This window comes from Eucalyptus grandis, chromosome 2 (assembly GCF_016545825.1).
Source record: "Eucalyptus grandis isolate ANBG69807.140 chromosome 2, ASM1654582v1, whole genome shotgun sequence".
Lineage (NCBI taxonomy): Eukaryota > Viridiplantae > Streptophyta > Magnoliopsida > Myrtales > Myrtaceae > Eucalyptus > Eucalyptus grandis.
The window spans coordinates 30,825,063-30,881,410 of NC_052613.1; the positions used below are offsets into that span (position 1 = coordinate 30,825,063).

The 56,348-nt window shown below is 39.3% G+C and overlaps 2 protein-coding genes, 2 long non-coding RNA genes and 1 pseudogene across 6 annotated transcripts; 4 read left to right on the forward strand and 1 right to left on the reverse strand.

Moving 5' to 3' along the window:
• The first annotated feature begins 4,323 nt into the window (after positions 1-4,323).
• LOC104432315 (disease resistance protein RPV1-like) lies at positions 4,324-10,493 on the forward strand. Its single transcript, XM_039306976.1, has 6 exons — positions 4,324-4,732; positions 4,831-4,957; positions 5,719-6,811; positions 7,872-8,168; positions 8,262-9,208; positions 9,959-10,493. Exons 1-6 carry the CDS (start codon positions 4,324-4,326, stop codon positions 10,491-10,493), a joined length of 3,408 nt encoding a protein of 1,135 aa, XP_039162910.1.
• Positions 10,494-19,498: 9,005 nt separating this feature from the next.
• LOC120290240 lies at positions 19,499-21,092 on the forward strand. Of its 2 annotated transcripts, none has more exons than XR_005548085.1 (6): positions 19,499-19,588; positions 19,767-19,866; positions 19,981-20,045; positions 20,181-20,305; positions 20,390-20,581; positions 20,762-21,092. It is a non-coding gene; the product is annotated as an uncharacterized LOC120290240 (long non-coding RNA). The 2 variants fall into 2 exon arrangements; XR_005548087.1 differs by having other exon boundaries at positions 19,767-19,832.
• A 2,252-nt stretch (positions 21,093-23,344) lies between these two features.
• Positions 23,345-26,596, reverse strand: LOC120290635 (annotated as a pseudogene).
• Positions 26,597-29,013: 2,417 nt separating this feature from the next.
• LOC120286315 (disease resistance protein RPV1-like) lies at positions 29,014-35,751 on the forward strand. 2 transcript variants are annotated; one of them, XM_039306052.1, is made up of 4 exons: positions 29,014-29,149; positions 33,239-33,846; positions 34,686-34,966; positions 35,547-35,751. In XM_039306052.1, exons 2-4 carry the CDS (start codon positions 33,278-33,280, stop codon positions 35,609-35,611), a joined length of 915 nt encoding a protein of 304 aa, XP_039161986.1. In that variant the 5' UTR covers positions 29,014-29,149; positions 33,239-33,277; the 3' UTR covers positions 35,612-35,751. The 2 variants fall into 2 exon arrangements, with proteins under 2 accessions (XP_039161986.1, XP_039161985.1); XM_039306051.1 differs by lacking the exon at positions 29,014-29,149 and adding an exon at positions 30,369-30,982 and having other exon boundaries at positions 33,155-33,846.
• Positions 35,752-48,382: 12,631 nt separating this feature from the next.
• On the forward strand, positions 48,383-49,188 carry LOC120290922. The gene is made up of 2 exons (XR_005548709.1): positions 48,383-48,520; positions 48,699-49,188. It is a non-coding gene; the product is annotated as an uncharacterized LOC120290922 (long non-coding RNA).
• The last annotated feature ends 7,160 nt before the right edge of the window (positions 49,189-56,348 follow it).

Consider the following 56,348-nt stretch of genomic DNA (forward strand, 5'->3'; position numbering starts at 1 on the left):
GGAACCAACGATCGTGGAAGATTTAGAATAACTTATAGTAAAGGCCCAATGAAAAGTCTAGCACTTTATCTAGTGAGTCCCTCTTCTTTCTCCATTAGCTTTGGAATATTAAACTTTACACTTTACTTGGCCAAGGAAACACACTTTGAATATTTTTTGTTTTAAGAAAAGGCTCACCGGACAACTTGTGTGCGGCTAAAAACTGGGAAGGGTTTCTTTCAAGAATGAATGCTCCAGTAACAACTGTCCTCCACCTTCTTTTTTTTTAAAAATCTTTTGAAATCTATCTTGGAAAACTAATATATGAAAGATAGGCTTGTCAAAAAAAAAAAAAAAGATAGGGGCCGAAAAAAAAAATTAAAAAAATAAGTAATTTTTGCGAGTTATCTTTCTTTGCGCCTCCCTCTCTCTCCGACGAACAGGATCGCGACCTCCTTGGCTCTCTCTGCCCTCCCTCTTTCCGACCGGCGAACCACCGCGCGCAATCGACAAACCACCGCACGGGACCGGCGAACCACCGCGCCGCTCCTCCAGCTCCTGATCCGGCCCCGACTCGTCCGTCCCTTGCTTTTTCTCTCCCCTCGCGTCTCTATCTGCCCTCCCTCTGTTCGACGGCGAACCAGCTCGTGACCGGCGAACCAATATTTTCTCCTTGCGGTAGAAGCAACGAAAATATCTTTGAAGTCTACAGCGAGGCAGTCTTACCGATTTCGAGGAAGGAAGGTTTGTTTGGGTGATCTTGGTCAAGAAGGTGAGGGTAAAAAAGCAGTACAATTGCCGCGTGAAAAGACGCACAATCTTGTCGCGCAATCCTCTCCACAAGAATGCGCGTCTCCTAGTACTTGTGCCTCAGGAGCATAAACGCCAATCACCATAAATACTTGAGACGCTCGTCTTTTGTTCTGAGAAATCTGATCTTGGCAGCTCTATTTGAGGCGTGAAGCTGATCCTCATATTGTATTGTTGTTTCGGAATCCAAACACAACTTCTTCAAGACAATTTCTTCTCAAACACAAAAGCCCCTCACAATAATTTCATCTTTGCATCGCTCCTCCAGGTAAGCTCGACTTTCATTCTCTTGTTCATTACAATTGATAGGTCGAAGAAAAAACATTTGATTTTTACTCATTGCGTAACACCTAGCATCCTTTGAAGCATACAAAATTTTGCATGTGAGGTTCCCTCAACTTTTCCAAAATCATTGCATATATTGCTAATTTTTCTTAGCTCTTTTTATTCAAACTGATCAGTATGAATGGTTGGGTTGGTTAAACCCGGCGGAATCGCATGCTAGCCCTTTACCTTGATAATGTTTCAAAATATTGCCTTTGACTAGAGACTGGAAGAATGATTGAACTCGTTCGGACCAAAAAGTCCATTCGATAAAATTACAAACTCTTCTAGACCCAATTTTGGGTCCATCGGTCCTATACGTATCCCAATTGAATAAATTACTTAAAGCCATGAAACATCCAAAATACTCGATTTTTGCAGGAATAATTCCTCTTTTTCTTGAAAAAAGCTAAAGATTAAAATTTTTCCAAATATCGACCATTTCTTTTCAATAATTGCATAGAGCCCTTCAAAGGCTACTAATCAAAATTGTCAACAACAAATATTTATCTAACCAAATCATATCAACTAGAGAATTTTTGGATGTCTGGAAAATTATCCATTATATTTTTCCAATTCTTGTAATTTCTGGAAAATGACAAAGAATTCAAATGTTTTCCAAAAATTATGAAAAATTCACAATTGTACTATGTTTTGTGCTGGTTTGAGTGGAAAACTTGAAAGCGAGCAAAGCTGCTATCGTATTGAAAATTCCTTGCTGTCACTGGACAAGGCCGTTGTTGATTCCTCTTCATGTTGCTGGTTTCGCAATTGAATTACGACTCTTATTTGAAACCACATGCATTTTTCACTTTTTCTATAACCACGGGCTATTCTAATTTGTCTTCACATATGAGTTTACTTTCTTTTTTTCCTTTCGAACTTGGCATGCTGCAATTGAAAAATGCAAGTGTGGGTAGCAACCACGCCTATCGTGTCCATAACAGAACAAGGAATGTGCGTGATCGCAAACGCATCCTCTTCATAGTTTACTATGTTTTATGAGAAACTAATCTTTTAGCACTTTCAAAAACATGGAGAAAATAAAGGATATGTTTGTAAAGTTGATCTCTTTATATTGATGGACATTTGAGACGAAATTAAAGAGGACAAATGGTTTAAACAAAAGACAAATTAAAATTGTGATTTCTAAATCTAATAAATCAACCATACAAAGAGTCAAAGAAAAACAAATTGCACCGATTATACCTTGAGCACAAAGCGCACGAAATGAGACTTCGATGGAGTGCAAATTTAAGTGAAACCATATATTGAGAAAAATAAAAGATTGCAAGAAAAAACGTAAATTGCATTGAAAATGTAAATGTTTATAATGAAAGTGTAAATTGTTTAATGTTTCCCTTAATTCTCAAATTACGTACCATACCATAACATCAGATTATCCTTCTGATAAAACATGCTATGCACTTTTTCACGAAAACATAGGCTAAACACACATTTCCTCGGTCCCTAAACATAATTTACAGCCAGATATCAGAGATTGCACTCTTGAAATTAGCGACTAAACTCACTTGGGCCAAAAAAGCAATTTCAACAAAATTAAGAAAATGCCCTTCTAGCCTGATTTTAAGTCCATGGGCCCAGTTCGCATCCAAATGGTCCAAAATTATCACATCAGTTTTGCTGAAAAATAAAAAAACTTACGAAAAATTATTTTTTGTTTCTCCTCATTTTAGAAAGATGATGTATTATACTAAATAAATAGCAAAGGATATTTCACTTTTTGAATTTGACTTATGACTAACTTTATAATTTTTAAAGAGGGTAATAATTCTTGAATTTTATTTTCCCTACATGACTAACTCTTGACTTTTTAGATTATTAACACATTCAACTTCTTTCCTAAAGAATCTCTCATAATGTGTCAATAGTGTGTATGTTTTGAGTGGATATTTAGTATTGCCAAAATAGAGATAGACCTAATAGTAAAGGTCACTCAATCCATTTACACCAATGAGTCTAGTCATTTCTCAACCATTTATACCAATACCTCATTTCTCAAGTTTGGAAATAAGTCATCATTTATCATATCTCACAGTTGGAAGCATGATTGTTGCAAAACATAGCTATTAAATTTGGATGACATCTTTGCAAAAGTTTCTACCAATAGATTCTTAAACTTTAGAATGTAAAGTAATTGGAACATTTTTGTGGGGCCAAGAATTATGGATGAATATGTGAATTTTATCAAATCAGTGAGCATAAATATAATTTCGAAAAGTTAAGCAGCGCCCCCTCAACCCCTTTAAATCCACCCATGTTGTTCGATATTTTGGATGTGGCGGGAGAACAACTAAAAAAAAGGAGAAAACTAGGGGGATGAGAATATATAATACAGAGAGTTAAATGAGAGGATATTAGGGAAACAAAGAGAGAAGAACCAGGAAATAGACATAAATGACACATTTAGGAGAATGGTTCAGGAAGGCTGCCATTTTTAGTGTAGAGCAAACTAGTTGGGAAAAAGCCAAATGCCAAATATGCTTAGATAGAGAGAGTTTACCTTTTCGTCTTTTTATGTTTTAAATTTCAAAATGAAGTTTTATTTAACGATTTAGCCATATAATTTTCTATTAATTATATTTCCTTTTTGATTGATTACGGACACTTCATTCTAAATGTTATGAATATCGGTAATCAGCACTTGATAAAGGCAGATATAAGGTACGCATGTGCTTTTGAATAGATGCTTACGTTAAACTACCGATCAAAGGTAAGGTTGAAGGAAATATGAAAAAAAACTTAGATGATCTGGGTTGATATTAGTGGTCCTCACTTGAAACTCACATTATGCAAAGGGTGGGGATGCATTAGGCTTACATGCCTTAAGAATGTCTCAAAAAATTTAAGCACCACCCATTTAATTTTAGTTAGTTTTTACACGTGAGCCATGTTTATATCTTGTAACCCTCCAAATTTCCTCCCATTAGGAAAGTCCCGCTTGTAAAGACCAAGAGGACCCATTTTCTTCTTGTCCGTGTGCGGACGCAGCTTTTGATATTGGATTAACTAGTAGACACTCGCCTAGGAAGACTCGTTCATCAAACATTTTGTATTGGAACCGTTCAGAAAGCATGTATTCTCCATCCAGAAAGCATGTGCTTTCGATCCAGCCTTTTCGTTTGTTTATGTACATCTTTTTGTGCAGTAAGAAGGCATCCTCTCTTCATTTTTGCCTATCGGACTTCCATGGAGAAAGGACAAAGTCAGAGTAAGGCAAACAAAAGGATGCACCGTTTCAATTTAGGCCGTCCCTTTGCGGTATTCAATCATCTCAAGAAGAAGAAAAACGGTGCAGAGAAAGAGAGCATTGAGGGAGCATCCATTTCTTCCTTTATCTCTTCGATACCCACAGAAGGCAGTGATCAATACGACATATTCTTGAGCTTTCGAGGCTTGGACACCCGAAAGGGATTCACCGATCACCTCTACCGCAGTCTGATCAATGTAGGGACTGTACCAATTTCCGTGTTCAAGGACGATAATAGCCTCGAAATTGGCAAGGATTTTGATTCAGAGATTCTTGATATCATCACGCAGTCTAAGATTTCAATTCCCATTATTTCCGAAAATTATGCTTCGAGCAAATGGTGCCTCCGTGAGCTAGTTCGTATCATGGACTGCAAGAAGAGCATGTCTCACATGGTGTTGCCCATTTTTTACAAAGTGAACCCATCCGATGTGCGGTATCTAAAGGGAAAATTTGGGAGGCCTTCCATATGCGTAAGAAGCGTTTTGATGAGAAGGATATTCAGGAAGGGAGACAAGCCCTTACAGAAGTGAGTTACTTAAATGGATGGGAATCTGAAAAATTTTCTAATGGGTACTTCTCTTCCACCTACACTTTTATTTTTCGTAAGTTTTTTTATTCAGCAAAACTGATGTGATATGGATGAACTGCTTTCACTACAAGCTCACAAAACATCCCAGTATGTGCTAATGAATAACCATAATGGCCCAAAGACTACAAACCGTTGTACTATGCTATTTTTCCCCTGCAAACTACACCACCAACAACTAAACCTTAGGATCCCATACTCAGCCTTCCAAAGCTTGATCGACCCCAGATAAATTGACCTCCTATTGCCAACAGGTGGATCGGTTGATGTGAATGGGACACTTCACATTGACCATGTCATAGGTTAAACTTCCGCTACTTCCAGTAACCACCATGGGTAGGCGATTATAAATTAATTACAAGTTCCCATTTAGGGCCCTCAGATACGCTGGCCTCGGAGGGATGGCCTCCCCTCCTCCTAAGTCCTAAACTTTTTGTAATCAAAATAATCGACCTCCTATCCTTCAATTAGCAGCGACCATAGGCCTTATAACAAACAGTTTACTTCTAAAGATTCTCAATTTGGTCGGTGCAACACCTTATCTTATTTCAATAAGATCTATCTATTGGTAGAAAAAGAAGGAGAAATTGAAATGACTACTACACCATCATCCTTCATTGTTATTCATAAAACCGAAACATTTTGCATGTTAATTGGTTCCATCCATCCTTCACATATATGTGGGTGTCCTTTGAAGAGATTACGTGAAACTACGAAATTATGATGAGTTATTGTTGTTTGACAGGCATGAAGGAGAATTAGTGGAAGAAGTCATCAAAACTATTCTGAGCAAGTTGAGACATAATTTTCAGCTTGATGTTCCTAAGCATTTAGTTGGAGTTGGCGATCATGTCAACAAAATTAGGAATTGGGTTGATACTCCTGCCAATCATGCTCGAATGATTGGAATATATGGCATGGGCGGGATCGGTAAAACAACTCTTGCCAAGGTCATCTACAATGAGCTGTTGAATGACTTTTTGCATCGTAGCTTCCTTCCAGATATACGAGAGACAGCTCACCACAACGGTATTCTTTATTTACAAAATCTACTAATTAAGGAAATACTACCCAATGAACATCAAGTTTGCAAAGTTGATGATGGAATTAGTTTGATCAAATCTAGATTCAAAGGAAAAAGGGTTCTCATTCTTCTAGATGATGTTGATCATCAAGATCAACTAAATGCTTTGGCTAGAGAACGTGATTGGTTTTCGACAGGAAGTATCATCATTGTTACGACTAGATATGAAGCTGTTCTTGATCAACCTGAATTCCAAGCAGACTACAAGTATGAACTGAGTGAATTAGATGAGGTGCATTCTTTGCTTTTATTTAAAAGGCATGCATTTCACATGGGCCATTGTTCAAAGGACTTTGAGGGTATCTCACGTGATATCTTATACACCATGGGCGGGCTTCCCCTAGCTATCAAGGTCATAGGTTCATACTTGTATGGGAAAACAAATGGAAAAGTATGGCAAGATATACTGAAGAAATTAAGAAACGAACCGGCTAAAGACGTCCAAAAGATATTGATGATAAGTTATGATGCATTGGAACCTAAACATAAGAATATTTTTCTCGATATTGCTTGCTTCTTTATCGGCGAAGATAGCAAATTCGCCATTTACACGTGGGAGGATTTTTATCCATATCAAGGAATTGAAGAGTTGAAGTTGAGGTGCTTAATTAAAATTGGAGATCGTGGTGAGTTTAGGATGCACGATCAACTAAGAGATCTTGGAAGGAGCATCTTTTGCCAAGGACAATCGCTTGAAAGATGTCTGAAACAATGGGTTGACCAAGAAGGCTTAACAGTGAAACCGGAACGTGGGGTAAGATATGGCACTCCTTTTTTTCTTTCCCTCTCTCTCATAATTTCATGTTTAATTTGATCTATTCTACTCTTTTACCTAGTGTGAGCAGATGCTCCTACTTTTTAGGAAAAAGTCTATTTATACGTCCATTCATGTCCATCATACATGAATTGTGGCCGTAATTGGATTATATGTGTGCCAATGATTAAAAAATTACACTATATAATTCAAATTCATTTGCATAAAGTACATTAGTCAAAAATTTAATATACAGTCGATTCTTTAACTATGATTCTATAGTAAAAATCTCATTCACTAAAAGCATGCAATTTTATATCTAGTTGAAAATATTGATAGTTTGAAAGACTATAATAATTAATAAAGATGAAGCATATACATCATAGATCATATAAATAAATATTGTTTTTATTCAAAACAATAATGGACAATATGTGCCAATTATAATAACTAATAATTAAGAAAATCAGTAACATTAAAGAAAAATATCACATTTACAACGGGTGCTTACTTTCTATTACAGTCGAATGTAAAGAAAAATATCAATGTTTGGTATGCTTTTTTTTTTTTTTTTTTCCATTTTGATTCAAAAGTACCTGTCCCTCTACTAGTTATATCTATCTCTTTTCATTCTTCTTTCCTCTTAATAGATATGATGGCAAAGAATCTCCTTAATAAATATATTGGGAGAACCTTACTATCGTTGTATCACGTGGACCTTGCTCATCTTATGGATTAGGTTAGGTGTTTTTTTTTTGGTCCGTTAGGTTAGGTGTTTGACAATTAATGGATTTCCTTATTCTCCCTTCTTTGCTTCTTTCATTTCTGTTTTCTTTTTCCTTCGCTTTTCTTAATAAACATTTTTTTCCTCGCCAAGCTCTTTTATAATATTTATATTTTTGGGACAATGCCCTTTTGTGCCAATAGCCACTAGACTAACTTGACTATTTAGAGGAAATGCCGTGCTTCTTATTAATATATTGATACCTTTTTCTTTACTATATACGATTTTCAGCATGAAAGTAAGGTCAGTTTTCACTTAGCCTGGTTTGATATGCAGGCACGCTATTGTTTGAAAAACTACGATACATACTTTCAATGGCCTCGTGGCTGTTCCCCTGCATACACAAGTGAACAATTTAAAAACTTACCGAGCTCAAGGTTCCTTCAATTGTGCTGGAAGGCTTTAAGTGGAGACTTTAATGAACTATTTTCTGAATTAAGATGGCTTCGATGGTTTTACATTGAACCCAACATGCTATCTTCAGCGATAAATTTCCATCTATCTAAATTAGTGGTGCTAGAGTTGTCACAAAACAAGCTCGCAGAGGATTGGAGCGGATGGAGTTCAATTATGGTAAGACGGAAAAAAGACATCCTTTGTGATCTTTGCTTTGTTTTGTCTTGTCCATTAAATTCCTTTTTTGACATCTTATCCTCCTTTATATAGGTGGCAAAGCGGCTAAAAGTTCTCAACCTTTCATATAGCCAGGTTTTAAGATGTACTCCTGATTTCTCGACTTTCACAGAGTTGGAGATTCTAATCTTGGATGAATGTTGCAAACTGGAGCAAGTCCACCCTTCTATTGGCCAAGTCAAGAGACTTGTTTCCTTGTACTTGAGGAATTGTCTCAATCTCAAAGAGCTACCAGAGGAAGTGGGTGAATTGCAAGAACTAAAAGAACTTCTTTTAGATGATACTGGCATTACAAAAATTCCTATGTCAATTGGTTCTTTGAAGAAGTTGCAAAAGTTGAGTGTCCCACATTGTTTGTCATTGGTTGAAATCCCTCTCTCAATCAATAATCTTTCTTCTCTCGAACACCTTGACCTAAGTAGTTATTCACCATTGAGTGAGATCTCTAGGTCAAATAGGAATCTTTCTTCTCTCGAATGCTTTAACCTCCTTAGCTCAATCGAGAATCTTTCTTCTCTTCAACACCTCAACCTCTCTCAATATTCGTCATTGAGAGACATCCCTAGTTCAATTGAAAATCTTTCTTCTCTCCAACACCTCAACCTTTCTCAATGTTCGTCATTGAGAGACATCCCTAGCTCAATTGGGAATCTTTCTTCTCCCGAATGCTTTAACCTCCTTAGTTCAGTTGGGAATCTTTCTTCTCTTCGACACCTCAACCTCTCTCAATGTTCGTCATTGAGAGACATCCCTAGCTCAGTTGGGAATCTTTCTTCTCTCTTACACCTTAACCTCTCTCATTGTTCGTCATTGAGAGAAATCCCTAACTCAATTGGGAATCTTTCTTCTCTCCAATACCTTAATCTCTCTCATTGTTCGTCACTAAGAGAAATCCCTACCTCAATTGGGGATTTACACAAATTGCAACCTCTGAACATTGATAATCCTTTGATTAAAGAGATCTCCGATGCCATTGGAAGGTTTAAAGAACTGCGGAGGATAATTATTATATCCCATGATAGTCGGGGAATTGGATCTGTCTATTGCTCTCGTTCGCTTAGTAAAATCATTGACATATACATGATGATTTTTTATTTACTTAATAAGCATGCAGTTTATTCTAATATGCAATGACGTGTAAAGAATGCCCTAATTCTATTTTTTTTTCTTTTTCTTTTATGGAATTCGAAATTAAAATTGCCAAATAATTAAATGTGCAATTCAAAGTTAAAAAAACTAACATCCTAAATGAATGCATCTTTTTTTTTTTTTAACAAATTCGAAATAATATCTAAATATGCAAGATAACGTGAAATATTCTAAAACAAACCTAATCCTAATTCAAATATTTTTTTGGATTTTTCCTTTTATAAAATTGATTCAACCAACATGACAGCAAATCAGAGCCAGATAAGATTGATATCCAAAAATTGACGAACCATATCTCGCGCATGAGATCGGGTTGGCCAATTTCACATAAATCACGAATCGGATCTCGAGCAGGAGATCGGATTGGCAATTTTTTTAAGTAATTGCGAGTCGGATTTCGAGCTTGAAAATCGGACTGACAATCACTAATTTCAAGGCAATTTCATATCGGGAGCTTCAATCTTACATTAAGGAACAATTATGCTAAAAAAAAGAAAGTAAAATAAGAACAATAAAAAAAATAAGATAAAAGCAAAAACTACCTAAATTGATTTTGCTTTTTTTTTTACTTTCCAACCAAGGCTTGGCAAGGGCGTGTGGTGTGCCACCGAAGGTGATGGGTCGCCGCCGGAGTGGGGGTGGTCGTCGGAGCTCCGGCGAGGGTGGACCGGCGGTGTTGGCAGAAGCGGACTCGGGCAAAACAGCAGCGACACTCGAATGGAAGGCTCGGGGCTGGCAGATGCAGCAGCAAGCGTCGGGTCACTGCTCGGAGCGACATTGTGGAGGCTTCAACGGGCTGCTGGCGTCGCGATCTGCAGCAGCGGTGAGCGTCAGGTGGTCGTGAGGAGGCGGGTTGCGGCGGGGCTGAGGCGGAGGTGCGGCGGGTCGACGGTGGTGCTAGCGCCGCGGCTGCTCGCACGGGGGATAGCGGTTCGGAGCTGCGGATCGGCAGCGGAGGAGGAGGAGGCACGGAGCGAGCTGGAGGCACGTGAGTGCGGCGGCGTCGCAACCGGGGCGCGGAGCAGCGGCGTCCGGAGACGGTGGCGGGCGTCGCGGCGGAGCTGGGTGTCGCGGCGAGGCATAGGCGACGTCCGGCGGGCGGGAGACGGAGCGTGAGCGGACAGCAGCAAGCCGCCGGAGAAGAAGAATAGTGTTCTTCTTTTGATTTTTTTTCTCTCTCCTCTTGTCTCTCTCTCACGTCCCTCTGTGTCCCTCTCTACAGCTGTACCCTTCTGCAAAAGCCCAACTTTTGTATTTTCTCCTCTTGTGCGGCCGTGTATTCCATGAGTGGCCCCCTCGAAACCCTACGCGAAAAACCATTTTATAGGTCGAAGATTAGGGTTTTTAATTTCTTTCAAATTTATATCCATGAAAATTCCTTTTTCCGAAAGCAATATCACTTTTTATTTTCCACACCTCTTCTAGATTTCGTTTGCAAAAAATGAATATTCTCTATTGATTTTTCAAAAATTGCAATAGGATTTTTTTCAAATATGGGCTTAGGCTAAATTGCTCTCATCGTGGGCTTAGAATGACTTGTCAGCTTAAAGTTCAAAACCACCAAATCAAACCAATTTGTCACCGACCCAATGTAAATGCAAATTAAAATATAAATGCACCTAAAACTATATGTTATGCAATTGACTATTTTTTCAAGGATAAAATTAACTCTTAATTTTTTGATGCAATAAATGACTAAACGGATTGCCAAAATTTAGGTGTCAACAGCTGCCCCTCTTTGAAGGTGAGCTCGAAGAGGTTGCCTTCAAAGACAAATTGAGACCTAAATTTTGACTATACACATGCAATGAATGATTTTTTTTAGGAAAATGAATTCCATTTTTTAATTTATATGATGCATGGAAATGCTAATGCAAATGATAAATGAACCTACCTGAAATAACTTACCTTCGAGGAGGATAGAGTAATTCGAGGTAGTGGGTGTTACTTGTCTAGGACCCGTACCATTCTACGGTCGCCAAGAATAGTAACATGACTTTGTGAAGATACTGCTTTCCTAGGACCCGTACCATTCTACGGTCGCCTAGTATGGCAGAAAGGAGCTGCTTTCTCAGGACCCGTACCATTCTACGGTCGCCCAATACGGCAGAAAGGTTTTGTAAGGAACTGCTTTCTTAGGACCCGTACCATTCTACGGTCGCTCGACGGCGAAAAGGTTTTGTCTAGGACCCGTACCATTCTACGGTCGCCTAAACGGGGATTCATTTTCCAGGACTCGTACCATTCTACGGTCGCCTGAATAAGGAAAATCTGTTGTCAAGGACCCGTACCATTCTACGGTCGCCTCGACGATACGGGGGAAATGAAAGCAGAATTCGTTCGGATCCTCCCGCATGTTCAGTCTTTTTTTAGCGTTTTTTCCAGGACCCGTACCATTTTACGATCGCCTGAATGAGGAAATTGCTTTTCCAGGACCCGTACCATTCTACGGTCACTGTTAGAGCAATAAATGTTGTCTAGGACCCGTACCATTCTACGGTCACCTAGGCGAGGTTTTGCTTAGCTAGGACCCGAACCATTCTTCGGTCGCCCGGCCTTGCGACAAATCATCGACCGGGACCCGAACCATTCTTCGGTCGCCTTAATCGAGATTGAATCTGGAGGAAAAATCTTTGGGGGACAACTCCATTGAGTGTCGGTGTAAAGGACTCTGGGCTACGAAAGCACGCCAGGTCGATAAAAGAAATCCGGGCTACGGAAGCACACCGGTTCGATAAAATGGACTCTGGGCTACGAAAGCACGCCAGGTCGATAAGAGAAATCCGGGCTACGGAAGCACGCCGGTTCAATAAAATGGACTCTGGGCTACGAAAGCACGCCAGATCGATATAACTGGACAGCTTGACCAAGTCAAGTGTCGATGCACTTGAGAGAGAATACCTGCACAATGACAAGTATTTTAGAGTATGGTAGAGATATACTTACATGGTGATATCTCTGATTCTTAGAGAAAAATGTCTTTTGGAATTTAGATATCCTGTGGAGGTCTTTCACCTCATGGTGGAGGTTTCTCATCTCCTAATATCATGAAACGTTCTGAAAGGAACTTGAATTACCTATCAGACATGATTTAAAGCAAAAACTGATATGCATTCATCAAAGAGATAGACAATTTGAGCTACTCTAGAATTTACATTTAAAAATTCAGTGAGATTTTCATTAATTCAATCGGGTTTCATACATAATGACCATTGCATCACCCAAATTTCCACTGGAGAGAATTATCATTCAAGACAATCTTCACTCATGACATGGATTTCCTAAGAATACCAAATGAGAGACCTTAAGTTAGAAAGGACTTTCACTCACTCTCATTTAGAGGCTATTTTATGAGAATCACTCCATCTCACTATCATCATACCAACAAGGGTCCGAGTATTCTCGCAAGCGGTACAACCTTACCAATCTGAGAGGTCTTTAACAAGTACCATAATGTGGGCTTGGTCAATGGTTTAACAAATGGACTCTTTGAGTCAAGGCAATTGAAAGAACAATTTTATAATTATCTCCGGGTTTACAAGTCAAGAACCCTGCAAAACGATAAAGAAATAATCTTGCTTGCACTTCTTCAAGCGATGCTTATAAACATATGAACTCCTACGTTAATTCAAGTGCCATAATCTAAAGAGACTTTGTAAATGACGTAACGTAGGTTAGGTTCATGGGTTGAGAAATGAAATGATCATTAGGCTCAAAAAGTGTGTGAATGGCGAGAGTTGGTGATCATCTTGGTATTGCCACCAGTTTTCTTTTTCACCATCAGGGATTGTCTTCACGAAGTGCCCCATTGATTGTAAAAACTCAACTTTTGATTTCTTTGAGTATTGCTCTATTAGGATTCAATTCTTGCAATTGAGAGTCACCTTATCTTGACTCCCTTTTTTCATCTATGGGCATTGGCCTTGCTTTTACCAGGCACACCACTTTTTCATGCCCCTAGTTCTCGTTCATTTTTTTTTCTTCAATTTTTTTTTCATGGGCATTGGCCTTGCTTTTACCAGGCACACTACTTTTTCTTGCCCCTTAGTTCTATTTTGAATTCAATTCTTGCGCACAATGCATGCGTCAAGTAATTGCACTTTGAATGACACTCGAACTTTTCAAGAGTCTTTATCTGCCTTTTGCCTTGCCCCAGTGTGGGGATGACCACCAACTGGGTTTAATGTGAAATGAATTCATAGGCTCAAATGGGTTATGCAATGGATAAAAGTGTATACGATAGAGAAAGAACTGCTCTTCGTCGTTCTAAGGCACTTAAATTACCACATGAATTCAATGTAATAGCATGACTAGAAGATTGATGCAAGTGAGAGCAAGAAAATTTCAATCCATTTTCTTCACCTCATGGTACTGCCTTACCCTCTGATTTGCCCCAATGTGGAGTGGTTCTTGACAGGGGTAATTTGAAAAGAATCTCCACAAGTGTATGAGGCTCAAAAGGGTTAAGCAATGGATTACTTGTAATGTTTGGGATAGAGAAATGAATTGCCCCTCGTCATTTCGATTGTCGTACCTTTCGCGAGAGAACTCTTTGCCTTGTAGATATGGAATTTTCTACACCTATCTCACAAGTGTATAAGTAGGGGACTGTGTATAGGATAAGGCTTGCCTTTCATCATACTGACACGTCTCATTCAGCATTCTTAAGCATTGATGTCACTCCATTAAATTGTCTATTTTGACAAATCTCCATATGAAATTGGTGAGCTAAATCAATATGAAAATTTTCTTTTCAAAAGAGTCCAGCAACTTTAAGCATGAAAAGTGTTTGTGACTTCAAAGCAAACAATTTACTACACTCAAACATGATTTCAAGCATTCATTCAAGTAATTGTCCCACGAAGGGATTGTCTCAAAGAATGGGTGTCCTTGGATTGCCCCTATTGAAAGGAACAAACACAAATTGATCAATTGAGGATGAAAATCCGATCTTTGATTTGATGAAATCTTGCTTTTGCCCCTGCACAAAACAACGTGCATGAATAGGATACTATGCAACATCAACGTAAATTCAAATTGTACAACCATTTTGGCTCGAATCGAGATTTTGTCTCAGTCATGTCACTACTAGAATCTGTAGTGCCCCAAATTCGTCATCTGCAAGGAAAAGAACAAAGCGTCATTTCCCAAAATTAATTATGTTTAAAGACAAGATGTACCTCTTTCACCAAAGATGGATGATCCTCTTTTAACTTGCCTCTCATTTAATGGGCAAGAATGAAAATTCCGTCAAGCACGGAAATGGAGCACACTTTGTTTGGCCCTTCAAGATGGATATTTAAAGTAGTATCGAGATGTGACCGACATTAACTCTTTAGAAACTTGTTGAGTAACAATTGAACCAATTACAACTTGATGTGCCTTTTTCAGATGCTTTTTTATCGGGTCAAGAAAGTAATGCTCTGAAACATGAAGTAAATGAGTCAGAAAATTAAACAAGGCTAATCTAACGCATGCTTTTTGGAAATGGCTTGAAAAATGATCTCTTTTTTTTTTGTTCTTTTGGATTTTTTTTTTGGATGAGGAAGCATGAAGAAGCCCAGTCCTCAGAATTCTCCTTGGATGATATTTTCTTTTCATTGTTGGATATCGTCATCGGTCTGGTTTGGCATACCCCATCATGTCCTCAAAACAAAACTTGTAATTTTATTGATATTCATCAATCAAATTACATTTATTCTTATATTCAAGCACTAAAGCAAAACATGAGAAATTTTTACCAATCTCTAAAAAGCAATAAGAATTCCCACGCAGGGGAAGGTGCAACTGAACATGCCCCTAATTAAATAAGGAAAGCGAACTACTTAGGATCATGAATCATGTGTGTTTGAGTTCTTCACCCTCCTTGATCTTGTGATGCAAATCCTTTAGGTCAGAGATTATTCCTTCTAGATATATCACTAGTCTCTTCATAGTGGCATCAAATTCAGCCACCTCAGGAAAATAGGACGGTTCAAAAGTCCTCTTGGCTCTCTTCTTCAAGTCGTAGTTGCTCACTGAAGATAGAGTACCTATGTCATCACACCCCTTTTGCTTGATGAGACAAGCCACAGTAGCAGACAATTCATCGACTTGACTTTGGAGGTATGCAATTCATCTATTTATATTGACAATGATACGGTCCAGCACCTCATTTTGATCCGCCATTTTAGCCCTCGGCCGTGTACGGATGGGTGAGCGAGATTGCTCCATAATCACCTAAAGGAAATAAACGGGAACATGTAAGCATGAGGTGTAAATGGAGAGATCCATGACAATGATCTAATCGATTTTTCTATTTTTTTTTCATTTTTTTTTCATTTATTCATGAAAAGTCTATGCAAGAAGGGAATTTCCTAAAAATGGATATCCTAATAAAACCAAATTTTCTAGATATGATGTAAAAACAAATTCTCCAAAGTTTTTTTTTAAATGCATCATTCCCTAGCAATTTCTCACTTCACTTCCAATTGACAAATGAATCAAATCAATGATTGACCTAGATTGTCATGGACCGACCCAAGAGTATGACAAAATAAATTGCATGATATAGGGAAAGAAGACTTACTTCACTAAGGAAAATCAATGGCAATTACATAGACATGCGCATGGTAAGTGGCTCGATTTCTACTCTATAAGGCTTATCAAGGTGGAGCCACAAGGATGATCAGACTAGCCACGAGCTTGTGGACTATGTCGGGTCCTCATGACTCCGGCTTAGTCAAAGAGCAGACCCGGGTCGCGAGCATGCAGACCGAGGTGGGTACTTTTGACACCATGAAAGAAACTTCGGGATTGAGATGGGCGACTCATACCGCGAGCATGCGGTCGGAGTGGTAAACATCTCAATACCATCCTAGATGATCCTAATGCGGCCCAGGTCCGGCGGCAGGTTGTGTGTGCAATAGTGTAGTGCTAGATGCAAGGTAGTCGCAGCATTTTATATCAAGCAACACTTCATATATGAATATAAACCATACATTCCTACACATTCCTGCAAAACAAATGTCAACAAACACTTCCCCTTATACCTCCCATCCTGCAAAAACATTTAACACCTTAAATGTTAGGGACGTACCTGGGATCCTCGTTGCCAAACAAAAATATTTTTTAAAAAAGAAATTGGCTTAAGTCCACTAAGAGTTTCAACTCAAGTTTCCCCAGCGGAGTCGCCAAGCTGTCGCGACCAATTTTTCGGGTGTGAACCACCTAGGGTTTGGCTAATGGATTGTTAAGCCTAGACTTAACTCGGGCTCTCCCAAGCCCATACCAATTCACGACTTAGGTTCAAGTTTATAACATGCAAATGATTTTCAATTAGGAGTCGCCACTAATCTATTTTTGGTGGGTCGATTAGAAACCCTAGTAAAGTAACGGGAGATTTACTTTACTCCTACGAACCAGAGATTTATAAGTTTGGGGACTTGATTACGCTAGATTTCTCTAACGCCCTTTCGGTACCTTTCTTTTTATTTTGAAAAATGTTTGGCAAGCAACTTGAATCGATTTTAAATCTATTTTCCTAACATGTAAGATTATCATGCGGGTACACAAACCACCAATTTAACACCCAGTTAAACAATAAATAAATTGCAAGAACTTACCTCAAAGCAACGAAAGCATCTGCGTTGTTAGATCAGAATTCACATCAACAACCCTAGATATGATTTCTAATTAACACGCAATTTCTTTTTTTGGTTTTCACTTAATTAATGAGAATGATGCTTTATGCAATGCATGCCACTAATTTAACATGAAATGATATGACATGGCAACATAACTTAGCTATATGACCTAAGCGATATGACATAAATAAGCATGTAATCTATCCTGAAGCATGAGATGGATTTATTCTAAATATATATATTTTTTGTATTTTCCATGAGATTCGAAATTAAAGAAATGCAACACTTAAATATGCAATCTAAATTAATCTAATGACCTAATTCTAATGACGGCCAATTTCTAATTAAATGAATCTAACAAAAATTACTAAATGACGTGCATTGTATGAACCTAATTCTATATGACATATACATGATGATTTTTTATTTACTTAATAAGCATGCAATTTATTCTAATATGCAATGACGTGTAAAGAATGCCATAATTCTATTCTTTTTCTTTTTCTTTTTCTTTTATGGAATTCGAAATTAAAATTGCCAAATAATTAAATGTGCAATTCCAAGTTAAAAAAACTAACATCCTAAATGAATGCATCTTTTTTTTTTTTTTTTTTTTAACAAATTCGAAATAATTTCTAAATATGCAAGATAACGTGAAATATTCTAAAACAAACCTAATCCTAATTCAAATATTTTTTGGATTTTTCCTTTTATAAAATTGATTCAACCAACATGACAGCAAATCAGAGCCGATAAGATTGATATCCAAAATTGACGAACCATATCTCGCGCATGAGATCGGGTTGGCCACACATAAATCACGAATCGGGTCTCGAGCGGGAGATCGGATTGTCAATTTTTTTAAGTAATTGCGAGTCGGATTTCGAGCTTGAAAATCGAACTGACAATCACTAATTTCAAGGCAATTTCATATCGGGAGCTTCAATCTTACATCAAGGAACAATTATGCTAAAAACAAGAAAGTAAAATAAGAACAATAAAAAAAATAAGATAAAAGAAAAAACTACCTAAATTGATTTTGCTTTTTTTTTTTTTTTTACTTTCCAACCAAGGCTTGGCAAGGGCGTGTGGTGTGCCACCGGAGGTGATGGGTCGCCGCCGGAGTGGGGGTGGTCGTCGGAGCTCCGGCGAGGGTGGACCGGCGGCGTTGGCGCAGCGGACTCGAGCGAGAACTGCAGCGACACTCGAATGGAAGGCTCGGGGCTGGCGGATGCAGGCAAGCAAGCGTCGGGTCCCGCTCGGAGCGACACCGTGGAGGCTTCAACGGGCTGCTGGCGTCGCGATCTGCAGCAGCGGTGAGCGTCGGGTGGTCGTGAGGAGGCGGGTTGCGGCGGGGCTAAGGCAGAGGTGCGGCGGGTCGACGGTGGTGCTAGCACCGCGGGCTGCTCACACGGGGACAGCCGTTCGGAGCTGCAGATCGGGCAAGTGACGGAGGAGGAGGCACGGAGCGGAGCTGGAGGCACGCGAGTGCGGGCGCGCAACCGGGCGCGGAGCAGCGGCGTCCGGAGACGGTGGCGGGCGTCGCGGCGAGGCACGGGCGACGTCCGGCGGGCGTGAGACGGAGCGTGAGCGAGACGGCAACAAGCCGCCGGAGAAGAAGAATAGTGTTCTTCTTTTGATTTTTTTCTCTCTCCTCCTCCGTCTCTCTCTCACGTCCCTCTGTGTCCCTCTCTGCAGCTATACCCTTCTGCAGAAGCCCAACTTTTGTGTTTTCTCCTCTTGTGCGGCCGTGTATTCCATGAGTGGCCCCCTCGAAACCCTACGCGAAAAACCATTTTATAGGCCGAAGATTAGAGTTTTTAATTTCTTTCCAAATTTATATCCATGAAAATTCATTTTTTCCGAAAGCAATATCACTTTTTATTTTCCACTCCTCTTCTAGATTTCCTTTGCAAAAAATGAATATTCTCTATTGATTTTTTCAAAAATTGCAATAGGATTTTTTTTCAAATATGGGCTTAGGCTAAATTGCTCTCTTCGTAGGCTTAGTCCGACTTGTCAGCTTAAAGTTCAAAACCACCAAATCAAACCAATTTGTCACCGACCCAATGTAAATGCAAATTAAAATATAAATGCACCTAAAACTATATGTTATGCAATTGACTATTTTTCAAGGATAAAATTAACCTCTAATTTTTTGATGCAATAAATGACTAAACGGGTCGCCAAAATTTAGGTGTCAACACAAGGTAAACCGGTGTTGCTTTTGGGACAAACCTGGCCGTCTGTTTAATGATCAAGGCTTACGTTTGGATTTTGATTCGAAGAGCCGTACTGATGACCTTTTGCATAATTAGGATGATTTATTTGCCCGTTTTATAAAACAAGTTGGGCAAGGAGATTAAGATTTTGTTAATTCGTTTGCACGCTGATTGATCCTGTTGTTGTTGTGGAATCATTTTATCACATGATTAATCTGGGTCTGGCTAACTTGGTTGAGGAAATTCAAATTCCGTACCAGAGAATGATCAAAATGAAGAGGAATTTTGCCGTGGAATCATCAGCAGTAGCTGAAGGCTTTTGTGCCCACCTTGAAGAGGCTTACGGGCCAACTGGAGTGTATTGGTAAAAAATTTTATGCCTGTGAAGATCAAAGTACTTGATTTGGTCTCAACAGCATGTAATTGAATAATTGGGATTGTATTTTTTTTTTCAATCGAATATGCTTTTTGTATGCTCCTTAGGTTCTACCTCTATTAATTAAATACATGTGCTGATTTTTCTGCATGTTACCCTAATGCAGAGTTCTTTGATGCGACTGCGTTCTAATGATATCATTCCCAAACTCTGTCAAGCTCTGCAAATAGAGGTAACACTGCCAATCCTCCCATAACTGTGAGAGAGTAAGTTGTGTGCTTATACTTAATTGAATGTGCTTTTTTGTAAGCTTGTTAGGCTCTGCCTCTCTGTTAATCAAATACGTACTTGCTGATTTTCTGCATGTTACCTTGATGCAGAGTTGTTGGATGCGGTTGCTTCTGATAATATCATTCCTGAACTTAATGGGGCTCTGCAAAGGAAGGTATGTAGTGCCAGTCATACCATAACAATGGAAGATTAACTTGTCTGCTTTAAACTGTATTCAATGTGCTTTCTTTATGCTCATTAGGTTCCACCTCTCTGTTAATTAAATACATACCTGCTATTTTTTCTGCAGGTTACCCCGATGCAGAGTTCTTTGGTAAAAGCTGAAAGAAGAAGAGAAGCTCTCTTGTGCCAAACAGCATTTTCTGGTCATGTTCGATGAAGTTATTCGAAAGTCCTTGCTCATGAAATTTTACGGTCTGATCTCACTTTCTAGCCAAAACAGCACTTTTCACTATATGTGTTCAATTAATTTTATAGAAGCCATTGGTGATGACCCAGGTAAAAGGAAATGAAGCGGAACATCAAGAAGGTGGTGTTTGCGCCATTTTTCCTATTTCCTAGTTAGTAATGCAATTGGAAGAGAATGTCTTCAAAGTTCTGGCATAACAGAAGGATTGGTGAGGATTGCAGCTACCTGTGCTACTGGGACCGTCTCATGTGGACTCTAATGCCACCTCCTCTGGTATACCGGTATGATGACTAGTTCATGAAATATTTGATATAATGCCAACGTGCTAATTTCCAAGTCCGCTCTGTTTATGCAACAGTATAAGCTAGCACATGTTCATTTTTCTCTCACATAAGCAGCATCACAAAGTCTGGACTTCCAATTCCCAAGGAGATAAAAGGTTTGTCTTGTCTTTTTTGCAGGGGTTTATACCAATAAATAGTCGATACTAGACACCAAGGATCCAAGCAATAACTGCCGATGCTCTTTGCATTAACTGCCGATGATCGTGGAGTACGTGATCACATCTGGCTCCCCGCCTTCTTCTTACAAATTCTTCAGCAATGGAACGGATTTCCTGGCATGTGGTTATATCTACCTTATCAAAGTGTTAAAGCTCAGAGTTGTTGGTTCTAGTGCAAGTTTGACTATTTAACATCAAAACTGAGAAACCGAGATCGGACCTCTTCGATTGGCGGAGGTGATTCATCAAAATGCTGCGAGTAAAAACATTGGGCGAAGTTCCTTCCAAACCCATCCTCTCGGTCATGTCAATGGTGATGGCGCAATGACTATTTTACTAAAGACACGTTAGATAGAAATTATTACTATGAAAACATAGAATAACTTCAAAAGCACCGCTGTTCCTAGGAGAAGCCAACGTCAAGACCCATTCTAAGACGCCAATTCAGCCACAGCTCCATGAAATAGCGAGACCCAACAACGTTCCCACGCCGCGACTATCCATAACCGTCGCGGGCACAGTTAAAAAACGACTCTTTTCCATTCATTTTCATGTTTCCCCTCCTGCCCATATATCCCACCGTCCGAACCGCCCGTACCTTGAAAGCTGCTGTAACAAACATCGACGCCCGGGATCGGGCGCGCCATGTAGTAGTCGATCGACACGATCCGGACGCTGAAAATCGCGGGGTCCTTCGCCAGACCCGACGCCGCTGTACTGGGCTGCGAACCTTCTTCCTCCGTCCGGAGGAGCGGCGGCTCCTCCATCTGCGGAAACCTTCCCACGACCCTCGCCGGGAAAAGCGCCGGAACCCAGGGCGCGGTTAGCCCGAAAGTCGATCGCCGGCGAGAGCTCGGAGGCGCTTGCTGGTGGTAACCGACCGCGCGAAAGTCAAGAGCGTCTTCTCCAAGCTTTTTCCAATTTCTTGCCTCTGGCTAGCTCTCGTGCAGTGCAGTAACGGAACGCCGGAACAGGAAAATGGACCGAGAAAAGTCTTTGGGCCGATGAATTATTATAAGTTACCTCGGAACGGTTATTTTACTACTGTCAAAAATAATGATAGATTCCGACCAAAAAACATTTAACGATAGATTCAGCCAAAAAAATATTTAAAGAAAACCAATTTTTAATCTAGACACTAAATAATTGATAAAACCAATATTCGACTAGAGCTATTAGCAACTTAGCAACCAAATTATGATTTTATGCCTTTCAAATCAATCAAAGGGATAAGTGTACTGGAAAAACTAAAATTTGTCACGAAAATAAAATTAAGTTCTACAACTTTTAAATAGTGCAATCAAATTTTAAAACTTATCAAGTCTTAAAATGGGTTAATGATTTTAATATGAATTAAGATTTATGTATCGCTCATGTTAAACCTAGTTCATAACTTTATAAAAAAAAAAAAAAAAAAAAAATTGTGTGTCACTCGAATTAAGATTTGTGTCTTCATATAAGAATCAATGACATTAACATGTGGGTATAAGCTTTACGAACAAACATCTATAAATTATTAAAACAATTGATAATTTTTGAACAATCAAACAGACCCTAGTATTTTTATTTTATTTTTATAAAAGTGCGGGTACAAACACATCACGAGCCAAATAAGTGGCGGATCACCATTTTAACTAATCGATTTATAAAAGTTACTGAAAAATACTTTTGATCTTATTCATACAGAACATCGGAATTGTCTTGGTTACTTGGGGAGGTATGATAACGTTTTTGTTTCCAAAAACAGTTTCTTTTGAAAAACACTTTTTTTCTATTTTTGTTTTCAGGAGCAATTTCTAAATATTTGAAGGCTTTTGAGAACTATATAAAATTTCTATTCCTAGAAAAGAAATATATTCAATATGACCCCAAATATTTTTTGACTTAGAATTTCTTTTAATTTATTTATTAATTAATTTTTTCTTTCTTCTCCTTCCTCTAGCCGATCACCATGGAGAGCCTCACTGACCACTGACGAGGTCCCCGAGCCTCTCAGCCTTGCCCTAGCTACCTTGCCCGACCATCGCAAGGTTGGCATTGCCCACCTAGGTGAGGCCAACCTCACAGTGGTTAGGCGAGGTGGAGCCTCGCTGGGCCATCGCGAGGCTTGTCGACCACTCCCAGCCACAGCAAGGCTCGAGAGGGGGTTGGGCATGGTCTGGTCGATTGCCAACCATTGTTTCTGGAGTTATTCCTAGAAACGAAAAAATAACTTTATTTTTATTTTTTATTTCTATTTCAAATTCATTTCCGAGAAAAAAAAATTATCAAATGCGCTTTTATTCTATTTCTACTCATTAGAGAAACAGATGTTCCCAAAGCATTGCCAAACAACACCTTGGTCAGCCACGATGCTCCTAAATTTCAATGGCTTCTTCAAGAGGCTTCTTTAGCAACCGCAGTCACCGAATTCAAAAGATTCTGTCCACCCATAGTTACATCTACGAGTTCAGCTGAAAGTGTATCAACACCTCGGACAATTCACTAAAGCATTAGTCTATCCGCACACAAATTACTCCGTAAATACATTAGTCAGTCCACGCATAAGTAAATCATATGCTCCATTTCTTTGCAAATGGCTAAACATATATGTAGGTTGATCACTTGATCAGAGAATTATACAAGCACCACCACCCTTTTCCTCATGGACACTGTATTTTCATGTGAAATGCATATTACAAGTGCATTATACAATGGTGTATCAACAGAGTGATGGGGGAAACAAGTTAATCGACAGTTGGAGTTGAACCAAGAATGCAAAGAAACAGAGAATGGCACACATGAAGAAATAGGATCAATTCCAGTCCCGGGCTTCAAGCTGCCTTCACCACACATTTCATCTTATTAAAGCAGCCATGATGTTGCCTAACCATTTCCTTTAGGCCAAGCCCACCTGTCTCTCCCACCTAAGGTCTTCCGAAAATTCAGAGAGCGCAGCCCTTGGGTCACCATCGGAGATAGACAAGTAGTACTGAGCAGTCCCATCATCAACCTGCATGCTCCTCCTAAGCGAGTCGAGTATTCTCTTCTTCCCTTGTCCAGAGGTTGTCCACTTTAGCAAAGAATTCATCTCTATGTCCTGGACGCCTTCTGGGTAAAGCACAGCGACTTCCCTCTTTGCATGGTTATCTCGCTCTATGTAGCATGTGGAATTGATAAGAATGTCAGAGTTGCTTATGGGGATTAACAATCTCTCCCTCGAATATATACCATGATCACTCATCATGTTGTTCAAGCGCTTTATGTCCATGACCTGACAGCACAAAAGAAATTCTTTAAGCATGTGACATGGGTGTAGACAGGCACACAGGGATATGCTTGACAGAAAAAATTGAAGCAGGGAAGAAAAAAATTCAGGGAAGCCATTCTAAAAGTAAGTCTCTACCAACAGTTATCAAAACATTGAACCCAGAGAGATCTAACTACATGACGTCATTATTTCAGGGATTATTATGACTACAACCATGGAAAATTTCCATATAAAGACATTCATTTCCTAGTTGCACAAACAACTTGAGTTCTCAGAATTTGAGGTTTCACGTTCAACCATTTCGATGAATCAATACCACCATTGCAGAATCATCTACTATTTCTATGTCAATGTTATTAAGTCAGGAACTATCATGATGATCACAAAGTGCATTGCCCATCATTTCACACTGATGACTTGCAAAATCTGAGCATCATTTAGCCTTGTGTGTTCTGGGAATTAAGAGATTGTGATTATCTATTAAGATGCTCAATATGTGGCCATCAATCAAGCATATCTTTTTGCTATTAGTAACCAGAGATGCTTCTTGCTTGGCAAACTTAAGAAAACTTTACAACATGAAGAGATTTCATAATGTTTTACAAGAAGAGGACCCTATGCTCCCTAAGACATAAATTTTTTGTTCAAGCCCCAACCTTCCTCCATACCTCCAGAAGAAACCGCGACAATGACTTCCAAGTGTAACCATTTCCTTTTCCTTCTTTATATTTTAGGCTTCACTAAAAGATGAAGTCACTCCAAAATTACAAATTCGTATGTCCATTAGTCTGGCCTTCTCCAATGGGAATAAATCTATAAGATGTGCAGTAGAAAATTCCATTGAGCATCTATCTTACCACCCATTCGATACAATATAGAGCAACAGCGTAAAATTATAACTATCCCCACTCAATGGGATAAATCTGTCATTAATGTTGAAGTCATTCAACCGCCAGCCTGCACAAAGAAGCTATGAACATCATCAAATGATATGTACACCGTGCAGCATCTTGTCAACATTTTTCTTCTCCTAGTAAATTCCCCCAAGCTAACCTTTATCAAAGAGGCCAGAACCCAATTGAACGGAGGTATAAAAGAGCCATGCCCGAAATTGAACAAAACTATGTACTTAGACAATCCTGCACCAATCAACAGAGCTATCCAACTTTGGCTGTTATAATGTAGGAATGACAGAATGCTTCCTCAAGGAGAAAAGCCTCTGCAAAGACCTGATAATTGTCGCTAGCTGTACAGCATTCCTGAACCAACAAGTCCTCAGCATTCTTCGGGATTCGCCATTTTAGCCATCAAACTCAGGATCACAAATTCGTATATTATGAAAAGCACCTAACCCATCCCCACCCATCCTCTCAGCGCCAATGAATAACCAAATAGACAATCTATGCTGGAGAAGAAACCGGATGGATTCCAAGCCATCAGCAAAGCAAACCCACCAGAAATTCCATGAAAATTCACAATAAGGCTCCCAGCTTCCGCCCACTTCACTCAAACGGACCTACCCACGTCTAACCTTGGCTACACATGACCACATGCAGAACAAACCTACATGACTTCCGAAACATCAGAAGGATACTACCAAGAAACCTTCTTCGCGAAGTTTCAAAAGCTGTAGCCGCACACACCACTTTAGCTAACTTTTAAGTGAAATCGCAATCCATTTGTTCTTCAGAATCAGCTGAAAGTGAATCTCCATCGAAAATGCAGCGCCAAAGCATGTCATTTGCAACATTTAGAGTATACTACGCGAGAAAATCATTTCGCTGCCAACATAATTCACAGTTTTGCTCACAATCAATGCAGCAAAAAGGATTGTTTGGCTGTTTGTGTTTGCTTTTTTCTCGACACCCTTCCACTCGTTATGACATGTTTGTCATTTTGAGTATAAGTTTTTGGTGCTGAGACTCCTACTGTATAGATGTTGATTAAAAGTCAATATATCTTTTACCTTACCCAAAAAAAAAAAAAAAAAATACAGCAAAAGGGACAGAAACTCCATTACCTGAGTGGAGTACTTCACAGTGAGGCTCGCAATGCTATTGCCACACTTAATCCGGTGCGAGATGGCAAACTTCCCTATGCCGTTATCCCTCCAGAAGCTACCTGAGCTCGGGATGCCGACCATCTCCTTCAATCTCCAGGGGGCTGCAAAGGCTCGGGTGACCATGTTGCGATCAGAGGCGACGGAGCTCCAGATGCGGCAGATGCAGCTTGCGCGGGCCAGGTCCAGGACAGGGAGCCTCTCGAAGATGAGCTAGAGGGTGTCGCAGTAGGCGAGGGCGGAGAAGTGGGAGTTCATCGGCGAGATGGTGGAATTGTTACTTCTTCTTTTTTTTTTAATCTTTTGAAATCCTAATGTAACTATTCTATTATCTTCGATGTTAAGTAACTATTTATTACACTTGTAACAATCCTTAAAGATAATAACAATTTATTTTAAAGGGAATGACTGTGCTGGTCATTATTTCTTACTTTTCCAAAGAGACGAGGACCTTGATTACATCTCAAAACCCTAAGAGCACTCATAGCATCTATATCGCACCACCTCTAGTCTTCCCATTCGTCCTCAACTTTAAAAACATTTATTATCAAGCAAGTAACTTATCACACGATTGACAGTCCCATAATAGCGACTCTCGTTGCGTGTTTATAGCTCGTCTATTTGACAAAGGTTTCTAAATTTTACCAAGCCGCCATGCACGGCGTCCATCCGATAGGTTCGAACATTGAGAAGGGTTGACATATTTCCAACTCTGAAAGAAAAATGAAAGGAGAAAAAAAAAAAAGGCAATATCACGGACATGACTTCTAGTCCTTAACTTGGGCGAGTGGACAAAGCAGAAAAAACGGCAATCGGAACCGGATTCTTCCCACGCCAAAAAAAAAAAACGTCTGAATCCGATCCTCCGAAGTCGGTTCGAAGCTCCTCCGATCTCATCTGCCACCTAATCTTTTCCTTAAGGAGGGAGGGATACGGCGTTAAGGAAGGAATCTGATGCCCATCCCACCCACCGCTCCCACTTTTCTCACCTCTTTAAAGCTATAGCAAAAATACAAAAGAACAAAAAAAAAGCTATGGCAAAAAACCCTTTTAAAAAACACTTCGCCTTTTGGCGACGAAGGAAAATCTCCAGTGAGGCAAAACAGATCCCGTCATCGGCCTCCAGGTCAGCCTTTCTAGCTAAATGGATTAGAAAGTATTGGGCTTAATTGGAGCTTTATCATTCTTTACTTCTTTTTTTTCATTTTCTGTGTTCTTTTATTGTCCGCAAAATTTAGGCCTCAACAAATGAGACTTCATAAATTACATTCCAAGCGAAAGTAACTCTTTCATATAGAGTGTGAATTTGCCAACAACACGGATGACCAATTGAATAGGTAGTTTCAATGAGTTTTGTGTGCGCATTTTTCTTTATACATAGCAGTTTCAGCTTTTGCATCGAATATCCCTTAATATGGGTTGAAAGCGTCGGGCCATTTTTCTCTTTGCTCCAATTATCAATCGATCATTTCACACATTATCTCGTTTTCACCGTCCAACGGTAAAGTTTGGATTCTTCTATGTATAATTATTCTTTTCATAAGGAACCGACGATTGTGGAAGATTTAGAATAACTTATAGTAAAGGCCCAATGAAAAGTCTAGCACTTTATCTAGTGAGTCCCTCTTCTTTCTCCATTAGCTTTGGAATATTAAACTTTACACTTTACTTCGCCAAGGAAACACACTTTGAATATTTTTTGTTTTAAGAAAAGGCTCACCGGACAACTTGTGTGCAGCTAAAAACTGGGAAGGGTTTCTTTCAAGAATGAATGCTCCAGTAACAACTGTCCTGCACCTTCTTCTTTTTTTAATCTTTTGAAATCTATCTTGGAAAACTAATATATGAAAGATAGGGGCCGAAAAAAAAAAAAATTAAAAAAATATATAATTTTTTGCGAGTTCTCTTTTTTATGCGCTTCCTCTCTCTCTACCCTCCCTCTCTCTCTCCGACGAACAGGATCGCGACCTCCTTCGCTCTCTCTGCTCTCCGTCTTTCCGACCGGCGAACCACCGCGCCGCCCCTCCAGCTCCAGATCCGCCGCCCCTCCTTGCTCTTTCTCTCCCCTCGCGTCTCTATCTGCCCTCCCTCTGTTCGACGGCGAAGAACCAGCTCGTGACCGGCGAACCAATATTTTCTCCTTGCGGTAGAAGCAACGAAAATATCTTTGAAGTCTACAGCGAGGTAGTCTTACCGATTTCGAGGAAGGAAGGTTTGTTTCGGTGGTCTTGCTCAAGAAGGTGAGGGTAAAAAAGCAGTATAATTGCCGCGTGAAAAGACGCGCAATCTTGTCGCGCAATCCTCTCCACGAGATTGCGCGTCTCCTTCGGGGCAAGAGGTTCGAAGTAAAGCTTTATTTAAAGTCCCGAGTGCTCGTGCCCCAGAAGCAGACACGCCAATCACCATAAATCACTTGAGACGCTCCTCTTTCGCTCTGAGATTTCTGGCTTTGATAGCTCTAGATTGAGGCGTGGAGGTGGTCTCAGAATTGTGCTGCTTTTGAGACTCGGACACGACTTGATGCGCTTTAAGGTAACTCCTTTTTAGACATTAAAGCCCATCCTAGTAATTCTGTCTCTGCATTACTTTTCCAGAGGAGCCGGATAGTCTATTACATTATGGTAGAAGAAAATAAAAACATTTGATTATTACTCATTGCATGACATCTAACATCCTTAAAACCATGCACAATATAACATGTGAAATTCCATCGATTTTTTCAAAATTTCGCTCGACACATTTATTGCAGATTTTTCTTACTAGGTTCCCCTTATTCAAACTAATCAGTATGAGCAGTTGGATTGGTTAAACCTGGCGGAATTTAATAGTTCTTACTACAATCTCTTTCTCTCTCTCTCATATGTCACTTTCTGAACCTTTTACATCCGTCCTCTCTCTCGCAGAACAGTTCAACGCTATCATCGGCAGTCCTCGCTCGCTCTCTTTGTTCATTTCCCTCTTGAAAGTTCTCGCCGAGGCTTGTTTAGGGTCTTCTCTCTCCGACCTTGCACCTCTCTTCGCATCTCTGCTCGCGGAAGGTAATCGCTTTTTCATCTCTTATTAGCGTGTCATTTTTGTTGATTTGTTGCGGCCGAACTAGTGTGTAATGTGTATTGGGCTTTTTTTTTGTCTAATGTGGGAGGCTGCTAACGTGGTGTGTCACCAGCTCCAGCTCATAATCGACTTCTGTAGAAAAGGGAAGCCTTTGCTTTCGACTTTAGATGTGACTAATCATGTGGCCTCTCTGTCTCATTGTTGGTTTACATCGCAATTCATCGTCCATCCTTTATTAAGCTAGAATGAGTTAGAATGCCAGCACGCTAGATTCTTTATTTTTTTTTTTTGGTCGATAAGGCACTTACCATTACTAATTTGTTGCTGAACTGCAACTAAGTTCGAGATCATTACATAATAAAACCGAAAGTGGACAGGGGGATATGAAACCCAATTCTGAGGAAGGCAGTTGTCTCCATAGATTTTTGCTACTCAATCGGCAGGCTTGTTAGCTTCTCTAGGCGCATAAGATACTTGGACTCCTTGAAGTTGGGTCAGCATTACTTATGGTATCTTCTACAATTGCTTGCACCATCCATGGGCTCATAATTAAGCCCATTAAACTTTCCATCACAACTTTGTTGTCAGAGTGTACTTCGCACTTGTAGGTTAGTTCCTGCGAAGCTGAAGACTTTTCCTTCTTTCCTGCCAAAGACTCCTTTCTCTTTCTTGCCTCCACTAATTTCAACAAAGCCGCACGAATGGCCAAAGCCTCCATTTTTAGGGCTGAATCTTTGTCTATGAAGGTCTAAGATAAATTAAATAAAAAAGAAACAGAAAATAAAAAGTAGTAGGCCGGTTTGCGGCCAATTTTGGGATCAAGGGTTTGATTTTCAATTTCGAGAATTGGAAACAGGCTTTGATAGGGTAGGTTTCAAGTCTCGGTTTGGAATCTACACACTCTATAACCAATCATCCATAAAAGCAAGTATTTTCTTGATTGGATTTTATTCGACAATTTTGCCTCTCAATAGAACATTCTAGACAAATAATATGCTTTCTTCCTTTGAATTATTGGACAAGATAATCCTAAAAGGTACATTGCCTTCACCTCTAACTCATTCTTCCTTCAGAGTTTTGAAAATTGACAGAGTCAGTTAACTGAAAAAAGGGTAAAAAAAAAAAGTTGAATGAGTTAATATGCCAAGGTTGGAGCATTGTTAAATCTATTGCTGCTTTTTCTGAACAAAACACGAAAACTATATTGCTACTTTCTACCTGCTCTCCACTCATGATAGTTTCAATCATCACAGTACAAAACATACCAAAATCAATATTATGATGACTTCTTTCACTTTTGCGTCTCTCTAAAATTGCAGTCATGGTAAAATCTTGATTTACTTAATCATAGGGACTCCCAAATACACGAGTTCTCTAAAAATAGAATAGAAGTAGATAATTGAGGGCTTGTTATTCAACAGTATAATATGACTTTTATACCCGTGTCAATCAATATCCATATTCACATATATCTATCTATGATCTTATCTTTAACTTAATATCTTTTACATGGTATTCAATAGGAAGAAAAATATCTTATGACACATGTGAAAACTATCACATAAATTGAGCCATACGCACATATTAATAGATTCACCTAACTTTATAACACTCATTTCTTACACTTCTTATTACAAATAATAAATTCGTTCTTCAAAATGTGATTAATCAATTTAACCTGGTTTATCATGAATTTAGTCAATAATCCTATTCTTCTTCCATTTAGTTGAAGAAAAAAAGCTTTGCGGTGATTTTTTCAAGGTGGGCCCTCCAATAAAAATGGGGACAAGCACTCAACGTCATTGTTTCAAACCTTGGTCGTCTCTTAATTTTCTTCAGCAGCTTCCTTTTACTTGCTTTCTTCTCTCCTTCTCCTGCTTCCACCGAATCCGTACAATTTTGTGTGATTTCTAATCGGTCAGACTAACGTGGAGAAGGGGCAAAGTCAGAGCAAGGCAAACAAATGGCTGCACCGTTTCGTTTCAGATCGGTTCCTTTGCGGTGCTTCTTGCGTCTCTATGCTTGTGTCCAAACATCTCACTAAGAAGAAAAAGAGTGCACTGAGGGAATCTGCTCCTCCGTTTGATGCTATCTAACAAATTTATAGCTTTAGTTCTACAGATAAGATATCAATCAATGTTTAAGATTTGAAGATTTAAAATGAAAGGCTCAGTGATGATATACCGGTTCAAAATAAAGTATTTATACATGGAATTATAGCATGTGGTGTTGGCGTGTAATGAGTAAAAGATAAATAACCATGAGCATTTGTTTATCCCTAACTCACAACTCCAACTTCATTAAATATATGACAATTTTAAACATAATTTAATATAAAATCACATCCATAATTACTAGCTCAGTCCTTTCTTGACCTCTTTCACCCATATCTAATTTTGTTTGGGGGTGCATGATAACCAAAATTTCTGTTTCGAAATAGTTTTTCATTCCGAGACTTGTTTCGAAAAGAAATTCGTTTAATAAACCTATTCAGTTTTTTTATTTTTGGAATAAATTTCTATTCCAGAAATAGATTTGGAAAAGAAATCGAAGCTAAAATTTTCTACTCCTCTATTTCTAGAATAGAAATCAAAAATAAAAATTCTTCTCATCGTTCGTCAATCGATCCTTCATTTGTCACTGCTGACCATCTGTCGGTCGCTCGCCGCTGCCGCCACCGGTCATCGCCGGTCGCTGCCACCACCGGTCGCGGGCCACCGCCGCCACCAGCCACCGGCCATCGGCCGTCAATCCCACTGCCGATCGCTGGTCTATCGCCGTCCGAAAGGAAGAAATTTTGTGTCGTTATCAAACGAATTTCTATTTTTAGAGTAGAAATTTCGTGTCGTTATCAAATGGTTATTTTTGCTTAGAAACTTTTCTAAAAATAGAAATAAAAAAATCTATTTCTGTTCCCGAAACTAATTCTGGAATAGAGTGGTTGTCATGCACCCCCTTTCAAATCAATTATTAACATTTAAATGATTGATCAAATTCTGATTTTCTATAACCCAATAAAAACCAAACGTATGCTTATGTCTTTAGGCGAATGCAATATACTTGTACACAGATTCCAGTTCTTTATAGCCTAATTGAAAAATTAATGTACACGTTGTTCGTGATTGGATCAAGCCAACGAGGTTGACTTGACTAGAGGATGAGGTCCAAAAGAGGATATTTAAAAGCATAGATATTTACAAATATTTCTTTTATCACACTAAAGGCCCTAAAATTAACGTACAGGTTAATTGAAAAATTTTTGGACCCGCATTTTCAGGGAAATACTCTTAGAAAAGCCCTACTCAATATCTTCTTTAATTTCTATGCACTTTTAGAAAGAAATAAAATGTCGGCCCAAAAGGAAATATTCCCCCTCAATTTAAAATCATTTTCATCAACTTCCTTCATAATTTAAACAGCCAAACAAATGAAATTTTTTCCTCAATTAATATTTTAGTTTTAGTTAATTTTACATATAAGCAATGCCTAAAACTTGAATCCTGCCAATTAAATCATGATAGATGGAAATTTTCTCAAATTAGGAAAGTGCACGCATCTGGAGAATGATCTCCACTGGGCAACAATTACATGACACCACATTAGTTTTGCCAACCGAAATGGGGTTAGTAGAAAGGGTTGGGAAAATGAGGTGGTGAAGATAATGAGGTTTGTTTGTATATTAGGCTAAAAATAATAAGAGTAAAGTCGAAGGCTATTATAAGGATAAGATGTCGTGGGAGTTTATATTTGGTGGAAGATGGTTCCATGGTATCTCCTACATAATTTCAATGTTTTAGGTGTGAACTAAAAGAATCTGTCTTGAAATATCATAGACAAAGTTATGTCGTTATACCATGTGTTTTGAGGAAGTCGATTAGGCGTGGTAGCTAGGAGCACTGGCATTCGACTTTTTTGTTTAATTACTTCTTTCAATGTGAATTGGCATTCTGAACAAGTAAATGAAGGGGTTCTTTGGGGGCCCTTTTTAGGGGCCATCACCTAATCTTCTGCAGTCAAGCCACGTTGGTCACCCAAACTGAAGGCCGTGTCCTCCCCCTCTCTCTCTCTCTCAGGAGCACGAACTTTTTTCAGCATTTCCCTCTCAGATCGCCATGGATAAAGGGCAAAGTCAGAGAAAGAGAAAGAGAGCACAGAAAGAGAGCACCGAGGGAGCATCCACTTCTTCGCTCATCTCTCCAAAACTCACAGGACAAGGTGACGATGCATACGACATATTCTTGAGCTTTAGAGGCTCAGATACTCGTAAGGAATTCACTGACCACCTCTACAATAGACTGGTCAATTCTGGGACTGTGCCTATTTTTGTGTTCAAGGACGATAAGAGCATCCCAATTGGTGAGGATTTTAGTTCACAAATTTTTGGTGCCATCTCACGATCTAAGATTTCGATCCCCATCATCTCTGAAAATTATGCTACTAGCAAATGGTGTCTTCGTGAGCTCATCCATATGATGGACTGCAAGAATAGGGTGTCACACATAGTGCTGCCAATTTTTTACAAAGTTAAACCATCAGATGTGCGGAATCTAGAAGGAAATTTTGGGAATGCCTTCCGTTCAAGTCAGGAGTATTTTGATGAGAAGGATATCCAGGAAGGGCCGCGAGCACTTAAAGAAGTGAGTTACTTACAGGCGTGGGAGTCTGAGAAATTTGCCAACGGGTACGTCACAGAACTTTTCTTCCGTTTTTTTGGTTGGGGAACTTTTCCTTTTTCTTTGATAAGTTCTCTTCACGCAAAACCAATGAAATGCAGATGTATTACTTGCATTGCAAGCTTAGAAAAGATCCCCAAAATGTCCCAATAAACAACCCTAATGGGTCGAAGACTAGCAAACACTAGTACTTCCCAGGATCTCGTGAAAACTAAACGAACGACAACTTAAACCCAAGATCCCGCAGTGCCCAAGAATTTTACATTTGTCTCCAACACAAAGCCAAAAAACGGAAGAAACAACCCCTTCAGCCAATAGCATCAGTCACTAAATGATATGCCTATAATGGACTCCAATGCTGGGTCTTGATCGCTACCAGATAAATTAGACCTCATTATGCCAACGGGTTGGCTCGGCTGAGAAGGGTTAGAAAATTCCCATTTACCATGTTTAGGCTTGATTTCCAATGCCAGTAATCCTCATTGGTAGGCAATCTTGGGATAGCCTCCTCTCCTCCTAGAATTTTTTAACCAAAAAAAAAAAAAAAAAGGACCTATCTTTGAACGGGCAACAACCTCAATCGTTATAATGAACATTATAATTTGAAAGACTCTTCTTGAGCCAGGTACACCACCTTATTTAATTTCAACAAGATCCATCTATTGGCATAAAAGGATAGGGTGTAAAAAAAATTGGAATGACCGCTATTCCGTCTTCCCCCATTGTTATGCGTAAATCCAAAACAGCTTGCATGTTAATTGGTCCCATGCATCCTCAAATATATGCTGGTCTTTGGATGAGATTAAGTATAATCAGGTAGTTATTATTGAATTTTGTTGTTTGACAGGCATGAAGGAGAATTAGTGGAAGAAGTGGTCAAAAAGGTTCTGAGCAAATTACAACAAGACTTTCAGCTTGATGTTACTGAGCTAGTTGGATTTGGGGAGCATGTGAGCAAAATCAGGAATTGGGTAGACACTACTGACAGTGCTGCTCGAATGATTGGAATCTATGGCATGGGTGGGATTGGAAAAACGACTTTGGCCAAATTAATCTACAACCAGTTGTTGGATGAATTTGTACATCATAGCTTCCTTGCTAATATTCGAGAAACGGCTCAGTACAAAGGTATTGTTTATCTACAAAAACAACTAATTAAGGAAGTACTTAAAATCAAAGATCAAGTATGGAATGTTGACCATGGAATTAGTTTGATCAGATCTAGATTCAAAGAAAAAAAGGTTCTCATTCTTCTGGATGATATAGATCACAAAGAGCAACTAGATGCTTTGGCTAGAAAGCGTAATTGGTTTATGAGAGGAAGTATTATCATTGTTACAACTAGAAATAAAGCTATTCTTGATCAATCTGAATTCGAGGTAGACTACCCATATGAATTGAATGAAATGGGTAAGGTGCACTCTTTGCTTTTATTTAAGAGACATGCATTTCGTATGGATCATTGTCCAACGGACTTTGAGGATATCTCTCATGAAATCATAATCACCATGGGTGGGCTACCCTTAGCTATTAAGGTCGTTGGTTCATACTTGTATAAAAAAACAAATCTAAATGTATGGAAAGATACGTTGAAGAAATTGAAAGAAGGACCGCATGAAGATGTCCAAAAGATACTGAAGATAAGTTATGATGCATTAGAAGATGGACATAAGCAGATTTTTCTCGATATTGCTTGTTTCGTTATCAGGGAAGAGATCAAATTCGCAATGTACATGTGGGAGGACTGTGGGTTTCGTCCAAGTCAAGGAATAGAAGAATTGGTACTGAGGTGCTTAATAAAAATTGAAAATGATGGCAAGTTATGGATGCATGATCAATTGAGAGATCTTGGAAGGAGCATTTTTTGCCAAGGACAATCACTTGAAAGATGTATTGAACCATGGATCAGCAAAGAAGCCTTAGCGAGAACAAATACGAGGAAAGGTAACATCTGGCCCTCCTCTCTCTCTCTCTCTCTCTCTCTCTCTCTCTCTCTCTCTCTCTCTCTCTCTCACTCTCATAATTATACATATATATTTTTAATATGAATTATTCTATTCTTTATTTAGTATGAGGAAATGCTCCTACTTTTTAGGAAAAAGTATGTTTAAACATCCATTCATGTCCATTGTAGATGAATTGTGACAGCTTATTGGGATTATAAGTGTCCCAAGGATGAAAAGGTTACCTTATTTGATTCAAATTCATTGATATAAATTACATCTGTCAAAAACTTAATTTACAATCAGTTTAAGATTCTTTAACTACGATTCTGCACTAAAAATCTGGTTCACTAAAAGCACGGAACTTTATATCTAGTTGAAAATATTAATAATCTGAAAAATTACAGTAATTAATACGGATGAAGCATATACGTCGTAAAAAAAATATGTGCCAATCATAGTAAATAATAATTAAGCAAATCAGTAACAGTAAAGAACAATCAATGTTTGATAAGCTTTTTTCCCCCATTTTGATCATTAAAGTACCCGTCCCTCTACTAGTTTCATCTATCTCTTTTCTTTCTTCTTTCCTCTTAATAGATATGATGGTAAAAAATCTCCTTAAGAATTGTATTGGGAAAACCTTACTATGCTTTTAGGGTTACGTCACGTTGACCTTGTTCATCTCATGGACTAGGTTAGGTGTTTGACAATCAGTGGATCTTCTTATTATTTCTTTAATTGCTTCTTTCATTTCCATTGTCCGTTCCTTCGCTTTTCCTAATAAACACTTCTTTTCTCTCCAAGTTGTTTTTATATTATTTATTTATTTGGGACAACGCTCTTCTGTGCCAAAAACCACTGCACAAACTTGACTATTTAGAGGAAATGTCATGCTTATTATTATATCAATACTTTTTTATTAACTATAAACAATTTTCAGCATGAAGTCAAATTTGAAAGTAAGTTTAGTTTTTACATAGATTGTCAATGTTCATGTCATTTAATTATTTTATATTGTCCATTTGGGGAAGCCTAGTAGGTTCATGACTGATCAATGGCAAGGAATTAACCTTTGCAATTAACCAAGAGATGTTGGGAAAGGAAAAAGCTTTATTTTCTCAATTTAATTTGAATTAGTTCGCTCATACCATTATAAATAGCACATTCTTTTGTTGATTCGATAATTTTTCTTAAGAGAAATAATAGACCTTGAGTTTTTCACTAGTTAATATATAAAGTACGGATAATGACAAATGAGTCGAACCATAAAATTAAACCCAACCAAAAAAAAAAAGGGAAAAAAGAATTCTATCTTTAGTTTGATAGTGTTCGTGGGAGTTCATATTTCACAAAACAAATTTGTCTTTTAGCAGTTCAGTTTGTTCATAATATTTTCAAGAAACTAATGGAAAAAAATGCACTCTCAAGTTATGTTGATCAGTCAATATATATATATATATATATATATATATATATATATATATATTTTTAATGTTTACTTATATCTCCTACCCTATTGTATCTTTGCACTCGGCCTATAAATAGCATTCCAAAAAAAAAAAAAACAAGATAATGCTTTCAATTTGGAGCAGATACCGTTGTCACAAAAGTTCATGTGAAAGAAGAAAGGTGTCGAGTGTTGTGAAATATGGATCAACTAGTGTGAGGCCATACCATGTATATGCATGAAACTGACATGAATAAATTTATCATGAAGAAATAACTATCATATCCTTTTCTCTATTGGAAAAGCACATATAGATGGACAAATCATGTTCTTTGGAAAGACAGTTATAATTTATAAGTTGACAGTTCTTAATCTTTCATTATAGTAATTCAACCAGAAAAAAAAAAAATCTCTGATTATAGTAAAAATTCAGGCGGGAAACCGCATTTGAAAGACATTGCTTTTTTTTTTTTCCCAATAACAGTGGACATACTTCTTTTGGATGGAGTGCACAAGAAAAAGTTAAATGCGTTAAAAATCAAATTATAAGGAATTTAAAAAGATATTAAATGAAATTGCATGAAATGGAAGTGCGATCAAAGGAAAATTACAAGGAAAGTAAAAGATGAACTTTGTTTTGCCGTGCCTGTCTGATTTTACCTCTGAATGCCTCTTTTATACTAATGCCTCGTATCGACCATTCTGTTTCTAGGCCATTCACATGTAACTTGCCACATGCATCCTATGACACCTATACTATTCTTTTCAAGAGAGATTTCTCTATTATTCTCTCAACCTAAATTATCTCAAAATCAAGTTCATTATAAATCGTATTTATTTAAATGAATCCATGGGCTATTTTCATCATTTAGCTCTTAAAAGGGGAAACCAACATCATTAATCGCAATTGCCCACTGTCTAAACATAGTTAATCATATATATATATATATAAACATGTGTTTTGCTTCTCTTTTAAGAGGGAATTGCTCATCATTTGAAACATCAATTGGTGTCACTTGCTCAATCCAATATAATTGGTGTGCATAGCGTGGGTCATGTCTAGTCTATATTTGATATAACATGATGCTATAATTATAGAAATGAAATTGGTATCACTTTAGGTCCCTTCCAATTTTACTATCATTTAAGGATTCTCCTACCAATACAAAGTATGGCAGAGGAGTGAAGTCTCATTTTGGTAGAGTACTCCTTCTCTAACCAACACATCTCCCACCTTTAACGGTTATATAATATTCTCTTCATCAACATGTTATACCATCCCGATTTTTATCACCATTCTCTTCAAATATAGACTAGACATGACCCACACTATGCACACCATTTATATCAAAGTAATTTCAAGCCAGAAGTTTCGTGTGGCAGAGTTTGCCAAAAGATGTTGCCCAGCATCTACAAACCTATTGTTCCATATGTTAAGACCTTAGTCTAACTATGACACCATGTAAGGAAGTTAATTAGTTCATTTTTAGTTGGTCTACAGCCAGCTCTCTTCCAATTTCTGTCAAAATCTAAAATATTATTCAAATGCTAAAGGTGTATTGCTAAAGAATGATTAAGCACTTAATAACAATAGTTAACAAATTGAAAATCAGGTGCTTACTTAGCTACTTAACAAGTGACCCATGGGTACTCTTTAACATTCATATGTTTTAAAAGGTTTCATGTTTTTCCACTTTAATAAAAATCAAAGTACATGCACTACAAAATTCCAAAAAAGCGAGGGGTAAGAATTGAGGTTTTTCGTCTTGAATTTTTTAAAGCAAGAAAAAGTGTTCTTTTATTTAAAATATTGTTTGAATTTAAAAAAAAATTATCAAAATAGTATGTGTGTGTTTACCTATCAACATTTATGTTTGGGGAGGGGTAAAAAGATGACAAATATTGAAAGTATGGAGCTTGGAAAAACGAAAGTAAAAAATTAGAAGTCGATTCAAACACTCATTTCATTGATTTGATATGCAGCCTAATAGCTTCAGTTATTGGCCTGGTGGCTGTTCCTCTACATGCACAAGTGAACGGTTTAAAAACTTGCCGAGTTCAAGGTTCCTTTCATTTTGCTGGACGACCATAAGTGGAGACTTTAATGAATTGTTTCCTGAATTAAGATGGCTTCGATGGTTATACATTGAACCCGATATATTTTCTTCAGCAATCAATTTGCATCTATCTAAATTAGTGGTGCTGGAATTGTCACGAAACAAGCTTACAAGTGATTGGGGAGGATGGAGTTTGATTATGGTAAGATGGAAAAAAAATACATCTTCTATGATCTTTACTTTGTTTTGTTTTATCAATTAAACTCCTTTTTGATAGCTTTTTCTCTTTTGTACAGGCGACAAAGAAGCTAAAAGTTCTTAACCTTTCATATAGCCAAGAGTTAAGCTGTACTCCTAATCTCTCGGCTTTCACGAAGTTGGAGATTCTCATCTTGTCTGAGTGTCACAAACTGAAGCAAGTCGACCCTTCTATTGGCAAACTCAAGAGCCTCATTTCCTTGGACTTGTGTGAATGTCATAATCTAAAAGAGCTACCAGATGAAGTGAGGGAATTGCAAGAACTAAAAGAACTCCTTTTAATTTCTGTTGGCATTACAGAGATTCCTATGTCGATCCTCTATTCTCTGAGGAAGCTAGAGAAACGGTTATTAGATCTTGTCGATCATTGGTCGAAATCCCTCTCGCAATTGAGAATCTTTCGTCTCTCCAATACCTTGACCTCAATTTCTGTTCTTCATTGAGGAAAATTCCTCATTCGATTGAGAATCTTTCTTCTTTCAAACGACTTGAACTAGGTGTTTGCACATCATTGACAGAAATCCCTAGCTCAATTGGAAATTTTTCTTCTCTTGAACAACTTGATCTAGGGAGATGCTCATCATTGATAGAAATCCCTAGCTCAATTGGGGATCTTTCTTCTCTCAAACAACTTCAGCTAGGGTTTTGCTCGTCATTGACAGAAATCCCTAGCTCAATTGGGAATCTTTATTCTCTCGAACAACTTGATCTACGGAATTGCGAGTCATTGACAAACATCCCTAGCTCAATTGGGAATCTTTCTTCTCTCGAACAACTTGATCTAGGGTTTTGCATGTCCTTGACAGAAATCCCTAGCTCAATTGGGAATCTTTCTTCTCTCAAACAACTTGATCTAGGGTTTTGCGTGTCCTTGATAGAAATTCCTAGCTCAATTGGGAATCTTTCTTCTCTTCAACGACTTGATCTAGGGGGTTGCAAGTTATTGACAAAAATCCCTAACTTAATTGGGAATCTTTGTTCTCTTGAACAACTTGATCTATGGGGTTGCAAGTTATTGACAGAAATCCCTAACTTAATTGGGAATCTTTCTTCTCTCAAACAGCTTGATCTATGGGGTTGCGTGTCATTGACAGAAATCCCTAGCTCAATTGGGAATCTTTCTTCTCTCAAACAGCTTGATCTATGGGGTTGCGTGTTATTGACAGAAATCCCTAGCTCAATTGGGAATCTTTCTTCTCTCAAAAGCCTTGATCTAAAGAGTTGCGAGTTATTGACAGAAATCCCTAGCTCAATTGGGAATCTTTCTTCTCTCAAAGTACTTGGAATAGAGGATTGCAAGTCATTGAGAGAAATCCCTAGCTCAATTAAGAATATTTCTTCTCTCAAATACCTTAACCTTTACGGGTGTTGTTCACTAAAAGAAATTCCTACCTCAATTTAGGGATTTACCAAATTTGCAAAGCACTGGGGATGTTTGACCTTGAATAGTTACCCATTGCTATTGGATGGTTGAACAAACCGCCAAAGGCTATTTCTTGAATCTTGTGATAATCTAAAAGGTGGAATTCCAAGAGAAATTGATGACTTGTCTTTGCTCGTGATTCTCCATATCACTGGCACATTGATATTTGAACCGCTAGAAGGCATCTGGAATCTTTCTTCTCTCTAATGCCTTGACCAAGAGGGCTGTAAGGAGCTCGATCGTTGCTAGAGCTTTCTTCCAGCATAACATAACTTCAGGTCAATTCCCTAATTCCTAGGTTGCTAGAGCTTTCTTACCTATTCCCCCTGGAAGAACTTCATTTTTATGGATACGATCAACTGGAGTACTTCCCAGAGCTTACCTCAAGACTCTTGAAACTTTGTGTTGACTCCTATCCTAAGTTGATATTGCCTGAGCTTGACAAATTCAAGTACTTGGAGGAGTTGTCAATAAAACACTACAATTCCATTGAAAGAATGGACCTCTCACAATTGAATCTTCTGAAAGGATTGGACATTGAGGATTGCGATAATCTAGTTGAAATTTAGGCCAAGGTAAATTGAAGTTCTTGGAGACAATATGTACATATAGCTGCAAAGTCCATTATAAGGCCGATCCATCCGAAATTACGAGGGCTTGAAGCGATTAAATACTTGCTATTGCGACAATCTAGTCGAAATACAAGGTCTTGATAAGGTGGAGTTGTTAGAGATGTTGAATGTATGTAATTGTGGTTCCATCGAAAGATTACCTGACCTATGATGCTTTTGGAACATGAAAGAGTTGAACATCAATGGTTGTCATAATCTACGTGGTGTCGAGACTTAATTCCCAGTCTTACGTAATTGCAAGAGTAGGGAAGTCGGTCCTAGAAGCTAACATGATGCCTCTGCCAACATCAAAATTTAGATCTAATTTTGGTTCTTCATACGTTAGAAGGCGTTGGTCATCTGGTAAGATACTTCGTCCTATAACAACTAGCATGACCGAAAAGTGTAATACTTTTATAACAGATATATCTTTTAAGAATTATTTGCTCGACGCTTGGTATCTATTTGATCCAGATTTGCCTAAATATATTTGCTGTTGATTGCATCACGGCAATGTTTTTTCAGCTAATCTTCAATCGGCAACTTTTGCAGATAGATTGGCGGCTTGTGAGGCAACAAATGAAAATTAACGACATAAGTAAACAAGAATTACTTAGTGATTTATAGTTTACCTCTTGGTAAACCCAAAATGAGAATTTTTCATCAAGAGGTTGATCTTCTGCAACTCAATTTATAAACTGCGCCTAGATCCCTTTTTTCTCTATGACTCAAACTAGTATTTTCCTTTAAAAAATCCTTCACCATTTTGAACTCCTTTTGTGAGCAATTTTATGTGTCAGATTTGACTATTGGTAGATATCCTAGTTAGGACAAATAGCTCTCGATTTTTCGTGATGATGGGAAAGCCTGTCCATTGTTCATTCGAGCATGAATTCCCAGTAAGGAAGAGAAACTGAGCTAAAATAAAAATCAAGATTCAATTTTTTTCTGGTGCGTGATTTAAAAAAGTAAAAATTAGTTTCAGCTAGCCTTTTTCATCTACGATTGTAGGCAGGCTTTCCATAAACAATTGTGAGATTGTTGAAAGATTATCAAGCAAGATAAATTGGTGCTACTTTTGTGACAGGTCCGATTGGTCTATGTAATGATCAAGGCTTACTTTTGGACTTCAATTCAAAGAGTTGTATAGATGACCTTTCGCATGATTGGGATAATTTTTTGCCTGCTCTATAAAACAAGCTAGGCGAGGAGCTTAAGATTTTGCTTATTATTTTGCATCCCGTTCGATCCTGATGTTGTTGTGGAATCATTTTATCAAATGATTGATCTGGGTGTGACGGTCCGAGTGGCGGTGCGCGGGGAGGAGGGATGGCGGTGTGTCCGCGCCTCGGTCCCCGGACGTGCGCAAGGAAGGGGTCCTCTCCCTCTTGTCTCACATCGCTTAGGGGGGGAGTCCAGGGCCAGTTTATAATGGCTTGGGCCCCTTAACCTGTGTGATGCGTTTTAAAGCTGTGAGGACTTAGTGTCCAAAGCGGACAATATCACACAGTGGGCCAAAGTCATTACAAATGGTATCAGAGCCGACTCCCTCCAGTGTGTGGAGCCACAGTGAAGACGCTATTCTGCTAAGGGGGGGGGGGGAGAGTGTGATGGCCCGAGCGGCGGTGTGCGGGGAGGAGGGATGGCGGTGCGTCCGCACCTTGGTCCCCGGACGTGCGCAAAGAAGGGGTCCTCTCTCTCTCTTGTCTCACATCGTTTAGGGGGGGAGTTCAAAGCCAGTTTATAATGGCTTGGGCCCCTTAACCTGTGTGATGCGTTTTAAAGCACTGAGGACTAAGTGTCCAAAGCGGACAATATCACACAGTGGGCCCGGGTCGTTACACTGGGTCTGGCTAACTTGGCTGAGGCAATTCATAGTCCATACCAGAGAACGATCAAATGAAGAAGAGGGATTTTGCTGAGGTGTCATCAGCAACAGCTGAAGGCTAGCTTTTGTGCGACCTTGAACAGGCTCATGGGCCAACTGGAGTGTCCTAAGGAAGTTTTTTTTATGCATGTGAAGATCAAAGCACTTGATATGGTTTCATCAGCACAAAACTGAATGATTGTGAATGTAGAATCTACTTTTTGTATGCTCATTAGGTTCTACCTCTATTAAGCAAATACATACGTGCTGATTTTTCTACATCTTAACCAGATGCAGAGTTCTTTGATGCGATGTGCTCCCATGATATCATTCCCAAACTCAGTCAGGCTCTGCAGATAGAGGTATGCACTGCCAGTCCTACCATAACTATGAAAAGGTGACTTGTGTACTTATATTTAATCGAATGTGTTGTATGCTTGTTAGGTTCTACCTCTCTGTTAATCGAATATGTACCTGCTGATTTTTCTGCATGTTACCCTGATGCGGAGTTGTTTGATGCGGTCTCGTTCTAATGATATCACTTTCAAACACAATGAGGCTCTGCAGAGAGAGGTATGCACTGCCAGTTGTACCATAATAGAGTAACTTGTGTGCTTATACTATATGAGCTGTGGAATTTCATCGGAAAATCCATAAACTAAGATGCATGATGACAATCTCCTCTTTTCTGTCAGTTTATAATATCCTTTGAATGTTGTGTTAAAGGTCTCTGATACGACGAGCTTAAATCTCATGTATGAAGCATTGAATTTGTAAAGTTAAATATAGCCTCCTAGCAAACATTCCCGTATTGCTGATTTCACTAATTGGATATTGCAAAATAACCAAGTAACAAGTACGCCTTTCTGTTATGTAGTTTGGGCACTTTGCCTTTTCAGCATCAATTCTGTTCCTGAACACAAACAAGGAAGATGGTGCCAATTGCTAACTTCTCTTCTCTTAAGTCCGTTGTTTTCTTTTTCTTTGGCTGATAATGAAGTCTCTGTTGATTGTGATCCAACTGCAAACTAATCAGAGACAGCTGGAATGTGTGGCAAAAACAATGTCCCCAGAGTTTGGTGTTGATACATGAGATTTATTGAAGAGGTCACTCGTATATCGCCAGAATCTGGACCAAGTTAAAATAATCTTGTTTATATTGATGGACTCTCAAGTCTATGCTTACTACTTTCAGCTAATTTTAGATTCTTCATTCCAAAAACATCTAAAAATAGACAGAACTAAGGATCAATGCAGCCGTGCCTTTATCTCTCTTCGAGATGATTGGAGAGTGTGGCACATTTTACTCTCAACCTGTGTAACACATGCATCGCCCTCATTTTCTGACCATCTTTAATTAGTGCTCGGGTTAAGATTAGTTGTAAGTCTCGTAAGGTTGAATTTGCCAGTGTTCATAACTTTTGATGAGGTATTTATAAGCAACCTGAATTTATCGCACATTCTTTTCAATATAGGTGAGACCCAATGTGACATCCAGATTTTCAGCTTTTAATTTCGACTGGATAAATAGGGCCGTTTTAATTGGAATTTGGTAGAGGACCGTTTTTATTGTGAAATTGGGATGCAATATGAGTTATTGGATGAGGAGAATATTCAATTGAAGCATTGAGGCATCACTTGGATTTATTAAGGCCTTACAAAGTTAAATTGAGAAGAAATGAGTGATCAATTGGAGGAGGTATCAAGCAATTTCGTTTGCCCCATCCCACTAGCCATTTTGGACCAATTCACATGTCCAAGAAAAGAAGGGTGGTTGATAGCGTAGGAATAAATACTTTGGCTTAGAGTGAGTATGGGAGATTTTTGTGGAAAGATCAGTTTTGGGGGACCCTCCATCCTCTCTCTCTCTCTCTCAAAACCGTGCGTGACCAGTGAAAGAGAGCAGAACCAGCGAAACTTCAGGTCCATTGAGTGCCCATCTTCTTTGCAATTCCACCAAAGACTCATCCCCACGACCCTTCTCTCTCCCTTCGCCATTTGCCCCCTCTCGCATGGCCAGCTCACCCTTGCTCCACCATCTTCTGCTTTCTTGGTCAACTTCAGTGAAATTCTTCAAGCGAAGTCCCCAGGTGTTGACTGAAGCTACTGTGGTTCGTCCAGCTCCACTCGGTGAAGACAGCTCATGGCAGAAGCTGCTCCAACATCAACGCTTGCCTCCACGCGTCTTCAATCCATCGAGCTTGGGTCAATAAACGGTGAAGTCTCCCCAAGTATTGACTCCACCCACACGGTTCGAAGCAACCGGCGTCCACTTTCCTTCTGCCTCGTGTTGCCTCGTCCAGCAACGAATGAAGCCTCCCGCCGAGCCTTCTTCCTTTGCCACGAGAGCCACCCACCACCGAATTTGATTTCCACCGAAGCCAGCAAACCCAGCAGCTGCTTCACTTCGGCTTCAGTGGAATTTTGGCCGTCCACGCGTCTTGGTAGTCAACCGAGCCGCGAACGCTCCAGCAAATTTCGAGGACTCCACCGCCAGCTGCTCCTCCACGTTCATGTTTCCTCGGTGAGTTCCAGCAGGTTTGTTGACACGCAAGTTGCCATTATCCTCGTGAGATTCCGTTCCAGGAAGACCGAAGCTGCTGCCCGCGTGTTCTCTCTCCCCTTCGCTCATGGACCAGCTACCAACGAAGATGGAGCCCAGCAGTCTTCAGTTCCGTGGGCTCATCTTCTCTACAGCTGCTCTGGTTTGGCCCAGCAATTGGACCATTTGAGGCCCACGACCCCAGTCCAGCAACTCTTCAGTTGGCGGCCCTTGCTGCTTCTCGCAAGGCCCAAATTACAGCCCATCAAGCCTGCAGGATTAATCCATTTGAAACCCAAGAGCCCAGCAGTTTTTAGCCCTTTCTCAGTCCATTGAAGTTGCATTTCAGCCCAAGCTCAGTCAGCCCATCTCAATTTGAAGCCCAGCTCAGTTTAGTTTCAAGCCCAGCATCATTTGTATTTCAGCGGGGCCCGGCAAGTTTAGCCCATCTTGGGCCCGTGAAGCAAGTCGGCCCAAGTTTGGCCACCGTCGTGTCGCCGTCGCGGTTTCCGATCTTCGCTTCGCCAAGTGAGTTTTACTCACTAATGCCTCCTTAGTGTGCTAATTACACTTAAAGGTTGATTAGCGTTAATTAAGTATAATTAGGTTGTTAGATTAGAATGGATTAGGGATTATTAGTTAATTGCTTTGTATATTAGTGATATAATTAGTGTAATTAGATAGAGAATTGCATGTAGTATTTATTGGATGCTTCTTGGGATTTTTCCGTCCCTTATCGGGTGTTAATTAAGCGATCGGGCCTAGGTGGTATTTTTAGGAATTAAATATTAATTTTCGAAATTAATTATTTAATTATTTATTTCCGGAAATTCAACTGGGATGGCCAGTGACCGGGATTTTATGCTGATGATCGTGGCGCAGTCCGTTTATTTAATTGAGCTTTATATTGTGCTAAATTGAATTTATTGTATTTATTTATTTAATTTTCGAATTTAATCATTTAATTATTTATTTTCCGGAAATTCAACCGGGATGGCCGGTGATCGGAATTTCGTGCTGATTGTCGTGGAGCAGTCTGTTTATTTATTTGAGCTTTAATTCATGTCGAATTGATTTAATGATGCATTTTTAAGCATGTTATTAAATAATGCAATTTTGGCCTTGTGATTGAGGATTGGTCGAGTAACGGTTGTCAGTATCGAAAGTGCGTTGGTAAATCACCTGGAGAATGCCCGTGACCCGGTGAATTGGAGTGTCACCTGGGAAGGACACGTGGCTCGGTGATTAGATATGTCATCTTGGCGAAAAGGTAGCCTTAGAGAATACACGTGGCTCGGAGACTCGGTAGGTCTTCCTGGAGAATGCACGTGGCTCGGTGACATAGTCTAGCATCTTGAAAAGGTCGGGTGGGACCATAAAGCCACTAAATCTTGAAAGGGTCGGGTGGGACCGTAAAGCCACTAAATCTTAAGAGGGTCGGGTGGGACCATAAAGCCACTAGATCTTGAAAGGGTCGGGTGGGACCGTAAAGCCACTAAATCTTGGAAAGGTCGGGTGGGACCGTAAAGCCACTAGATATTGATGAGGTCGGGTGGGACCGTAAAGCCACTAGATATTGATGAGGTCGGGTGGGACTGTAAAGCCACTAAATCTAAGGTATTGCTTGGTGTTGGATGAATGACCTAGAAATGGTCTGATTGGCTTGGAATCGATTAGGTTGATTGATCGATGATTCGATCTGAGTGTGACTTGATGTGATTCATTGCCTTGGTTTGATGTTGTGAATTGAATGATTGAAGGGAGATGATCGTGAGTGGTCTTCCTGATGTGAAATCGACTAAGTCGATCAGATCGATGCTTCGATCTGTGATGTTATTGCTTGAGTGCCTATTTGATTTGTGCTAATATGCAGGTGGAATCTGAGGCCAAGGTAAGTCCTCTGACTCATGTTGTGCATAGGCAGCCCTAAGGTGTATTAGTTTACTAATCGGGTCTTAGGGGTAGAACTTGCCGAGACGTTGTCTCAGGTGGTTATTGAATAACCATTTCGGGACCGGATGAGGAGCTTAAGGAAGAGGAACTTGATGAGGAAAACCCTGATGAGGAACCCGAAGAGGAGTATCAGGAGGAGAACCCCGAGGATAATCCGGAGTAGGATCCTGATGACGTTTGCTATAGAATCAATTTGAATAGAAACCAGTTGTTTTAGTATGGCTTGTATATGATCATAAGGATGTGGTTTTCAGGTTCAGGTTTCTAGTCCTACTTGTATATCCCATTGCTTTATTGTATGGGGATTCTTATAATCGCTTCCGCATGTGCTATAAAAAAAAAAAAAGAAAGGACAGGGTCGGCGATATGTAGTCCTGGGGATATCGCATAATAAAATCGACCAGGATAGAAGGATGGTCACGTGACCGAGAGTCGGGGCGTGACACCCAAATACAAGGTTTATATAGGTGGCATTCATGCCATTTTATAACAAACGGAATGGTGAGGATTGCAGCTGCCACAGCTACCGGGACCTTCCCACGCGGACTTTTGGTGCCACCTCCTCTGTTGTATAATTGGTATGATGACTAGTTCATGAAATATTTGAAATAATACCAAAGAGCTAATTTCCAAGTCCCCTTCATTTATTCAGTAGTATGAGCTAGCACAAGTTCATTTTCCTTACTCGTATCAGCAGTAGCATCATAAAGTCTTCCAATTCCCAGGGAAGTGAAGGTTCCCTTTCGTTCTTTGCAGGGGTTTATACCAATAAATTTTTGATACTCCCTGCAATAACCGCTGACGATGGTGGTGTACATGGTCACATCTAGCTCTCAGCCTCTGTCTTCCAAATTCTTCAGCAATCGAAGGACTTTCCCAGTATTGCCGGTTCTGCACAATCCCTCATCATGGCTTGGCACATGGTTATATCTACCTCGATTGTCTGGCCAACATTTCATCCGCCAAGCTCGTGGCTTCGGCGATTCTACCCTCTCCAACAATCCCATTGATCAAAGTGTTAAGCTGGCAGTTGTGGGTTGAAGTCCAAGTTTGACCATTTTACACAAAACTGAGGACCCGAGATCGGATCTTTTTAATTGGCGGAGGTAATTCATCAAAATGTTGCCAGTAAAACTGTTGGGAGTCGTTCCTTTCGAACCCATCCGCTTGATCATGTCAATGGTGACGGGGTAATGCTTCATCTTGGCCCCAACCCCCAAGAGTTGGGCGAAACAGGGAGGTAAAGGCAAAGGGTTCACTCGAATCGTCCTCTCCGAGTAGAATAAACCATCGTCAGCTTCCACCAATCCGCCATTTCTGCATTTGTTCACCACAAAGGCCACGGGTTCAGATTGATCCATTGAATCACTCACTCCAGCAGTGGATGGGCAACTGTGGGAGCGACGTGAAAGAAAGTGGTTCGATGCAAAAATGGGATGAGAAGTGAAAGGTTTAGCGAGATCACCAGATTCTCGAACAAGACGGTGAAGAGCAGAAGTGCAGATGGATTGATTCATTCTAATCAGTTTTGCCAAATTTTCTCCTTCCGAGTTCCGACAATCCACAAATTGACGCGATGGTGTATGGAGAGGATGATTGTTAGGTAGTTTAATCGCTGAAACTTTAGATGTCTGATAACAACATAGTTTTTGGTTCAATCATTGAAAACTAATTGTTTGCCAAACTGAACATTGTGAGAAATACTCTGATCGATTCATTCCCATACTCGGCAGTTGAAGAGAGATCAGTTAGCAAAATCATGCTCTTACACTGTTGTGAAAACAACTATGAATCCACATCTGAAACCAAATTTGAATGGATAGATATCTCACACAACGATGGCGAACACCAATGGGGTTGAAGTATAGCCTGTCGAAATGAACGTTTCTAGTCTTACTACTGTCTACCAAACAAATGAGAACTTAATACGAATGTTTCTACTATTGTCGTTGTGTGCACAGAACATACTACATTATACCAATTTAAAATTTTGTTTTTGTTCTATTCGATGCTTTCTTACGCATTGAACGAGGCAGTCATCCCAGCTCATATGTCACAAAATGATGTCATAGGGAAATTTTGATGGTTTACATTTGAAGCACGTAACTTCACAAAAGAACATAATATTTTAGTCCTCTTTTCCCCCATGGCATAGGATTGCTTATTTAGTGAATAAACTCTAATCATGTAAAGATCGTGTTAATTCACCTAGTTGAAGTCAATAGAGGTGAGTGGGAGATGGCTCGGACACCAACTGATCGCTAAATTTAAAAACGAAAAAAAAAAACGAAAAGCTAATGAATTAAGAAAAATTGTAAGCTGTAAGTCTGGACTACGAAATCCATTATCTGTCTTTGATAATGTGGTTATGCGAAGATCGATTCCATAACACGCAGTTAATCCATGCGCAAGTTCGTCATGAATCGCAATACCAATCGCATGAGTAGTGTTGGGAAAAAGAATCATTAATTATGACATTCGAATCAACGAAAATGAAAAAAGATTCTTTTTCCCCAACTTCCAATTGTCCCCATTTTCACAAGGAGTATAGTTTACGATTTGGTTCTCATCTTGAGGATACCAATTGTGCATATAGTGCAATACAGACGTAGAGGTTTGATCAACAACTTCTTCTTTTATGCTTATCTTATCATTGTGTCATTCAATTGGAGTAAACCATGTGCCTAATAAGCAATTCCACTCTATGAGAACACAGAAAGACAATAATTTCCAATTTAACTAGACATGAACCCCAACGTCACGCCGAAATAAGTGACTAATAGAGGGAACTAATCATTATCAAAAAGGGAATAAGTATTGTAAAAGATTCTTTTATTCATTTGCTCTATAACATAAAGAAGCAATTCATGAAAAAAAAATATGAGTGCTCAACTGTAATTAATGACAATAAAAGGCAAGCCTTTGAGGTGAAGAGACCAAAACCAATTGTCCAATGAAATGTAAATATATGCTTAGGTGGAGCATTGTTGGTGGAGAATACAGTAAATCCAAGTTTTGCAATATGAATAAGACTTCTCTAGTTATCTTAAGTTTTATGCGTCATCATGGGAAGTGATGCTTTAGCAAATACTTGTTATTACGTATTTGTATAATTGAGACCATATAGAATTTGTAATACCTGGTAGCTTAATTATTACGCATGAACGTTTTCCTAGTACATCAATTTTTTTTTTTCTTCTAGGTTTTGCCGGATCGGGGAGTGCAGGTAAAGACTAGTTGTGCCATGTAAGAGTCTTATTTAGATCATACAACAAACCTCAATTGATGCAAAAGCAACCCTTCCCATCATTAAGTGGAAAGTATACGACGATAGGTGCATAATAGACCAAGCTATCTAATTGCCGATGGATCTCATTATAAATTAGCAGATATTCTGATGGAAAATGCATCTAGACTATAGACCAGTAGTGTAGGAACTCAGAGAAAATCTCACAGATTGATGTGGTAGAATAATAGTTGAATTTTTTTTTATAGATTTACCTACCGAAACTTACTCACATCTGGAAGATGTATATCGACAATTTTTTCACTCAACTTATTAATTTTTCTTTTTCAGAGAGTGCATGCATCTTCCAATTTTTTTGGGTACATCCTTGTACTAGAGATTCTGCATTGGCAGATAAAAGAAGTGCTATGCAGTAGGGTGAAGTTATGAATCCAACCGTCCATCCTCGAGGATGGAATAGAATGGGCCTTGAATGAAGGTACTAATCAATACCTTTTTGTTCCTATCCACGTCAGACACAATAACAATTTAGACGTGTTTTCTATTGGTCACTTTCTTAAAGAGTCAATAACACGTGTATAGTTTCTACTACATTGAGCATTTCCAGATATGTAGAGATTAGTGAAAATAGTATATGGAGATTGTTGGGTCTTGTTTGGTTTAATTAATAATAAATTAATGAATGAACTCTCGTTCCTTGAAGTTACATTTCATTATTTTTCTTTCTTTAATTATTGGTTTAACTTTAATGCGGAATTTCATTTTTATTGTTTGAAGATTAATCGTTGCCGTGAACTAAGTTAAGCTGCTACCACAAACGCACCACCACCACCCGCCCACCTATTCACCGCGTCCTCGCCACCTCAAATGCACACCGTCACCGCGAGGATGCCATTAGCTCAACTACCACACCAACCGCCCACCGCCACCGGCCACCACCAAATCACCCATTGCGCCCATGCTCCTCCGCCACAAGCCACGCTGCAGCCACCATCGAAGCACTACGACCACCACCATCAATGATCCAGTACCACCAAGTTGCCCAAGCGAGAACCCCCTAATCACTTCCCCGCCTTCACTCCCGATTCCACCCCCCTTTCTACTCGCGCACCGAGTCAGCACTCTCCTCCCACCTCCCCGATCTCCTCCACCTCGCCACGACCACTGCTGTCCACTGCTTCCACCCGGCATGACTTGGAGAGTGTTGATGGACTTTCAAGTCTATGCTTACAACTTACAGCTAATATTAGACTCATCATAACAAATACATCTGAAAAAAGGACAGAACTAACTAAGGATCAATGCAGCCGCGCCCATATCTTTTGTTGAGATCACTGGAGAGTGTAACACAGTTTAGTCTCGACCATCTCATGTAATACATCCATCGCCTCTAATATTCTGACCATCTTTAACAAGTGCTCGGGCGGAGATTAGTTTTTTTGCCAGAAGGTGGAGATTAGTTATAAGTCTCCCAAGGTTGAATTTGCTAGTGTTAATAACTTTTGATGAAATACCAGAAGCTATCGTACAATCTTTTCCTGCATCTATCACAACGTACATATGTAGCTAACAGAATTATTAATTGAATTCAATATCCCAGGTGACAACAGTTAATTGGAAAAGCTAATGAGCATGAGACCCAAGTACGAGAATTATGTGATGATGCGGTTTAAAACTATTAAGAGCGCGTGCGCACCTCCAGCTCGTCCAGAACTTCTGCATGACTTGCCTTGAAGGACACAACAAAGAGAAGGCAACAAAATCTAACCAAGCAATGATAAAAGCCGAAAGAGGAAGAAGAAGAAGAAGCATTCTGTGCCATCATTTTGTCGCAAGTTTTCACAACTTTCTGGTCGTGTTTAATAAAGTCGTTCAAAAGTCTTTGCTCATGTAATTTTACAGTCCATTGTCACTTTCTGGCCAAACAGCACCTTTTACTATAGGTCTATAATTATCTTTATAGACTCGCATTGGTGATGACCATGGAAGAAGGAAATAAAGTGGAAGATGAAGAAGGTGGTATTCGTGTCATTTTCCTAATTTCCTGGTCAGTAATGCAATCTGCCATTTGCCTGAATTGAGTTGACAACAAGATGTACTGAAAATCTCGGAAAATGAAAGAACATGTCTTCAAAGTTTGAACACAACAAACGGAATTCGCCAACTTGGAGTAGTTTGGTGGCACTTCACAGCATGATCAAGGGCTATTCAACTCGATGCTATTCAATGGATGTCCACTAATTTGCGTAATTCTTGAACGTATATTTCCATGGAAGGTTCTTCCGTGCTTCCCCTCATAAATGCTGAGGAAAAACAATGCCATACCCTGCAAATATATTGCCTCAGTCCCTTCTTTATATGAGCTATTTAATTGCCTGTTGTAGTTACGGTTGATTAGTTTTGAAGCAGCTATTCACATTGAAGCCGTTCATGGAGGTTGTTATCGTTGTTTTCACACAGTTAGGACTGCAGTAGACTCTCACTGCCCACTGGTCCCTGATTTGCTGAATCATTATTACAATCATCCAGCTGATAATTGGGCATCCTAGCGAATCGTCACCTGATCAATTGTGCACATGTTGGGATTTTTGCAAGTTTAGAAAAATAATTTCAGGCAGCACTAATGCTTAAGAAATCCTGTTGACGTTGGAGAGTTTCTCAAACCTCTTGTTGGAGATGTTAAATTCAGTTCTCTATGACATGCTTGGCATCAACATGAAGAAATTCATCTGCACTACATTCAATCTGGGAGTGGCACAAATTCTGTTTCTTGGAGTATTATTAGAAATGGGCGGAAGTAGAGTAGAATGGGACCAAATCAAATGTTGATTGAAAGAAAAATCTCGTGCAATTCCAGGTAAATGTCATTTGTCTAGAATTCAGTTCCAATATATCAGCCAAAACCAGCATTTCATACGTGCAAGTTGCCCCTAAAAATGTCGCCTCCAAGTCATTGCCTAATCAATCCAATGGTCTTTTACAGCTGGCGGCCTCTCTGTAAAATTACTTTGCGTTTGGGGACAGCAAGCCTGTGACCCGCCTCTGGAGCCTCCTTCTGTCATTGCATTTGATCAGATGAAGCCTGCAGCCTCTTTCTGTTAAATTTGTTACAAATCTGACGGCCTTTGCAGTGTTGCACGGGCCCCCAGCCATGATTCCACTATATATCCTTTGGGAAGCATTTCATCGACTGAACTTATGACATGACTTGTGCAATTTAACCTTTTCCTTAAAGTCCACTGATCAAAGAGGCAAGCTCACAACATCTGGTTCGAGTCCAAGCTTGAAGACTATATTCAAAACAGAGAAGCCAAGATGAAATCTTTTCAAGTGGCAAGAGGCAATTTATCAGTCCTGAGAATATAAATGTCTCAAGATTAAGGGAGTGTGGGTCATTGCAGCATCCTCTGCAAGTTAAAACATAATAAAATCTACAGCAAGCCTATCATGAAAAGACAGTTAAAGGAAAGAATCGTGGTCAATCTATTACTAGAATAAATAGCCAAAAATTTTAAATGGCAAAACAGACGTTAGAAAAGCTCTCATTGTAGCTTGGCAGATTCATTTTTCATACTCTCATACCATCAGCATCATAAGGATATCATAAAATGAATTCTGACCTTTCTTTTCTGGTCTTCCGATTCCAACGGAATTTAAGAGAAATTAGGCATGAGTGCCTTTTTACTTTCTGTTAACTTAGTGCCTTAATTTTCTCATCACTTGTACCTTTTTATCTTCTGCGATAGAGAAATGCTAAACCTATAGCAACCTTACTGGAGAAACACAGTTAAAGATATGAACCATGATCAATCCACAATGAAGATTTATAGCGTAAAGGTTCAATGAGAAAACAGATGTAAAGAAAAACTTTTGTTGTAGCTTGGTAGAGTTTTGAAGATGGTGATGAAGAACCAACAAGAGTTCCGTTGGGAGGAGACTCACAGATCAACACAATCTGGACCATATTTGTATTGGGTGTTCTCTCAAGTCCATGCATACAACTTTCAGCTAGTTTTAGGTCTTCTTGCCAAATATAGTCAAAACAGACAGAACTGAGGATCAATGCAGCCGCTCCAATCATCTCTCATTGAGATAAGAACTCTCTACTATATACAGTCACTCTCAACCATATTGTGCAACCCGTGTATCGCCCTCATTTTCTGACCATTTTTAACCAGTGCTCAGGTGGAGAGTGCAGCTTCTCTTTCATTTCTTGAAGCAGCTCATAGGCATCACTCATTTGGTTGGTTTACATAGCCCTGCAATTATAGCACCAAATAACAAAGCATCATGTTGCAAACCTTTCTTAGGCAAAGCATTGGAGAGTTCGATAGCATCTTCAAGTTCCCCTGCCACATAAGCCGCTAATAAGGGTGTTATGGCTGATGATATGGACATTTCCATCTTTCACTTGTCTATACAAAGCAATTGCCTCATGAACCTGGTGACATTTATAAAGATCATTGAATGTTATTGATCATTGTTGATTTAAATGGTCGCTACTGGCTAGAATTTTGTAAAACAAATGGTGTGCAACCTGAGGCATTTCAATGAGTAAAAAGCCACCCCCTGAGATAGTTATAGGCGGCAGCATCAAGGACTGATCCATTCTGTAACATTCATGAATCAATGTTAGATTGGTTGTGAGTGATAGCGAGCAGTTTTGTGCAATCATCAAATGAAATGTAGTGGGTGCGTCATCCATTTGATTTTAATAACAGTAACCACCAAGCAATGAATTATAAGCAACTAGGTCGGGTGTAAATCCTCCTCAGATCATCAGATCAAAGATGCACTTTGCCTCGGTAGTCCTCCCCACCCCACTCTGCAAAGCGCATCCACAATGATCCTGATGGTTCGAACATCTGCCATCGCTCCTCTTTGCAGCATCTCAGTTAACGCAACTGAAGCCTCTTCCCATTGGCCACCACAGCATGGGCCTTGGACTAAGGAGTTACAAGTGAAAACATGTGGTCAGATTCCATTGCTAATCATCTTGTCCAACAAAACCCGTGCTTCTTTTCATTTACCTATGCGAGTTGAGCAAGGGATGACATTTGGGCATCAGTAATAGTATTATAGAACTTCAAAGCCTCTGTCCCGGTGCCTCCTATGATCGTGGTGTACATGATCACATCTAGCTCCCAGCCTCTGTCTTC

Bases quoted from the DNA above. Each gene is read 5' to 3' on its own strand.
- LOC104432315 (XM_039306976.1), top strand. From the start codon at position 4,324: ATGGAGAAAGGACAAAGTCAGAGTAAGGCAAACAAAAGGATGCACCGT. The intron at 4,733-4,830 runs GTGAGCTAGTTC...CGGTATCTAAAG, and splicing joins TTCGAGCAAATGGTGCCTCC to GGAAAATTTGGGAGGCCTTC. The intron at 9,209-9,958 runs GTTTAAAGAACT...TTTCCAACCAAG, and splicing joins ATCTCCGATGCCATTGGAAG to GCTTGGCAAGGGCGTGTGGT.
- LOC120286315 (XM_039306052.1), top strand. From the start codon at position 33,278: ATGGATAAAGGGCAAAGTCAGAGAAAGAGAAAGAGAGCACAGAAAGAG. The intron at 33,847-34,685 runs GTACGTCACAGA...GTTGTTTGACAG, and splicing joins TCTGAGAAATTTGCCAACGG to GCATGAAGGAGAATTAGTGG. The intron at 34,967-35,546 runs GTATTGTTTATC...TTTCGTTATCAG, and splicing joins AGAAACGGCTCAGTACAAAG to GGAAGAGATCAAATTCGCAA.